The sequence below is a fragment of the Nesoenas mayeri genome (genome assembly GCF_963082525.1).
Source record: "Nesoenas mayeri genome assembly, chromosome: Z".
Taxonomy (NCBI): domain Eukaryota; kingdom Metazoa; phylum Chordata; class Aves; order Columbiformes; family Columbidae; genus Nesoenas; species Nesoenas mayeri.
Genome location: NC_137542.1, coordinates 27,463,704 through 27,535,792, shown reverse-complemented (window position 1 = coordinate 27,535,792; position 72,089 = coordinate 27,463,704). Strand labels below are relative to the sequence as shown.

The following is a 72,089-nucleotide window of genomic DNA, read 5'->3' as shown; positions in this document are numbered from 1 at the left end:
TCATAAGGAGGGAGAGACAGAGGCAAATTGTTCAGTATCTTGCTGAATACTTGTGCAAAGGTTAGAAATCATGTAATACAGGGGAGAAGGGGAAAGCTCATTTAAATCCTTGAAAGAACATTAGGTTGTTCTCTAGCTGTCCTTGATGTTCTTCACTCATTTTATAGCATCCTTTTCCCTAATTAAAAGAGTGTGGAGTTTTGTTAATTTTTGAAGTAGATGTATAATCTGCCTCTTTACTCTCCTGTAAAAATAATTTTAAGGACACACAGCTTTTTTTTTAAAGACTCATTGTTTCAAGCTGCAATTTTGGCAACAAATTCTGAGCATAGAAAATATCCAGGAAAGTCTTGTATTTCTTGCATACAACTACATCCAAACACATTCCAGCAGGATTTTTTTTTTAACCAATGTTTTAGCAAAACAAAATAAGCATCTAAAGAGCAAGACAAAGATGGGGGGGGGGGGAGGTGTGTGAATAAAATTAATCATGAAAACCGAAAGACTAGAAAAAAGAAAATAAAATTAAGAATAAAGAAACAGAAGATCCAGCCTTTTGCTGAAGCCACGACTCAAAAATAAGCCTACAGAATGTTAGGCACCGTCAGCCTGACTGACATCGCATCTGAGCAATACTGGGCTATGCTTTCCTGACACCAAGTGGTTAATCTGTAAAGGTGCATTCTGCTCATCGCTTCAACAAGCTGCTTCGCGTTCACAAGGCTGTTAAAATGAAGTTGCACTCCAAGGTGCTTATAAAGACAATCCTCCTGAGCCCACTCCTGGTCAGGTTACAGGTCCTGAGACAGTCTTGCATAGGAATGCCACTTAATGTCAAATAAACTTTTTTTATATTATTTCACTCCAGCCTCTTTACCTTTCAAATGAATTTTCCGTTACTGATATTCAAAATAGTGTTCAATTCCGAAGTCAGATTAGCTATTTTAAAAGATCACATCTAGGAGAAATCATAACCACATTCAGTGGAGACTACTAAATACCTACACAATATATTTTAGAAGGAACTCACAAACAAAGAAGAGCCCCAACAGGAGTTAAAACTAAGCCTGACATGGATCAGACTTGTGCCCCTCCTGTTCTGTTACAGCAGCAAGTCAGGAAAAAAAAAAAGGATGTGGGGAGGGGGGAGAAAACACCAAAAAACCAAAGCAAAACAAAACCCTCAAAAAAAACCCAAAAAAACAATTAAAAAAAACAAACAAACAAAACAAACAAACAAAAAAAAAGTACTAGCCAAGAAGAACAGGAAAGCAAACACACCAGCACGATTGCCATTTTGTTGAGACCAATTGTTTCTCAAAGTTAATGATTATTGGGAACCAGATGTCTTCAGGCTCTCTCAACAGTAAAAAATCTGCTCCTACTGTCATCAGCATTCAGGGTAAAAAAAAATCCCATTTTCCTTTTAAATTTCTATGGCTAATTAACAATTAAAATGAGTACAATTATGTTCATTTCTGCTTCCTGTAAGGCAGTCATCACCACAATTCCAACATATTTCCAATTCTTTAGGACATGCAATGAATGCTTCACAGTGGACCGTGCTCTCCATGTGTGCCTAGTGGACATTTAAGGCAAGCATGTCCAAATTCTTATTTGCTTGCTGATTTTTTTCATTCCTGACCTTTCTATTAATATAATTCTGCCAGCAGTAACACACAAAAGATTTTCCTAGAAAGCAAGCATTGCAAATTGCAGTTTAAATTCATTTTCATTTAATCCATTAGCTCTCTCCACAGTCAGATTACCTCCTCCAAGAACCGTCCCCATCTGTCCAGAGCTTTATAACTACATGGTTCCTGAGAGCATAGCTTTCCCATCAAGGTGCAAATGAAGATTAAGGCCTCTCGAGCGGACACTATAAGTCAAATAAGAGACTGTGGAGGATTTTGGGAACTATAGCAACTACTGGTAGTGTATTTTTCATGTAAAGAAAATTAACTGCAGCATTTACACCAGGTAAAGCTGGTGCCTACCATAAGCTTCACATACAAATTATTATAGCAGTCTTTGCTGAGATGAGGATCACAGGAATAGATTGCTGTCAGTAGTTCCACGTGATAAAGAATAACAATTTTTGCCTAGCAAGCTAGACATGAGAGAAAACATCTCCTCAGTCTTCATACTAACTTCGCAAGACTTGTCTTTGGTAATTAGAGGTAGATAACTCCAAAGAAAGTCAGTGTTGTGACAAATATCCAGCACGTTTCATTTCTCAATAGCCTCACTTTCAGTTCCATTTGCTTTAATTCTTGCTCATCTGTTTTCAACTGCTGAAGTCCAATGGACTGTCTGACATCCTTGAGGAGGAGCCATTTTCAAAAGAAACTTTGCTATAACAAAGAGGAAGTGCAACTACTTCAGTTTTAAGTATATCATAGGTACAGTATCACAGAATCACTCAGGCTGGAAAAGACCTTTAAGATCATCAAGTCCAACCATTTACCTATCACTGCCAAGTCTACTACTAAATCATGTCCATAAGTGCCACATTTACATGTCTTTGAAATACCTCCAAGCATTGAGACACAATCATTTCCCTGGGCAGCCTGTGCCAGCGCCTGAAAAAAACTTTCCATGAAGAATTTTTCTAATACGCAATCTAAAGCTCCCCTGGTGCAACTTGAGGCCATCTACTCTCATTCTATCGCTTGTTACTTGGGAAAAGAGACACCCACCTTGCTACAACCTCCTTTCAGGTAGTTGTAGACAGTGATAACATCTTCCCCGAGCCTTCTTTTCTCCAGGCTAAACAATCCCAGATTCCTCAGCTGCTCCTCATAAGACTTGCTCTCCAGATCCTTCACCAGCCTTGCTGGCCTTCTCTGCACTCTCTCCAGCACCTCAGTGTCTTTCTTGTAGTGAGGGGCCCAAAACTGAACACAGGATTTGAGATGCGGCCTCATCAGTGCCAAATACAGTGGGATGATCACTTCCCCTGTCCTGCTGGCCACACTAGTTCTGATACAAGCCAGGATGCTGGTGGCCTTTTTGTCCACCTGGGCACACTTCTGGCTCATATTCAGCTGGCTGACAATCAACAACCCCAGACCCTTTTCCCCCAGGCAGCTTTCCAGCCACTCTTCCCCAAGCCTGTAGCGCTGCCTGGGGTTGTTGTGACCCAAGTGCAGGACCCGGCACTTGGCCTTGTTGAACCTCAAACAACTGGCCATAGTCCAATGATCCAGCCAGTCCAGATCCCTCTGTAGAACCTTCCTACTCTACCACAGATCAACACTCCCACCTAATTTGGTGTCATCTACAAACTTTTTGAGGGTGCACTCAATCCCCTCATCCAGATCATCAATAAAGAGATTAAACAGAACTGGACCCAATACTGAGCCCTGGGGAACACCAGGATGCCAACTGGATTTAATTCCATTCACCACAACTCTTTGAGCCCAGCCACCCAGCCAGTTCTTTACCAAGTGAAGAGTATGCCCATCCAGCCCATGAGCTACCAGCTTCTCCAGGATAATGCTGTGGGAAACTGTGTCAAAGACTTCACTAAAGGCTGGGTAGGCAACATCCACAGCCTTTCCCTCATCCACTAAGCTGGTAGCCTTGTCACAGAAGGAGACCACCAGTAGTCAATCAGGACCTGCCTTTCATAAACCCATGCTGACTGAGCCTGATTACCTGGTTGTCCTGTATGTGCTATGTGATGGCACTCAAGGTGATCTGCTCCATAAACTTCCCCATCACTGAGGTCAGACTGACAGGCCTGTAGTTCCCCAGAGCCTCTTTCTAGCCCTTCTTGTAGATGGGTGTCACATTTGCTAACCTCCAGTCAACTGGGACTTTCCCAGTTAGCCAGGACTGTTGATACATAATTTAAAGTGTCTTGGTGAGCACTTCCGCCAGCTCTCTCAGTACCCTTGGTGGATCCAACCCAACCACATAGACTTGTGCATGTCTAAGTGGTGTAGCAGGTGGCTAACCATTTCCCCTTGGATGACCAGGGCTTCATTCTGCTCCCTGTCCCTGTCTTCCAGTCCAGGGGGCTGTGTACCTGGAGCACAACTTCTCTTACTGTTAAAGACTGAGGCAAGGAAGAAATTTAGTACCTCAGCCTTTGTCACTGTGACTCCGCTGGTGTCCACTAAAGGATGGAGAGGCTCCTTAGTCTTCTTTTGTTGCTCATGTATTCACAGAAACGTTTTTTTTATTGCCTTTTACATCATCAGCCAGACTCAGGTCTAGTTGGGCTTCTGTCCCTCTAATTTTCTCCCTGCATAACCCTACAACATCCTTGTAGTCCTCATGAGTTTCCTGCCCCATCTTCCACAGGTCATAAGCTTTCCTTTCATTCCTGAGTTCCAGCCAAAGCTCTCTATTTAGCCAGGCCGGTTTTCTTTCCCACCAGCTTGTCTTTCAGCACATGGGAACAGACTGCTCCTGCACCTCTAAGACTACCTTCTTGAAGAGTGACCAGCCTTCCTGGACTCCTTTGTCCTTCAGGACTGCCTCCCAAGGGGATCTGCCAACCAGCCTCCTAAACAGATCAAAGTGTGCCCTTTGCAAGTCAATGTAGCAGTTTTGCTGATCGCCCTCCTTACTGCTGCAAGAACAGATAACTCAATCATTTCATGACTGTCATGCCCAAGGCGACCTACAATGGACACGTTACTCACAAGTCCTTCTCTGTCCACAAACAACAGATCCAGAGCGGCACCTTCCCTAGTAGGCTCACTGACCAGCTGTGTCAGGAAGTTGTCTTCCACACACTCCAGCAGCCTCCTACACCGTTTCATCTCTGCTGTGTTGTGTTTCCAGCAGACATCTGGGAAGTTGAAGTCCCCACAAGAACAAAGGCTAGCGACTGTGAGGCTTCTCCAAGCTGCCTGCAGAATATTTCATCTGCCTCTTCATCCTGGTTGGGTGATCTGTAACAGGATATCCGCCTTGTTGGCTTTCCTCTTTCTTACCCATAAACACTCAACCCTATCCATTAGCTGGCCTGTGCATTCACAGCTGCTTCCGGCTGGCTCTGAAAGCAGTGTGCACTCCACATCACACACCAAAACTTCAACCAACCACATCATGCCTCTGTCCAGACATTATTAAGAAAGAGTTGCATCTGCTGGGAGAAGAGAAGTAGAGGAGACACATGTATAGAAACATTACTGAGGGCACAGATGGAGATGTGCTCTTCAGAGGCGCTCCATGCCAAAGGAGGTGGATCTCTGAAGGGACTGCAGCCCACAGCCAGGATGCCCTGAAGAGGCTGTGGTCCTTGAGTGACACGCACTAGGGTAGGGACATCCCTGAGTCATCAGTCACCACCAGGAGAGGGACATTCCCAAAGGGAGTGTGGTTCATGGAGAACATATGCCAGGGCAGGAACTCCCCCAAAGGGACTGTGAGCAGAAGGAAACAAGTAAGAAGACTGGCAGAAAGAAACATTATGTGTATAACCTCAAACCTAGTTCCCCAAATCATGGCTATTTTGCTTCCGATAGCACCTCAGCTGGTCCCCTGTGGAATTTCACCAGCTCAGGATCACAGAATCACAGAATCACAGAATCGACTGGGCTGGAAAAGACCTCAGAGATCATCGAGTCCAACCCTTGGACTCTAGTCTGTTTACTAGATCATGGCACTAAGTGCCGTGTCCAATCTGAGTTTAAAAACCTCCAGGGACGGCGAGTCCACCACCTCCCTGGGCAGGCCGTTCCAATGCCTGACCACTCTCTCTGTAAAGAATTTCCTTCTAATATCCAGCCTAAATTTCCCCTGGCAGAGTTTAAGTTCATGCCCCCTTGTCCTATTGCTGACTGCCTGGGAGAAGAGACCAATCCCCACCTGGCTATAACTTCCCTTCAGGTAGTTATAGGATGCTTCCTTCAGGATGATTTTACAAGGTTCAGTTCAGGAAGAGACTCATGGGGCCTGCAACTGAGACATATCCATGTGAGGGGTGCACGAGAGGTGGCTCTTCCTGCACACTCAGGGACAGCAGATTCTTCTCAGTCATGGCATCAGTTTCACAAATTCTTGTTTCCTCTAAGTTCTGCTGTATATACACATTAAATCTGAAAGACTGTTAAGTGAAAGTTATACAAAATATATGCTCTATGGTTTCTTCTTTTTATGGTAACAAAAAACTGCCAAAGAGCACCTGTTTATAAGTAGATAGGAGGCATTAACACTAGTGACTCCACAGGTAGTATCCCTACCCTTGAGGTGGTATTGAATGACATGCCAGCATGGTGTCAGGATGAATCGTTGGAAGCACTGTCTTTGAGATGCAGTATTAAACCTATACCTGATGTATTTGCAGTCCTCAGATTTCTCCACTGCTCTGTGAACAAGGTTATCCCTGGAGTTCTGACCAAATCACATTTTAGCAATTGCATTCTGTCAACGTAAATTTCCACTGCATTTTTTGTTTAGATACTGTACATTTCTTCACCTCAAATTAAACTGCTGTGCAGTATTTGTGCATAGTTTTAGAAGCCCACATGTCGAGAAGTGCTTGCAGAGGAAAGCACAAGGTCATGACACAAATTCAATGGGAAAAGTGCTTTTATTTCATTCACAGAATCACAGAATGTTAGGGATTGGAAGGGACCTAAAAAGATCATCCAGTCCAGTTCCCTGCTGGAGCAGGAATACCTAGATGAGGTTACACAGGAAGGTGTTCAGGTGGGTTTTGAATGTCTCCAGAGAAGGAGACTCCACAACCCCCCTGGGCAGCCTGTTCCAGTGTTCTGTCACCCTCACTGAGAACAAGTTTCTTCTCAAATTTAAATGGAACCTCTTGTGTTCCAGTTTGAACCCATTACCCCTTGTCTTATAATTGGTTGTCACTGAGAAGAGCCTGGCTCCATCCTCGTGACACTCACCCTTTACATATTTATAAACATTAATGAGGTCACCCCTCAGTCTCTTCTTCACCAAGCTAAAGAGACCCAGCTCCCTCAGCCTTTCCTCATAAGGGAGATGCTCCACCCACTTCATCATCTTTGTTGCCCTGCACTGGACTCTCTCTAGCAGTTCCCTGTCCTTCTTGAACTGAGGGGCCTAGAACTGGACACAATATTCCAGATGTGTTCTCACCAGGGCAGAGTAGAGGGGAAGGAGAATCTCTCTTGACCTACTAACCACACCCCTTCTAATACACCCCAGGATGCCATTGGCCTTCTTGGCCACAAGGGCATAGTGCTGGCTTATGGTCATCCTGCTGTCCGCCAGGAGCCCCAGGTCCTTTTCCCCTATGCTGCTCACTAATAGGTCACTCCCCAACCTATACTGAAACCTGGGCTTGTTCCTGCCCAGATGCAGGACTCCACACTTGTCCTCGTTATATTTCATTACATTTTTCCCCGCCCAACTCTCCAGCCTGTCCAGGTCCCGCTGGATGGCAGCACAGCCTTCTGGCATGTCAGCCACTCCGCCTAGCTTCATGTCATCAGCAAACCTGCTGATAGTACACTCTATTCCCTCATCCAAATCATTGATGAATATATTGAATAATACCGGCCCCAGTACTGACCCTTGAGGGACTCCACTAGATACGGGCCTCCAATTAGACTCTGCCCCATTGACCACGACTCTCTGGCTTCTTTCCTTCAGCAAGTTCACAGTCCACCTCACTACCCAGTCATCCAGACCACACTTCCTCAGTTTAACTGTAAGGATGGTGTGGGAGACTGTGTCAAATGCTTTACTGAAATCAAGGTAGACCACATTCACCGCTCTGCCATCATCTATCCATCTTGTTATGTCTTCACATAAGGCTATGAGGTTGGTCAAACACGACTTCCCCTTGGTGAAGACATGCTGACTGCCCCTAATGACCCTCTTATCCTTGATATGCCTTGAGATGGCGCTAAGGATAAGTTGTTCCATCACCTTTCCAGGGATGAAGGTGAGGCTGACCGGTCTATAGTTATCCGGGTCCTCCTTCTTGCCCTTTGTGAAGACTGGAGAGACATTTGCTTTCCTCCAGTCCTCAAGCACCTCTCCTGTTTCCCAAGACCTGGCAAAGATGATGGAGTGGTCTAGCAATGACCTCAGCCAGCTCCCTCAGCACATTCAGACTTGAAAAGAATGGCAAAACCACACTTCTCCCTTCAAGTACAGGCCATGCATTGTTCATTTGAAGGAAGACAGGATAAACATGCAGCATTTACAAGAAGTATTAGAGAGAAGTGAGCAGTGGTAACTTCAATATTGCCAGCTTCAAATAAAGATAGCTTCTGACACAGAATCCTTTCAAGGGTGGCACAGCTGGGGATTGCTTTAAGCTGAACCTGAAATTTTAGGTACAGTAGTACTATTTCCAAGCTTCTGTTTGTTACAAAAGCAAAACTAGTAACTTTTAGTGAAAGTTTGCGATTGCAGTTTGACACATCATTCAAGGAGTCAGGAGAACTAATAACAGAGACTTCTACACTCGTTACATACTACTTTCCCATTCCCTCCATCTTTTTCAAGCCTTTTAGTGCAAGTTCTAGTATACCTGTAAACATGTGGGACCAAATTTGTGGCATTCTACACTTAGAAGTAATCCACTGTCTCTATCCAATGAACGCCTCAGTGATGCACAGAAGGAGATGGTGTATCCAGGAAAATGGAATTTTTACACCCACAGCAGACAGCTTTTCCCCCTTAATGTGAGAAAACATGTAGGACTCTAACTTAGTTGTTAGAACTTAAGAAAGGTATGACTTTTTTTTTTTCTTTTAAAATTGTAATACTTAAATTTGTGTGGACAGCTGCAGACAGACAGTAACGCCCTCTCTGTGCAAAGACTTTTCTGTCCATCACTCAGCACATGAAGTCAGCTGAGTGCTGCTCTCCATGCTTTTCTTTCAGAACTGGAATACAGTAAATAGCTTACTCCAGAGGATTACCATCAATATTCTTCAAATAAAGCAGTCCTCTTAGTTCAATTTGAAATTAAATAAAACTCTCTTATCTAAGTGACATCAGCGATAACAACAAGGAGACTTCAGAAAATTTTATCACCTGAAAATAGTACCACACTAAAAGACTTTTCACAGCTTGTCCACAATATGAATATAGCTATTCTGAACAACTTTGTGTTTTTACATGTCTTTTCCTGCAGAATGATCCCTTATTCTGATTTAGTCTCATTACTTGAAAGTTATTTCAGATAAGTGGAGTTCAAATACGCACATCCACAAGTGGAGTTACTCAGCAATAGCAATAGAAATTAAATTTACATCTACTTTAATCAGAATTAACTTTCAAGTGTGAACAAGCTCCTTATTACATTGTTGGAAACAGAGGCTGAATTACAATGATCTAGTTAAAATACAGCTGCACAGATATAGAAGGAAAAATAATTAAAAGTATGATTTTTCTAAGTATCTTATTAAAGCTTTTATTCAAGTCAGTGCCATAAGGACACAAAGACACAGGCCACAGAAGAAGCATTCCAAAGTAGTTGCATACACATCCCACCCACATGAAAAATGTATTGTGGAGAAAAAGAACAAATATCAATCTACATCCCAAGTGGACAATACTTCCTGAAGAAGACATTTTTAGAGTAGAATAAAGAGGTCCATAGACTAAGCTGATCAAAAGCCATTTTATACTTTAAAAAACTAAATAAGTATATCCATCCACCCATGCATAAGCCCTGCTTCGACTTATCTGCCTTAGTTATTAGCAGTCTGCTAAACAGTAGGAGTGAAGTTGAATGGGATCCACAAAGATCGCCTAAACAATTCTGATTTTTTTCTGTCTTATGGTCTTTCCACTTAAAAGAAGCAACAATGGTTATAACTGCTCAGAAAGTGACACACAATTTAGATTAGCAAGAAGTGATTCCTGCTGGCATTGCAATTCCGGATGTTGTCCTGATCCGACTTGGACTGTCAGCCAGATTTCATCACTCTTCTGATATTTTCAAACAACAATTATTGTTTCTCTAGAGAATTTCCCTTTCTAGAATTAATGGTAGCAGAAGCATAGAAAGAAGTATGTTTAACAGATTGACTGTTACAATACCTAGCTAATTTATTTGTATGATCAAACCTATACTGAAGCCACTAGAGTTCTACACCAGGACCTCAGAAACCGTGGCAGGACCACAGCTTGAATGTTAAAGTGCCTAATGAGAACGTTTAAGCAGCAGCTGTTGATTACGCTTTCTGGAAAGAGCATGAGAGCAAGTCAACTCAGTCTGAAAAAAACAATATGACTCATACTACACAGAAATGGCAGAAGTTGCTTGTAACAAATTATTGATGCATGAAAATCAGCATCAAGGAAACTAAGTCAGAATTGTTGCAGACATTTTACAGAAGAACAATGAGGCAAATGAAAAAATAAATTAATAGAGTCTTGAGGAGAATGTAATCAGCCATTTTTCATTCCTTTACCATTATTTTTTTTTTCTTTTCTGTGTGTACTTTATTCTTCAGCTCTTATGTGCAAAATCTTTGGTTGCAGATAGAAGGATATTGGACATGCTAACTTGTAACATGAAAGATAGTACGTAATGGAACAACAGTACATAAAGTGGAACTAATTTAAATGATCTGTCACCAATCTGCAAAGAAAGATAACACTTTCTTATATTTACAGATGTTTCAGTTAGAAAAGTTGTGTTTTAGCTGATACATTAATACATTTTTATTTACGGTTGAGTGAAACTAAAGTATATTTAATGCATTTGTATTCCCCCTTTTTTATTCCATTCTTCATTTTTACCACTAGCTTCGTCCATAAACAAATGGCTGCATTAGAAAAGTATGTATAAACAGAGTCAAAAACAGCAACTGAAAAACAAGGAAAGAATAAATAATTAAAAAGTAAAAATCTTCTGAAGCAGTTTGACATATTTGCTGAAGTAAATAATATCATTATGATGCAAACAGCAGGAAGAAAAACAGCTTGTTTAAACACTGGATGTTAGAGCAGGGGTCAGATTCTTGAGCCTTAAACCAAGGATGAGCTCTCACAGCATCAAGTGCAGGATTCACGCCGACATGCACAGCAACTCCAGACTCAAAAGGCTTCCAGGGCTGGGCCCTCCACCTCAGCGCTGGCATGAATTTTACTGTCTATGGTGGAAGTTTCCAGTGTTAACAAACCAAACACATTATTTCCACTGGACAGGATTTTAAAGGTCCTCCTAGGAGAGCCAGCACAATAATAAAGAGATAATTAGTCAACACATTTTAGCCATTTTGAAAGGAAGAAGGGTGGAGACAGGCCATGGATTTGTAGTCCTCAGGATATGAGCAGTCAGTCAAGCTTAAATGCTTGCTAAAAAAAATAAAATCTACATCTATATGGGAATCGGGCTGGGTTCCTAATTGATCCCTCTAGCAAAGAGGCACAAGAGATATGTCTGATGTTAAAGTGATGCTACTCTTAATCATACACCAGGAAACACATGAGGTCTGTTTCAAGTGTGTGCTAAAATGAGCTCAAGATACTAGCCTCCAGCAAATATATTATACTGTCCACTGGCCTCAAGAAGGGAATTCCTAACTGTAGCTAAATATCTATGTTGCCACATGCAAAAGAGCCATTTGAACTAAATCTACTGCGAAGTACACACCCAGCTCACTATGAACACAGAAAAAACAGCAGCTGGGAACTACTACCTTCTTATGGTATGCTTTTCCTGCATGGGGAAAAAAACACTAGAATACTGGGTGGGGTTTTAGATTCTTCTGCTGGAAGTAAAAAAAGAACTTGCAAGAAAGTTTGTGTTTAACTTGTAAGACATCACCGCAAGAGTCTTCAATAACAAGGCTCAGCTTGACACAAACGCTCCATGAGATCACCTCCGCTTTTCTTCGCATTCTCCACCTCTTAATCCTCTGATCTAGTTTACACTATAATTGAAACACTAAAGAGAATTAGCTTACTTTCTAATAGCCTTATTGCTAACAAGATATAAGACAAGTCTGTTTGGCCACTGTGGATTGCAGCATATATTTTATTTGCTTTCTGACTGTGTCTCACCTATTTAAGCAGTGATTTCTGCAGGTGAGAGACTTGCTGCCTCTTAATTATTTAAAGAAATGTTCAAAACAGTGGCACAGCAAGTAAGGAGCATTCTCACATATAATTTACTATTTGCGACATATAGACAGTCATCTCTGTTTTTCATCTGCAACACACAGAATATGTAGCTGCAAAACAGAAACAGATCAAATACAGAGAGCTCTTACTAAATGCACTAAAAGCTCTCTTTGTGCCCTGAGGCTATATTAACCAAAGTGTGGGGATTTCATTTAATATTGTTACATTTTGTTATGTAGTGAAGTTTGTCATTACTGCTCTCTCTGTAGGGTTTGTGTTACAAAACTAAATATGTCATACATAACGGGAGAATTTTTTTCTCTCCCTATGTCAGTATAATCACTGAACTATTGGAGTAGACATTTAATTTACACTCTTCGTGTTGTGAAACAACAGTATGCAACACATACTGACATGGAAACCAGACCTACAAGGCTCTTAATCTTGAAAATAATCTTGAATAATTTTTGAAAGTAGTGAAAAAGCAAAATGCAAAACCTAGGCAACTTTTGAAACTGTAGTATCTTCTCCCTCAGTAAAAATGTAGAAAGTAAAACTAAAGAGAAACCACATCAGGAGACAGGGAGCATGCACCAAGTAGAAAAAAAATTGAGATTAAGTCAGCCTTTGCAGCATGACTTTCAAGGTTGCAAATTCCCCTTGCTGATCAGAAGAATCAGTCCCATGACCCTGTGCCAAGAAGTTTAGAGTACCCCTAACGTATCACAATGCTAAGGAAACAATGAAAGGCAGCCATAAAGGAAAAAACCTCGTATCTACAGGACAGTACACATTTTATCACTTTTTTATTATAGCAGTTTAAAATCAACTCATTCTTTGCTAGCACTTAGCATGATGTTTTTACTCTGGAATTGTAAATACTAATTTATTTTTAGCTGATAAGTAATAACCACGTTATCTCTAGCTAAATAATACTCAGATGAACAAGAACAACAAATACACTTCTGCTAAATAAACAATACATCTTGCAGTAAATTTGTAATAATATGTTGCTTTACAAACACACACCACATACTCTAGACAGTGTTCATGCTGTTGATATAGGTCACACCTCTCTTGTCACATATTTTCCTCAATTGTTGTAAAGAAAGAAATTCAGGTTGCATAATTGCAGCTGGTATTTTGTTTCACAAGTCAATACAGAAAAAATAAACTATTCCACATATGTGTGTAATTATTTTAATTCTTAAAATGTTAGGAATCTGAATTTCCTATCCACAGCACAAAGTAAACCAAGCCTTGATTAATTAAATATTAGTTAAGTTTCTCTTCACAGCTGTAAATTGCACTGCAGTGAAGAAAGTGGCTTCCATCTTGAATGTCACATCATGATTAATAATGCCAACGTACTAACTGATTCTCCTTAAGACACTGACAAAGACATCACTCTGATGACTATGCTTTTTAAATTATCAACATTTCTGTATTTAACAGCTATAAAGAAAAGAGTAGAAGGGAAACCAGGAGAAGGTTCCCTATTCACCAACCACATTGAAGAATTTTATGGTCTTAGTAGACTGCACTCTTAGACAATCAGTACTGTCCAATATCAGCAGATATGGCATCTTTCTTTCCATCTCAGCCAGTAGAACTGATGTCTCTATTTTTGTTAAGCATACATAAATGAAAGGCTTTAAGCTTATGCCTTCAAAAGAGACTACTAGTTTTGAGTGTTTCTTCTTCCAGATGACATGTCAGTGTTCAATTGCCTTTGCCTCTGTTCTTTTTCCGTAAAACTGGAGATGACAGCAATTTGTGGTCTAGAAACATTTAAGAAACTCCATAAAACATTAGATCCACACTGTTTAAGGGGCTCTAGAGAATGCTTTGGCGAATATCCTCTGAAGAAAGTTGCTGTTCCTCAGTTGTATACTGCTGGAACCAGATGTTCAAGTTCAGCTTCTTCAGGTACTTTACTGAGGCCAAATAGCATAAAAGAACAAAGTCTGCAGGCAGCCTTGGTTGGCTTCTCAGGAATGTTTACCAGCTCTCCCAGACAGGCTGGGATCCTGAGAGATTTCATTTCAAGTGAGAACAAGCTCTCAGGACTCTAGGCACGAGGTCAGCAATGCACAGACTGAGCCCGGACAGTGTCCTCTTGAGTTTGTGACACCATTCTGCCCAAATCTTTTTGTCAGCAGCCTCATCCTTACCTGTGCTCCCGCTCAGAGGCAGCAGATCCGCTGTAGTGGTGCGACTGCCTCTTCTGCAGGCTCTGATTTCCAGCTGCAATGGCGAGGGGCCCAGCCCAAGCTGTACTGATGACTAAGTGCTAAGCTCTGCCCTTGGGCCTTGCCCAATGCTGCCCAGAGGTTTTACACAGCAAGGCCGTGTGCCCAGCCTCAAGACGAAGCACAAAGCATGTAAAAAGTGGTCAGTTCTCACTGCTCCATGAGGTCCTGTGGCAGCCGAGGGTAGGCCGGTCATTCCCACCAGTACTGCTGAGAGCAAATAGAGCAGGGCTGCACGGCCCACGTGTGGTTCATGGGCTGATAGCTGAAGAAATCCAACAGGGTAATATATAGGTAACTGCTAAGTGGACAAAGAAGCCTGACGACAACAACAACAGGCAACAGTGTCTTAATTCTTATAGAATCATAGAATCATTTAGGTTGGAAAAGACTTTAAAAATCATCAGGCCTAAGTTTCACAATTTTCAGAAATTATGTACCAATTTGAGCTCATTGCCTTTCAAACCAAAGTAATTGTGAGGGCACACCAGATTGCAAGATTAGTTCTTGAAATACCCAGCCACAGGCAAATACACAAGTGCTTTGCTGATTTGCTAGCTCAGCAAAGTATTATTATGGTGATCACAAAGCCACAAGCTGGACCCATATCACGAAATAAGCTTTCATTACTGAAACAACAGGACTATACTAGTTGCTGGATAGTTTCACCTCTACGTATGTGCTGGAAATTTATACAGAGCTACCAGTCAGGGATCACGTCCCCTCATGTTGTTATTTATAGTGCAGAGCTGACACGTCTTTGCTGCTAGTGTGGCACAAAGCACCTTGGGGTTTTTTTGGCAAGTTTTAAAACAGAGTTGGGAAGTATCCCACCCAGCGGGTCAACTACATTGTATCATCCTGCATAACATATCAAGCTAATTTGTGATGTTAGAGATAATTTCTTTCATCAAGTATTGTAAGAGAAATGGTGTGAATGCACTCCCTTCCAGGGAAGGTCTAAAGCAGAGCAACTGGGAGTGATAGTGGCTCTCAGGCTGAACAGAACTCAATAAAAATGTGCTGATGCAAACAGCACAACCACAATGCCAGCATGTTTAAGTGGATGTGCAGACCCAAGATGTGAAGAACACCTACCACTCCGCTAAAATACTGTGTCTAGTTTTAGGCACTGAACTTCAGGAATGATGGAAACCATCTAGGAAGTCCAGCGGAAGCTACAAAACTTTGTATTCTAGAAAGGTTAGAAAATATGACCTATGAAAAGAAGGAGTTACTTTTTAAAGTTATGTAGTCTAGGATACAAAAAATTGAGGGCAACATAGCATTAGTCTCCATACAGTTGAAAAGCTGATGTGTTACAGGGATTGACCTGTTCTCTGTGCTCACTCCCGGCAATATAAAAGCAACGGGCTTATCCCAACGTAGAGGGTATATACTTTCGAGTAACATTATAGACACTGGGACAATTTGCCGAGAGAGAGACTCTGAAACTAACATCATCACAGAGCTCCATTAAGGTGAATTACTTCTGGAGATTCCCCCAGTCCTGTTCCCTCTGACAACTCTTTTCCTCAGCCCACTAAGAAAAGGAAAGTGCTCTCCTCCTCATAAGCTTTCAGCTAGAAAAACAACCCAGGAGATGGTACTCCTCAAGTATTTTCTTAAGTAGTACTGCTCACTCACTTCTGTGTGCACTGGATACACTCACAGGAGCACTTGGACTGCTCAGCACCCTCTGCTATTCACCTGATGAAATCCCATTAAGTTCTGCTTTTACTTCAATAAAGAACGCGGGTCTGTTTTTTTCTGATACCGCAGCTCGACTTTTCCTCGAAAACAAGAGGTTTTCTAGCTGCTCGCAATCCTCTGACATGCTGTAGCATCCCGCAAAGCAAACCCTGACCTTGAGACGGTGTGATAATGTCGCTGCTCCTGCTAGCACTCGGTTTCTAAGGGGCTCCGTTTGATTTTGTTAGGCTTTCCAGGCACAAACTCCACCCCGGCTGCCACCGACGCGCAGCGATTTTGGCTGCGGATTCCTGTGTCTCTCGATCCGAAGTCCCTGAACTCCCCAACTCCCCGCCAGCACTCCTGTGCTGCCCATCCGGCGTCCCGTCCAGGAACGGGAAGAAGCCGCTGCCCTGCAGCCCAGCCCCGGCAATTCCCCGCGGCCACACAGCCCCCGGGCTCCCCTCTGCGGCCCCGCCTTTCCCTTCCTCCCCCTCCGCGGCCGGGCAGGGCTGGCAGAGGCGCCGGAGCGGGCCATGGCCGGGCCGCCGGCGTCGCCCGTCACGCAGCAGGTCGGCAGAACGCGGGGCTGCGGGCAGCAGCCGGAGGCGGCGGAGCTGCGGGAGGCCGCCCGCTGCCGGGTGGTGGACGCGGACGGGAGGAGCATCCCCTTCGGGGCCCTGTACGGGGAGCAAAAAGCGATCGTGGTGTTCGTGCGGGTGAGAAGGGAGCGGCTGGCGGGGGCGGGGGTGTCTCGCCGGCCTGGAGCGCCAACAGGCGCCTTGTGGGGCTGTGAGAGAGGAGTTTACACGAAGGGGGCTGGAGCAGAGGGAAAAGAAAACGTAAAAGCAGATCAGTTCTGCTTCCGAGACCTCCCGTTCTTTGGTAAAATGATACAGTATTTATCTGAAAGGAAGTAATTCTTCAACCGCGTCTTTCAGGAAACAAGTATTGTGTTCCCTGATTTCCCTGCTGGCAAGCCAGCTCTCACATGCTTAAAATATCCTGAGGTAAAACTATTAGCGAAGCCCCGAGCCCAGTATCCTTGTTCAGGCCTGGATTAAACCAGAATCCTAATCCAAATTTGGTGACTACGAAGAATTTTAATCTTTCCTGTTCCCAGTTCCCGATCACCTCCAAAATGATTTGTGCCTGAAGTCAGAATCTGGTGCATCATTGCTGTGCAATAATATCTGTTTCTGACACGTCTAACTGGCTATGTTGCAGAATTTTTTGTGTTACGCCTGTAAGGAGTACGTAGAAGACCTGGCAAAAGTCCCCAAGGCATTTTTACAAGTGAGTACTCTGCCCTTAATATGTACATGGGGTTGGTGTAGTGGAGGAGATTTGATACGTCCTGCTGCAGGCTTGCATTAGGCTTAAACCTTATAGGAATCAAAAAAAAAGGCTGAGAAGAAAGTTAGTGCTTTCATTGTTTGCTACAATAGCCATAGTGTATCTGCCTAGGAGGTCCAGAATAGGATTTATTGTGCTCCATTCTCTGTTGCAGCACCATTATTTCTCCCTGCCCTGTTATCTTGGTGCTGGTTTTCTGCTGTGTTCTGAACAACAAGACAACATTGAACAGGCATTTATTTTGGTATTAGCAGTGCCCTGAGTAGCTGTATTCTGATCACTAACTACTGCCATTTCCATTATGTGGCATGGCTGAATGATGGTTGTGCAGGGAACAAAAACAGAAAATTAATCTGAATTAAAAATAGTGTCATTTTCTATGGTTATTTGTAAGATGCATCAGTGATGTGACCTGTTCTCCAGGCAGCTGTACGAAAAGGAGTGACATAGTGACAGAAAGGCGAAATGAAGTGGGCAGAGATTGCTCTGGATGGGTATTTGTTGGGTGGCAGGAGATACCAGAAAAAGACAATGATTCCCTGCTAAATGTGGAATGTCAATTTGTTTCTTCTAGGCTGCTGATTGAGATTTTATTGTATTTTATTCCCAACAGCAGCATGGCTGATGACAGAGGCTCAGCTCCTTGGTGACAATAAGCCTTAGATAGACTAGGAAGTTGTGGATGAGAAGGGACAATTTCTTAGGCAGCTCCTGTTCTCAGGACAGATTTTTCTAAACTGCTCTATCAGTGTTATTCAGAATGACATTTTGTTAATTTGGCTGCTCAAATATATACAGAGAATCAAAACCATCCATACTTTTCTTAGTGTGAGTATTCTGGTTATAGAAGGACTTCTTTTCATAACAAGCAAAATTATTCCATATGGGAAAGGCAAATATTATACCCTAGTATTAAGATGACCTTATATTTTATTAACTGTTTTACTGGCATCTAAATGAACTTAAGTTTTGGCCTCTGTGTTAGACTCAGGCCTAATATTGCGCTTGCAAAAGACAGCAGCGTATGCAGATGCAAGTTATATTAATGAGCACCAGTATAGGTAAATCACAGATATACTTGTATGTGTACCAGTATTTGCATGCTGCTTGTTTGGATGCAGCTGCAACTGAGTGGAAATACTGAATTTCCAAAATTATAGCAGGTTGTAATCAATTAGAACAATGAAATTATTTATGGTACAGAAACCTGTAACCTAAAAGTTATCTTTATAAATAATTTTTCACTTAATAAATTGATGTAGCTGACAAAGGTGCAGGATTCAGATATGTAGGTGATGTTAAGTTCAACTAATTTTACCTCAGTGCACTGTGATTGTTAACTCAGGACACCAGATTTTGCTAATGCTTTGCAACCATGCAGAAGCAGTGAGTTCCTCTTTACAGTTTCAATACGTTCTGTTCTAGGAAGCAAATGTGAGGCTTATAGTTATTGGACAGTCATCTTATCACCACATCAAGGTAAATAAAGTACTTCTTAAATTCATTGTATCCTGTATTGTGTCTTAAGGGTCTGCATTGAGGGATTTCACTCTGAGAAGATGATCATTTTCAACAGCAGAAAAAGAATACAGTGTTCTTTTTCATGAAGCAATTTTAATAGTGGTACACATGAATAAAGCAAATAACTAAAACTTACAAAATGGCTGGGACTTGCTAAGGAAACATCTTTTCTTGATTTCACTGGAAGCTTTGTTTTAGTAGAAGCTTTGGGGCTAAAAATTTTTGGCCTTTGACTTAACATGTCAAATCTACAGGTTTCAAAATTTGGGGGTGGGGGTGTCACTATTTTTTCTACTGTAGGTAGATCCTAATTAATTACTGTCTCAACCTTTAAAATATCACCCTTTTTTTTTGTACTCATATATTTTGCAGCCCTTTTGCAGTTTAACTGGGTATACACATGAAATGTATGTAGATCCACAAAGGGAAATTTATAAAACACTTGGCATGAAAAGAGGTGAAGGTAATAGCGTATCAGGTAAGAATAATTTTCTCACATTGTTTGGACTTAGAGTAAAAGAAGAATGCTCAGATAAAACAGTATAATCATAATGTAAATTGGAAGGGAGGTGCCCACTAGATTGTCTCTTTTAGGCTATATTTTGTCATAACACTCGTAATCGGGAAGCTCTATTCATAGCAGCTGTTTGATTTTGTTGTTCACCTTACATACTTATGTATTTCTAGATAACAAATATTTTGCCATTCTGTCTAGTGCGGAGCCCTCATGTGAAATCAAACATGTTTCTGGGAAGCTTTAAGAGTATGTGGAGAGCGATGACTGGTCCAGTTTTTGATTTTCAAGGAGACCCTGCTCAGCAGGGAGGAGCTTTGATTTTAGGCCCAGGTGAGCTTCTTCGTTTTGTGCTAAAGTTATGGTCTTTTTCTGTAGCTGCTAGCTTTAACGCCACCATCTCAGCTGCTGTCCCTGTGGATCCCAAGGAGGCAGTCTTGTCTTGAACTCTGATTTTGCCAGCTGAAGGAAGCTGTGGAAGTGTCATTGTGTAGTCCCATCTCCCACAGAGGTGGCACAAAGCTGATCACCGTCCTGCAGAAATCAATAGAAGTGGCAATGGAACAACTGCCTCAAAGTTTGCAGGGTTTGTGTTTCTTTTGACATAATGGTGCTCACCTAGTTTCTGCTTTCACATTTGATTCTGGACATTTAATGTGGTTTCAGTAGAGGAATAATGCATGAAGTGGGGGCTGCAACATGACAAAGTAATCTCATCAAATCATTAGGAAACATGCTGCAGCAGATTTAATTCAATTAGATGGCTCAATTTTCCTTGCTTCTATAACTTAATTTAAAAAAATCTAAGTCATTGTTTAAGATATAGTATATTGTGCAATCTATAGAGCTAATACACATTTCTACAGGAACTAGTAGGAAATTAGAATGCTTCTTTGATTCACTTATGTCTTTGGATAAATAAATACTATATTCAACCATTTACATGTTTATTCTCATTCTGTTCCAGGTAATGAAGTTCATTTTTTGCACCTGGATAAAAACAGGCTGGATCATGTTCCTATTAACACAGTTTTGCAGCTGGCAGGAGTTAAAACAGTAAATTTCACAAACAAACCCCAGATTATTGACATATGACACTGGCACAGTATATATTTTTTTTATTTGTATTCTGTAATACAAGAACAATTCTCCAGCAAGTTCCCACCAGCATTGATACTGTTGTGTCTTTATGGGACATCTGAAACCTCTTCTCAAAAATCAGAGCACAGAATAAAACTGCCTGGCACTGAAGATGGGCACTAAAGTGCTATTTCCATTGCGTATAATAAAAACTAAAATACAACTGAGGCTTATTGCAAAAAATCCTGTATTTTATTGCTTCCTCATCAAACAATCTTGCTAAAATATTTTAAAAGTCTGTGTTCAAGATGCACTAAACTAAAAAATCTGGTTTTGCTCAGGAAGATCTTGGGATTCTTGCCTTCAGATCACACTGGCTTTCAATCCAATACTTCTCAGTGATGTTTTAAAGCTTACAGCACCATTTGACAATCTTCTATTAAAATATACCGTGAAAAATCACAGTTTTGAACACTGGGATTTACGCTTATGCCTGCTTTTGCATCTAGCGCTAGCAGACATTATGAAATACGTTTTACAGTTTTAAATAAATATTTTAAATATGTCATCCGTTGCCTGCAATTCTTTTGCATTGTATGAAAAGGTGGGTCTGTAAGACTAGGGAGGCGTGTGTCTTAAAAATATTTCTGATCATGTCAGTTTTGGAGTAGCTATAAACAATTACTTGTTTTCGCATGAAGATTTGCAATAGAATATTTTCCCTTGTATGTGTGTAATTCAAAAGCAAGAGGTCTCTGAAAAAATGTCCTTAGTTATTTCTGTCCTAGACAACTGAGCTAAGGACAACAGCATTTTGGTTGCAGTTCTGTCAGAATTAATATTATCCATTTTTCTATAAATGTTTATGTTCAGAATATATTGCTTTCATTAAAGCAGATGTGTTCTCTTTCATCCATAAGCCACTTCTTTTTAGCAATTTAAAAATAAGATTGTCTGAGGTTTATGGAGGAGCATATCCTCCACTGCAGTGTCTTGTCTTTAGCCTTCATTGTAAAATGCTACTATTCATATCTCACCTGCAAGTTTTTCTCCCCTTTTAAGCCTCAACACTAATACAATCATAAAACAGTGTTCTGAAGTTTGTCCCTGCATCCATTAAGGTCACTGGCAGGCCCAGAGCAAGCTCCAGACAGCTCTACGCCATTAAGAGCATGTGAAATTAAATGCAGTGTTCCTTGGTGAAAAATAAAAGACTTTAAGAAACATAATGATACTGAGCAACATAATTCCATTAAAGGTACTATGCCTTAGCACCTTATTCATTACATACACTTTTGATACGGTGTGTTCAGAAGGTGGATATTATTAATGTAAAAACACCATGTTCAGTTCCCTGCTTTGACTAAACACCACTCAGCTCGGGACTAAAAGTAGTGATGTGCAGACTCTGAAGCCCTGTGATTTCGAGACAGGCCAGAGGCTTCCTCAGAACTTGGCATAACAGACTCCGACCAGCGTCTGGGGCTTACAGGGCAGTAAAGTCTTCATTTTGTGGCCACTACCACACATTAATAAAAAAGGGGTTGTTGCCTCCTTCCAGGGCTCCCCCAGCTCAACAATATTTTTGAGCATGTTGGAAACTCCGGAACGGAGCCGCCTTTATGTTACTCAAGCAACAGCAGAAAGCGAGCTAGAAAACTTGTCTTCTGTTTATTAAGCAATAACAAGAAACACAGAAAGAATATTTTAAAATAATTATTGATTTTATTTGTAGTGCTTCCACTCTGCTTGATTCCCTCAGTCACCACTCCCAAAGACACTGACTCTAGTTCCACTTTTGTTTTGCAATCATTTCACTTTCATTTTCGTGGAGCTTTTGATATCGAAAGAAATGTTTGGCTAGCCAGTTTTCTACTTGTTTTGCTTTCAGTGGAATTAAAACCATACACAATTGGAATAGTTCTATTGCTGCATTTTAAATATGTAACCACAGCTAAAAGAACTATGGACTCTCAAAAGGGACTGGAATGCATTAAACTGTAGTTTGACAGTTCAGTTGGTTGAAGTCATCCACATTCATCATTGCAACACTGACAAGAACCATACCACGGCCTTTGTGTTATCCCAGCAAAATGACTTATTCAGAAAGATCCGTGAAGTGCCGAGAAACAAGAAGAGGGAATGAGACGGGAGGATTCATTAGAAGATCTAGCCTAATTAGACCATCGCTCCTGCATTTTGCATCTGGCCACCGAGTCTGCTAGTGCTCTGCGAGAAAATGATTCCCACATACGTAACAAATTGGAACAAGGATGGCCACATTCATCCACGGGAGAAACGGTTTTTAGAGTGTCAGCAGAATTTTAGGTCTCTGGTGTTATTTAGAAAATGTATTTTTAAGAAGTTACACAGTGGAAGGTGGAAACCTCTGCAGGATGAACATTGACCTCATATTGGGCAGGCGGTACAACACTTCAGCAAGGGCTGTTGTTATGAGAGGCGGGGAGGGAGCAGTTTTCAGAAGTCGTTTTAACTACTAGGTTGATTTATTTCAACACCTACTTACAATAATGGTGTATTTTGAAGCATCACTGTGTCTGAGAAGTGGACTCAAGCCCAGCTATTTTAACTTTCCAAATAAACCCAGTTAATGTTCAGACCAGACAAAAACGGCGTGTACTGGACTGGTTTGTGTTGGCCTCACACAACGTCATACCCCCTCTGAACCATCTATCGGTACGTGTCACGACAGACACCTGAAGACTGACGTCTCAAGACACGCAGCTGAAAACGCGCATTTCTTTACGCCAGCGCAAGCGCTGCCGGCCCGTCCGCGGGAGCGGACCGATCCCGCAGCCGGAGCCCTGGCACCCCCGGGGCTGCGCTGGGTCCCGCCGGCGCCACCACCGTCCCGCTCTCCGGGAGCAGCGCGGCGCCACGTCAGCAGCACCCGCCGCGGCGGGAGAGCCGGGTCGAGGCGCCGAGGGCCCCGCCGGCCGCCAACAGCCCCTGGGCGGCAGCGACCGCCTCGGGCCACCTGTTACAGCGGCCACTATGACATCACCGTCCGCACCGCTCCGCGCTGGTGACGCCACACCGCGCTGACCCAATCAGAGGAGGCGGGGGGGTGTCGGGAGGTGGCCGGCAGCTGCCGCCGGCTGGGGGCGGGGGGGCCGTAGGTGCGCGGGGCGGTGGGAGGGGCCGGTGTCCGGGGAGACGCGTCAGCCGCCGCCGTCGTCGTCGTCGCAGGGTCCCTCCCCTCCAGCGGCCCGAGCCCCGCGGGGAGCGGCGCCGGGCGGCGCGGCGGGGATGAGGCGGCCGCCTCGCACCCACCGTACCGGCGCGGCCGCCTTCGCCATGAAGCGGAAGAGCTGGGCCGAGGCTCGGCGCCGCGCAGCCCCCGCGCCCCCGGCGCTGAAGAGAACTCGGGGCACGGTGTCGCGGGCGGCGGGGGTCGAGGCGGAGCGGCAGCAGCCGCCCCCCGCCGGGCCGGAGATCTGCCTGAGGATCGCTGGTGAGGGGGGCGTGCCAGGGGGACGGGGGCGGGCAGGCGGGACAGTTGAGGCGCGAGTCGGGGCCGGGCTGCCTGCGGCGGGACGGGGCGGGGGCCGCTGGGGTGTCCCGTCCCGTCCCGTCCCGTCCCCAACCGCCCCGCCGCCCCCGGGGTGGGGGGCGCGGCCGCCGGGCGGGAAAACGTCCCCCCAGCGCTCGGTCGCCGTTGTCCCCGGCGGGACCCCCGGGCGCTCGGCCGGCGCGGCAGCCGCTGCCATCTGTGCGATGGGGTCATTTCTTTCGACTCTGGCGTTTCACACGGCGAAGTATTCTTTGAAAATGCATCGCTAGTGTAGCCATTCTTCCAGAAGGATAAGTGTCGTAGGTTTTTAATAACTCTGGCTGTACCGAGCGATTACCTAGTGCTGCCTTTTTCTGCTTGTAAGAAAGGGAAAATACATTTGAAACAGTAAAACATGTTTCGGGGCGGGGAGAAAACATACTTCTCTCTATATTGGGGATGTATATCTTTCTGGTAACGTTGTTCATGCTGCCTAATGGGTAAAATAATGCACAAGCTTTGCACTTCTTCTTGACACTCGAATGCCAGCAGCTTCTGAAGCTTTACTCAGTGTCCTCCATCCTTTTCGTGGCCCTGTGATTTGAGCCATGCTTTGTTTTGGCACAGAAGCCTGCCTCTGTGGAGAACCATGTTGGATCACATAGTTTTGGATTTAGGTTTGAGTTCCCCCAGCTGTAAAACATGCATGAGTGTAGTTTGCCTGAAAGAAAAAGCAAACAAACAAACCCCACCAAACAAAACAAGTACACAAAACAAAAACAAACAAAAAATGAACAAAAGAAAATTAAAACAAACAAACAAACAAACAAAACAACAACAAAGAAACAAACAATCAAAAAAACCTAAAAGTTTTAATGCCCGGTGACACAATCTGAGAGTGGTAGCATTTACAACTTCTCTTAAAAAAAAACCAAACTAAACATAAACTCACCACTTCTCTTTGAAGGACATGGGAAATTGCCTGTCGACAGAGAAAGCAAAAATACAAAGAGCAAATGGTGACAAAAGGCACTAGTCTTACCTGTGCCAAGAAATGGGGTTCCTTAAGTTAACTAGTATGTCTCGTAGATAACCATATGTTTCGAAGACTGTAAGATTTGTTCTGAAAATTTGGCATACTAATGTAGGAAGAGTGTAAACTCCCAAAGCATACCAAATTCCTCTTTTTAAAAATGCTTTAGTACTGTCAGGGAATAAAATCCTAAACAGTCCAGCCTAGAATACAACATTTTAGGCCTATTCTATGCAGCGAGACATAATAGTCTACTTGTATGCAGAACTTTCATGCTACGATAACTCCATACATGTATTTTTTATGACTGCAACCATGTATATAGAAAATGATGATGGTATAGTTTTAAGGTTAAACTCCTCATTTGGCAGGTGATGGCTTTTTGATATCAAAGTAGTTTCACTACGTAGAATACTGTGCAGCCTTGTACAGCTTAGATCTCCAGCAAACGGGACTGTCTGACCATTCTCACACAGCAATTGCTTGTATCTGATGATACACTTGTGGCAGCAATAGACCCCATAAATTACTGTATTTTCTCCTCCAAAGAAACATTCACCTGGTTAAATAATAGAGTAGGGCACCTAGGCTTTGACCTGTGTTTTTCCAGTGAAATTTCACCATACACAGCAGTACACAGTATAACAAACTCGATTAAAATGCATTAGATTATTATATTTGATATTTCATTTTGTCTTCTTACTGTGCACAGTGGCTGCTGTTTACAAGCTTCTCCTAATGGAACAGTTATAGTCTAATTTTTATTACCCTGGTATGTCATACATATTTTCTAAAACATTAAAAGATTAAGCCCGCAGGCTAATATTTTTAATTCAGCTATTTGGAAAGTTATTTCAAGTTTTGAGCTGTCAGTTCTGCCTTCTGATAATGCAGTTCTGAGAAACTAATTAATAGTTCTGGACTGCAGATGAATAAAAGCATAAGGCCTTGTTCTTGCAAATGGACATACTGGTAAATATTTTAGCCTCTGTAAAGTCTGGGGAGATCTGCATTAGCTTATCTGCTTACAGAAACAGTGCTAACCTCATAAGAACATTGCAGGCTGCCCTCATGTTCATCTTTGCAAAAAGACAAAGGCAGAAATGAAACTCGAATAGCTGTAAAGATTTATGGATCTTTTCCTGTGTGATGATACACTCATAAACAGCAAATTTTGTAGTCCATTATTTGCGTGGATTTTATACCCAAAATACTTACAGTAATTATTGTATTGACGTATTTCTTAATGAATTGTGTCCATCAGCTGTATGTCAGAATAATTCTTAACCAGGATCATCTCAATGTTTTTGTTTACTATTAAGACTAATTCAGGAAAGCTATTCTTGTGAAAAATTGTGTATTTTCATCTGTTAAACTGCGTGGAAAGCCTTACCATTTTCTTTTTGTCAACTAATGCGTGAGGCTTGCTGGTATGAATTCAATTTGCTGGAACTGAATGCATTTTTTCTGTTTATTAGAAGCATATTCCCATATCCTTCTGATCTCCAAAAGAAGTAATTTATCTGATCTAAAGAAAATGTAACAGTTCTGTATGAGATGCTTGAAAGCTGTTGATTTCCTTTCCTTGGCTGCTTTTCTTTGTCATTGCTCTGATTTTATACATACCATTTTAAAGAAGGTGTGGAATTATAAGGCATAAACCTCAGGCAAAAGGTGTGTGTTTCTCTCTTACCTCTTTTCAGTAGTTAATTCTAAAATGAAGTAACTACAATAACTATACATGGAATTCAGTTTTAAGTGATATAACAGCATGGGGCATTTCTTGGCATTTATTCTCGAGCTGAATGTATGTCCAGTTTGTTAGTTACAGTAAGGAACTAACATCTTAAAGGATGCTCTGAGCTATACTGTATATGCCTTTTTTTTTTAATAATAATTTTACTTAGCTTGTCACTTGGAGTTTTTATGAAATACCAATAGTTTTAACATGTTCATTGACAGGTGGGTTCGTTTTTTTGGTTTTGAGGATTTTTTTTTAAAGTTGTAATTTGTTTTTCCAGTATTGCTGACTTGTCATTATAGACTTTGTGTATTATGTAGATAATTTTTTTTTTTCTTAATGCTGAGGACACTCCTACCAAGTATCGTTAAACTTTTCAACATTTTGACTATCAACACTTCCGATTAGTTTGCATTATATAACCATCTCAGTACAAAAGTTGTATTTACTCTTTTATCAATATGACCTCACTTACTGTGAGTCTTTCTCAAAGTTAATATTTTAAATATGAGTTTAAGGTTTTTAGTGTCCAAGCCAGCACTGGAAGTGCATGAACGTATGTAAAGTAGCCTTGTATATCAACAGGAGCAGCAGAGTGCAAGGACTCTGTTTGAGTGAAGTAACACAGTGTTGTTGTTTAGTTGTGACATGGCCGTGAAAATATTTTTTTTCATGGTTTTCTATTAAATAAAAAGTTCCTTTAGCTTTTTAGTGTGATTTCATTTTATTTTTCGGAGGCCAGGCTGTTGTTCTAATTGCCAACTCATGACTTGAATTTGAAACATTGTAATGATGACTGAATGAATCTTTTCAAGGATAGAATTACTAAAAAGAAAATCTCATGCAATTTTTCTTTTCGTTTCAACATTGCAACAGAATTTCTCTTTTGTGTTTTCTCATGTGTCTTCCTGATAATTTGGAGTCTTTTACATCAAACACAAAAAAATACTATGTACCGACTCTGAATTTAGAAATACACTCCTCTTACCATAGTAAATAACTCTCTGGTTACATTCCTGGTAATTCGAAACAGACTAACATTGGTGTTTGTTGTACTGTCAGTCTCCTCTGAATTTTTCATCTAAGTCATCTGTTTAACAATAGAACTGTAGAATTTCTCTTTTTATGAAATAATCCTTGCTGATCATACACAGACTTGTCCTGCAGTGAGTGCCTGCTTGGTATTTAGTTGTTTCTTGAATTACTGAAATTTCTTTCTCCAAGGCCTGTGCAGCAGATCCCAAGAAGCATCAGGCTTATTGACAGTAAAGGGAAGGAGATTATTTTGTCATTCCTGTATTCACATTAACATGATTTTGAAGTGGTAGATCTCACTTTCATATACGTCTATTTCCATGGAACACTGTAAATCTGAAAAATAAGCAGGATCTTTTTGCTTCTGTACACACACTGCAATCGGATGTGTGATTATTATAGCTTGTGTAGACATGCTTGTGCTAGCTTTAATCTCACTAGTTCACGTACCAGCAGTAGCAAACCTGTGGTAACACAGCCCTTAGTGAGGAGTCTGCAGGCTCATTTTGCTGTACCTTGGATGCTTATTCAAATTAATTGCCTACAGTGACGTCCATGTCTCTGTATTTTAACTGTTTTGTTATAAGACACTAACAAAATTATGTGTAATTGAAGTATGTCTAACATACTGCAGTCATATCTCCTAATTGCAGTGCAGACACAGCCTGTAAGGCAGTGAAGCCCTACTCTCGTTCTTCTGAGAGACGATTAGAAAGGTCTGCTCTAGTTTGATAGTTTAGGATGACCTTTTATCAGAAATTTGCAGGAATCTGGAAGTGCTCAAGCGTGCTATATGTAAATGAAATACTAAAAAGCTAAAATTAGAAAAGGAAATATAAAAATAAAATGGAAGCCTTGCACCTGCAGTCCAAACCTTTGTGGAGTCCTAGTGAAATAAATTAATCAGTGCTGTGGTGTTTTTTATATATAAGTCCTCATCCCACAGTCAGATGAAGGAATTCTCTTTTCCCAGCGTGTGTTACTCCTATTAAAAAAATCAACACACTAATCCTTGGCTACTGTAAACAGAATTGTGAATGTGTTTGCAAAAAATAGGTATAAACAGACATGGTGACTAATAGAACATTTGTCTTATACCGGACTGATAAACCAATAGAAAGGTAAATACACTTATGAGAAAGGATTTCTCTGTGTGGCTCATTTCTAAGGCCTCCCAATAGGAAACATGTTAGAAAGATGAAGCCTGCTGTTTACGTAATAGGGAGCAATTGTCAGCAGTGCACCGGAAAGGACAGCTTGTCAGGATATGGGTATTTGAAACACACTGCTCTTATTGTGTGCTAGTTCTGTAAATTCATTAAACGTGAGTCTTTCGGGTGTTTTAAGAGTAGCAACAATTAATTTGATCCAGAGATATCGGTGCAGAATTGAATGCCGGCAGCAATTCAGAAGGCCGTGTTCACTCAGGGTAGGAATTCTTACATTTGTTGGACATTTTTGCAAAAGCCATGGAAGATTTCCACTAAAAGTAGGAGCACTGAGGAAGCAAGCGATTCTGTTACTTCAAATCCTGTTCAGGAGCAAAATGCTAAATTATTTTAGGTCCTTGACCTGTGCAAATATTTTTCCTTTCATTTTGATCACAGTTTTGTGTTTGAGGATTTTGGATTGCTCTTCATGTAGAGCTTTTATATTTTCAAAAGGGATGTAAATTTTATGTGAAGAAGCTGGTGTGAAAGACAGTAGTGTATCAGTTTGAGTACCACAGCCATTCTTCCCAGACTTTAGATGTGAATGTTGTTTGTGGACATGGAGAGCTCAGTCTAAGTCAATAATTAGATGGATATAAAGGACAGATGCCATCAAGGGAAAAATTCTGGATGTGTATTCCCACTGTTAACCCCCAGTGGGCTGGTTCAGTGAGCTAACTCCAAAGGAAACTTTTCCTTGTAAGGAACCTGGTGGCAGCTAGCCATCAAATCAGTTTAGAAGTGGTGTGAAATTATAGCCTGGGGCTGTAGTGTGACATGTGTTTAATCTAGCAATGCCAGTTTAAACATGATCCCTAGATATCATATCCTCTCAGTTCTCCTTTCTGCTTCCTCCTTTGCCCTCAGTCCTCCCACATGCACATTACCTCTCATTCTCAGGGCAGAGGGAAGTAAAACAGCAAAGCAGCTTTTCCTTTTTCCTTTTCCTTTTCCTTTTCCTTTTCCTTTTCCTTTTTCTTTTTCTTTCTTTTTCTTTTTCTTTTTCTTTTTCTTTTTCTTTTTTCTTTTTCCTTTTTCTTTTTCTTTTTCTTTTTCTTTTTCTTTTTCTTTTTCTTTTTCTTTTTCTTTTTCTTTTTCTTTTTCTTTTCTTTTCTTTTTTTTAATTTCTTTTTCTTTTTTCTTTCCTTTTCTTTTTCTTTTTTTTTCTTTCCTTTTCTTTTCTTTTCTTTTCTCCTTTCCTTTCCTTTCCTTTCCTTTCCTTTCCTTTCCTTTCCTTTCCTTTCCTTTCCTTTCCTTTCCTTTCCTTTCCTTTCCTTTCCTTTCCTTTCCTTTCCTTTCCTTTCCTTTCCTTTCCTTTCCTTTCCTTTCCTTTCCTTTCCTTTCCTTTCCTTCTCTCTTCTCTCTTCTCTCTTCTCTCTTCTCTCTTCTCTCTTCTCTCTTCTCTCTTCTCTCTTCTTCTCTCTCTCTCTTCTCTCTCCTCTCTTCTCTCTTCTCTCTTCTCTCTCCTCTCTTCTCTCTTCTCTCATCTTTCCCTTTTCTTGTTCTTGTTCTTGTTCCCTTTCACCTTTCCATTTCCCTTTCCTCTCCCTCCTCTTTTTTGTTTCTTTGATACTGTGGTAGGATACTTGTTACAGTTTCTGATTCACACAAATCCACCTTGACACAGCATCGGGCTTGACAGAGTGGTGGGGACAGATGCAGAGGAGGTTTGGGAAGCGGAGTCTACCTCCACCCCCAAATTGTTGGCCTGGACACTTTCACAGGGCTGCCTTTCTGTGAAGCAGTTTTCCCCATGGTGTATTTTGCATTCAGTTGGGGCATAGCTGCACTTGCTTCTCCACCTGTATTTGCCTTTTGCTGCCGGTTTAATCACTTATTTAAAAAGCACAACATTACTCTGAATTTTATTCTTTGGCTTGTTGTCAGGAGATGCTTTGTTAAATGTTGGGTGCAGGTAATGCACTTCCCAGGTAGTACTGCATCTGCTGTGCCTACAAGATGGGACTATTGGAAATTAAATAAGCAGGTTTGGTGCCTTGTTTCTGCTGAGAGAGTAAGGAAAGTAGGTTCTTAGCTCCTTGCTCAGGAGTTACTGTACATCCCACTGGTTGCACCTGACCTGTAAATGTTTAAGCCAAACCAGAGGCTGCTGTTTTGCTGAAATGTGCGTTTAGCAGATGTACAGTTTTTGATGGTGTTGTCTGCCTCCACCCCCTGAGATATTGCTGTACATAGGTGAGCACTGAGCATGTGTTGAAATATAGACATGGGGACTAATTTCATGAGATACTTTACTGTGTATTTTCAAGATACAAACAATGATTTCAAAGTGCTAGTCATGAAGAATTTTGTATTGAAGCATAAACTGTTGGGGTTTTTTTCTTGCCCTCTGGAAAAGAAGATACGGTTTTTCTTTATTAGAAATTATGCTTTAAAATTATATGTTTTATATTCAGGTGATCTGTTTGGATATTTAAGCAGTATATCTGTTCCAGGCAACTAGTTTGCAAAAAATCAAGTTTTCCTTTTAGGTTTGAATTTTAATCCATGGATTTTGTAATGATATATTTTCAGCAGGAGGAAGAAGAGTATTGCTGTGGTGCTGCAAGGCCTCAGTTTTTATTGACCAATTATTGCAAGCACACAGCAATTTACAGCAGGAGCAGAGTCTCAGTGTTTAAAGTTCACTGGGGCTACAGCTTCCCTGGCCATAAAAATAATTTATATCTATGTGAATACCATTGGCATTTTTTCCCCTCAGCTTAACAAAGGAATCCAAGGCAAGGTGCCTTCTGCCTGCATGCACACAGGCTTTGAAGGGGCGGATGGGGACGGGGTTGGGATGTCCAAGCAGTGGCTCTGCGGGTGCTCCCATGGGCGTCAGTGGGCTGCTATCTTGTCCCCTCACATCCCTCTGGCATCCGTCACCTGCAGACTTTAATTGCATGCCACTGCTGTCAAAATCATCATTTTATGGGAAGATGGGAACAGACTGTGTTTTGGCATGAGCGCACTTTGCTGTTTAGAGTGTCGGTGCTATGAGATGCTGAGGGATTCATGGCTTGGTTGGGGGCTGCATGTGTGTGTTGGTATTTGGAATGCAACACATGGCACCTATTGCCAAAAAGAGGTGGGTCTCTGCTGTATGCGTGGGTGCAAGTCACGGACGTGCTGTGTTGCAAATTCATCAAACAGGTAGTTTTCCTGGGAACACTTCATTTGTGAAAGAACACTGAAGTGCTGTGGATTACGGGAACACTGCTGAGCAAAAAGCCTCAATCTTTGTGTGCCTTGTTGCTTAACACCAGAGAAATAATAATGTCTAGTTTGGTGATACTTAAAAGAAGATTTAGTTTGTTTTAAACCATTTGAAGTTGTTCTGTTGACAGGTAATGCTTCAGACTTTAATAATAAAAATGTGATGTTGATAAATGCTTTACATTTTCTTGCATTTCAGATCGCCTTTATTTTGCAATTCGCTGCCAAAAACCAAAGAGTGGAGCTGCAAATACTCATTATTTCTGCATAGATGATGAACTCGTGTATGAGAAGTAAGTACAGACGTATTTTTTCCTGTTTTTTACAGATGATTGGAATAAAACAGAACAACAGCAATGAGGAATGAGTCTAATTGACGTTCAGTTTTTAAATGTAGTCGAGGGAAACATACATTCTCATTGTGGAACTAATTACATGAGTTTGTTCCTCTCAGACCAATCTACCATGATGATTTATGTGTCTTCAGATGGTTTCTTGGCTTCATATCAGGATTTCTTAAAAATCTTACCCAACCAGAAGCTTCCATTATACCCATTCTTGTTAGAAGACCCAGGAACATGATGGAACTGTATGTTCAGAAGTGCACACTGGACTGCCGAGCTGAAGGGGATGTCTTTGGTTGCTCAAGTACTAAGTGGAATGTCTGAACTTCCTAGAATAAGAAAAAAAAAAAAAAGGAAAATCAATTCAAGTCTTTATGAGCTGACAATGGATATATTATTTCCCCTGTAATGAACAGCGTATGCCTTTGTATGTGATCTGGAATGGTGCTAATTCTTTAAATATTTTTGACCAAGGTCATGCTTACCATTTTTGAAAGTACTATCAATCTTTATTCTCTCTGTTCACTTTTTGTTAGCAATACTAATTGCTTTCTTTTAAAGCAAAACTTTTAATTTGCTTCTAAAATAGAATTTCTAAACTGCTGTCACAGAGTGATACCATAGTGAGAATTTTTCAAACCTTGAGGATTCCAGTTTGGTTTTTAGTGGTGCTATATGGAAAACAAAGAAGAAAGTTTTAGTCTCTGTTTAAAGGTGACGAAACTGTTCCCTGCAATAAAATAGTGTGCATGTTTTTAGAATTATGCACATATATCACATATATATTATTGCTCCTTGCTTTGTGCATTTGGTTTAAAAAAAAAAAAAGGGATTTACAGAGCTAATGTACAATTTTTCCCCTTTCTCCTACCAGCTTCTATGCAGACTTCGGACCACTCAGTCTGGCAATGGTCTACAGATACTGTTGCAAGCTTAATAAGAAATTACAGGTAACACTTGGGTTTTTTTATTCAATATTCTTGACTTTTTAAAGCACAAAAATAAGTGGGCCAGAAGTGTTTTGTGTTGTTTTGGTTTGGTTTTTTTTGCTTAGGTGCTTTCCTGGGTTACTTATCCAGCTAAGTTTAGAATATGAATGCTGGATTTTATCAAGGTGAATTTGGGGAGAAGGAGGATGAGGAGAGAAAAGACACTTTTATGACCCAGAAGGTGCACCACTGAGTTAGTAATGTTAAGCTCCTAAAAGATTATCTTCTCTTAGAGTCGCTCAGCAATTTGGGGGATTGGACTCTTGATAGATCATGATGTCTTTAAAACAGAGAGTTCCTAAGTTAATTAACATGAATGACTTCAAGTTAGGTGACCTCTAACAGATGTTAGAGTATAAAACCTGTTAGGCAGATAAAAAAGCTTATTAGCATTAATGTGAATCACAGTTTGCCTCTTCAAAACTGCTTAGATCTTGAAACTGCCACTGAACTGTGAAAACTGGGAAGTACACAGAACATTATAGTTTAACAGAGATTTTTTTATATTTTATACCTTGTCTGTCACTGGTATTAGTTTGCATAATTCAGGCTCCCTTTGTCCCTCTGACGCTGCAAACAGGTTTACTGGAGAGAAGATTCTCTGATATTTGTTTACAGGATGCTCTGAAACAACACAAGTCTATATTATAATCTCTTGTATTATCTTGGGTTTGATATTGGAGAGGTGTGTTAGGATTGCCGGGAACATACTACTAGTGATCTGGGGATTATTTATCTTGAGTGCATTGAATAGTATGAGAGCAAGTAACATTGCTATTTAAATAGTGACATTTTATGATAGCTTAGCAGTTGATCAAAGTATATAGTTTCAAGCACTTCAAAATTTGTTTCAGGGGCCAGTTAGGGGATGAATTTTGCTGCCATCACATACGTAAGTGTCATCTGTATAGGCAATGCTATTCCATCCCTGTTCTAAGATAATTGGAGAAACTATATGCCAAGCTGAGATGAAATTTTAGAAGTTATTTATGATAAAATTTAGAAATAGTCTCAAAATGTTTTAGTCTAAGCATATATTTTCCCTTGGCTCTGATCCTTACAAACAACTAGTAGTTGATTTATCTAGTGTCAGGTTTACTTTAAGAGTAAAAAAGTCTAAGTTCCATTTTCAAAATTATTGTGACTGTAACATGTCTGTGATGTTTTTGAGAATGCCACTTTAGATTTACTTCTTATAAACACCTATCCATTACATAGGGCTTGAAGTCAGAACTACTAAATGCATTTAAGGAGAAAAAAGAAAGATTACTGCAGTTTGCATCAAAAATTATTTAGGCTGGATACTGGGAAAATGCTGGAACAATCTAGGTGGAGATGCAATAGAGTCTTCCAAAGCTTTGGAGGGACAAAGTATAATTGGTCTTCTGAATACACGTGGCTGAAAGTAGGTGAACAGACCCTTGCATTCCTCTAATTTTATAAAAGAAGGTATGAAAAGTCTAAAATGTAAAATCATTATCTTGTTCATTTCTTGTTACAGTCATTTTCATTGATAAAGAAGAAAATAATTCATTATACTGGCTTCGATCAGAAAAAACAAGCAAATGCTGCATTCCTCATAGGCTCCTACGCAGTAAGTATTTAAATTTTTACATTACATCAGTTTGTAATTTTTAAACGAGCAAGATTTCTCTTGAATACATTTCCTACTAAATATTTTATAGTAAAGTACCACATACTAAGTCTAAAGTCTAGCAGGTATGTGAATGGGGTTGTATGGTTCAGGTTTTTTTGCTCTTTACTGCAATCTGTGCTCCTAAGACATAAGAGCACCACTGGAAAAACAAAACAAAACAAAACAAACCTCATGAATCTTTTTATTTAGAACAAAGGACTGCTTCTTGATGTTTTTCCTTTCCTCCACCCACACTCTTTTTTTTATTTTTTAAAATAGAGAATCTTGCACAAAGTACAGTATATCATTTCCCACTGCGTGCACATTTAAATGTATGTTTTCTTCCCCAGCTCCTTCTTTTCTAATGTAAGGTGATATCTTCAGTTAACGTAGGAGAAGGAGGGAGATCATGTGGTAGACTTAGAGCGGGTATCAAGCCTCTGAATGTACAAGGTGAATGGAAATGTACTGAGCCAGGTCTCTGACTCCCAAGGGGAAAATGAGTGGCTTTACACCACAGCTGCATGTGTTTGGTACACAACAGTGTGCTGAAGGAATAAAATGCCGAATGCTTCAGAACGAGACGTGTGATGTACCGTATTCATGCTCTGCTTTGACTTGCAACACGCCTTGATTGTAACCATCTCTCTTGTTTACTGAATAATAAAATGAAGTGAGAACCTGTGCTGGTTTTGATGTTGGAGATTTCAAGGGTCAAAGTTCATGTAGCCTTAGGTCATTTATTAGCAGCAAGTCTTTACAGTACTTGCTGTGATGCTGGCAGTCTCCTTGCTGCCTCTCTACATCATGCAGGAAGTCCATTTCCTGCTCCCCAGGGTTTCCCTGTTGCCTACAATTAAGAACTAGATTTCAAAATGTGTCATTCTGAAATACGGGTGCTTAGAAATGATGCTGTAGACCTTTGCATTCTCAAACCACATGGAAACTGGCAACATGATTTAGTAAATTTGTTTGCAGTTGAGGCGTTATGTTGATGGAACAGCTGCAGCTTTCAGAAAAACTACTGCTAGTAGTGACTTGATCATCATGGAGGCCCAGAAAGCAAGAGAGGACTGGCTTCAGTTATCAGCTGTTATTTGGAAGGAAGCGGGTTTTGTTTTTCTCTAAACTTTTGTTGTGAATACGCGTAGTAGTAATGTGTGGCACAGCAGCTGACATTTTGAGCTGAATCCACTGTACGGAAAATTAACTAATGGCAAAACAATCTAATACGAAAATACTATGGTTGACTGTGTAAAAATATACATAGTCATTTACAGAAATCTTAGTTCTTATCATTCAGCAGCCCTGCCACGTTGCAGTTAACATGTCCAATTGTGTTGGACAGAGGAGTGGACAGTTTTTGCTTCAGAGAACTGCAGTGAAGGAGATGTGAGTTGCAGAATACAGAACAGATGCTAAGACAGATCCAGCTGAAGTATAATACGACATGAGAACATGACCGAGTAGCCAGTGCATATGGAAGGGATAGTTGCAGGCAGCTGGCATATGGCAGAAAGAGGCTAGTCAAAACCACTGGTCATTTTCAGAGTTCAGAGACTTGTGGTTAGGTTATCGCATTGTACAGGCTGAATATTTCAGTGATTTCCATTAAAGACTCACCACAAAGTGAAGCACTACGTGAGTATCAGTCCACTCCTTGAATGGGGATGTGTCTGTCTTGCATAGTCGCAAGTCCTGGATGGTGAGGTAGCTCTAGCTAGATACTGTTTTTCTTTCCAATGCAACAGACTTTGGTTTGGTACTGCTTTTTCTATAAAGTAGGGTACAGTTTCTTCCCAGATTGATGTGGGAGGGATTCCAGTGAAGGAAGATTACAGAAAAAAGGCTGTGCCCCTGAGGCTTACTTTTTTTCCCTGGCACCCTTTGATGGTCTTTCATGACTAGGCAGGCTTAATTACAGCATTCCCTGCTGAAGTGTTCAAATGTATACGTTCCATGTTTCTGCCTTCTGCAGTGAGAATTGGACTGTTCTCTATTGGGTGAGCAATGATGTAGGATCTGTTCAGTCTGCCTGATAAATATACGTTTATAGGCATATTTCCTGATTGAAAGGAAATATATAGAGGCCTTCTTTGTTTAAAACATACGTAGGCTTAAGCATCCACCTAATTCTTCAGAGTGCTTTGCTTTTTCAGGAAGAAGGGCTCATCCAGCTATTGGTCAAAACTTTAAGCAGTTTTTCTGTAGTTTGAGTTAATCAGATGCTATCCTGTTGGTAATGCTGTTTGCTGCTTGAACTGAGTATCATAATTTAATTTCTGCTCCCTTACAGTGTACTGGTAGGTAGCCACTGTGGTTTATTTTCTGTGGGTTGAATGTGTTTTCCTCTTTGATTTTGTTTTTTCTTTTTTGCTTCATGGTGGGTTCCCATTTCAGCAGTTTACCTTAGGTTGAAGAACTGCATGGTAGTGCATAAGGTTGGAGGAGTTCAAGTGAGAAGAGCAAAGAAGCAGAAAAGGAAAGTAGCCTTCTCAGAGTTAGTAATGAAAACAGTGCTTGTCTGTATGTATTGTGAGGCCTTTGATAACTTAAGCATAGTTTTGGGTGCAAGGTGCTCTGTAGATGCAGGTGCTTTGAGTGACTTGTTGGGAATAACAGGCTGCCAGGTTTTCAGGAATAGCACAGACACAATAAGTGTGTGTGCTTTCTGGTTTTGTTCTCTTGTTTTTTAACACAGTCACATTTTAACTATAAAACTATAATGAACTGTATATAACTAGTTGTCACACAGTATCACAGTATCACAGTATGTTTGGGATTGGAAGGGACCTCAAAAGATCATCTAGTCCATTCCCCCTGGAACTTGTATGTCCTCATAAACATTCAGTATTTTTATGCTAGCAACTTCCAAGTTTGTCATTTTAAGGTCATTTTGACCCTAAATCTGCATTCTTTAACAGAACATTATATAACTTCTGCTTAAAGGAATCGGGATATATTATAATGGTTTATCATTCAGCATCTTTTGTGTGAATATATATGTGTGTCTATGTATCATGTGGGGATATGCTCGTTTTGACTACGAAGGCAATTATGAACATCTTCTTTAACTGTGGTGAAGCATAAGGGCAGCTGTTCAGTGTTCTGGTTTACAAGCAAAGTCTGTTCTCAGTCTTTTCTTCACTGTTGGTGTGTTTTAATGTTTCCCTCTCTCCCTTTCATCTAACTTGTCTTTCTTTCCTCTTCAGTGGAGATAGTTTCCGAACTCTCGAGGCTACACACTTCTTTCTTCCCCTTCCCACATCTGCTACTTCCTTCCAGGTGTACTTTGATGTGACAGCACAGCCTAACTCAAGCTACAGGGTTCTTCAGTATAACGTGGCCTAAAAAGTGAAGAACAAAGTTTTCAAATACATTGTTATATATGTGGTTTTAGCATAAAATGTGATTTTTTAGAGTAAATCTTAACAATTTAGACCTTAATCCCTTTATTGTTCCTCTTCCATCCATTTCAATTGTGTATTTTGTTTCATTTTTGGAGATGATACACTGTGTAATGGGATTAATATTCTTTTGTATAGATTAGCATAAATTTGGCAGGTTCAGCCACAAAAAGGTTGGCCGGAATTCAGTGTGTTGGAGTTGAATGTTTACACTTGGGCAGAGGGGGCAAGGGGAAAGAAGGGAGGGGTGGAAGAGAAAACCTTTGTTCTTCACCTTTTAAAGAAAAATTGCTTTTCCTTGGAAGCTGTCTGCACTGTTCAGGCCTTACCACTCTACCAAAGCAGCAGTGATCTTCTGAGTTGATCTCTACAGTGGCTTCTCTTGATTTTCGCCAGGACTTGGCTGTGGGTGAGGAAAGTCTGCTTCTTCCATCATTGCTCCTTCTATATTAATAAAGAAAATGTACCCTCTGTGCCCTGTCCACCCAGTTCCCAAGCTCTCCCCTCTCCCCTTGGCTGCATTAACTTAGTGTTTTTTTTCTCAGGCCTGGCACTAATTATGTACTTGGAGGGTGACCCTCCGAGGGTACCGCCCCATGAACTGCTGTAATTCAGGTCACCTTCTCCAGGACTCATCTCTGTACTTTGTCTATTTTCTCATCTTCTTTCTTCAGGGTAAGCAGCGTTTCCTTCATCCATTCTGATCCATAGTACTGTTTTTTTGCATTTTCGGTTTGTTAGTGTCCTTCCTGGCTGTGGGCCCAATGCTGGGTGGAAGCTGGAGGTTCAGAAGCAATTAGCACTCATCTGTGTGATGTTGAACTCTCTGAAGGCTCTGTTCCTACTGTGGCATTTGCAGAATTATCTCTGGCTAAACCAGGGAAAGCAGACGGACCTGTTTAGTGGTCCAGGCTGAGGCTGAGTGGCGGTAAATGGGTAACTGCAGCAAGTGCTCAAATTACAGGTGGGTAAGCTGTATTTACCCTCAGCTGCTTTTTGGTGAGAGGTGCTTGTGCCTGACAAGCAAGTGGCAGAGATGAGATGGACCAAGTGCTGGCCTTCCGAACTAAGCAAAAGTTACCTCTAGTCTTTTTGGCTTTTGCTGTGCTCATGTCCCCTAAAAGGTTACTTTCTCGGCAGTTGTATTTGGGAAATCCTGATTAGTTTTCATGATGGCAGCTTTTCCTGCTGTTTGTACTAGGTTCTTCCTCATGATGTTCTTACCAGGCAGCTTGTCTCCATAGGCGAAGAAGGGTTGCTCTTTGGGGGACCCTCGCTAGAGTGCTTGCTTGCTTTCTTAGATGCCGTGAAGTACCAATGTGCCCAGCCTGCTGAGGTAACAGGGTTTTTTTATATCTCCCCTCTGCTGTTTAAGAGGTAGTTGGAGGTTTCTTGCTTGTGTTTATGATGAACAAAGAGAGTTGCCAGAGTCAGGCGGTTTATTCTCTCTCTGACGCTTTTATCCACTTAACGACTATGTTTCTGCTAATGAAGGGACCGTTGGCCACATGTGCATTTCTTCAGTACACCACAAATCCATACAGGAAGCTTTTTATTCTAATATATTTCTATTTTAATTTTGCTGTATTTATCTTTTTCTTCTGAGGAATATTGCTAGAAAATTTAACATATTAGCTGACTAGTATATCTAATGGAGGTTTTAGTGGAGCAAAATATTTCATACATTTATAGCAAAATCACTTGTGTATGTGAGCTTGTGTTTGAGTCTGGTCACACACAGTAGTTATTTGTGTTTGTTCAGAATGGATGGGTTGTGATTATTTGCAGTTTACAGCAGTTCAGGCTATTTTGGGTGAGTGACATTTTTAGAACATAGTTGTATCACATGAAATTTGCTTGTAGGCAGTTTAAAATTAATTATCTCATTATTCTCTTGCCTTTAAATCAATATGGTTGGTAAAATGTGTGATTTAGCAGCCTTCGTAGATTTTGCAGTTAATGTTGAGCAAGTGGATAAACTTGCTTACACTAAGCACATCGTGGACATGGATTTAAAGTGCTCTTTACAGACTTGAGTTGATGTACTTTCTAACAGCACAGCATACTTAAATATCCTGTGTAATTTTCCTGAAAAAACAACAAGTTATGTCATAGATTATTATTACCAAACATGATTTGTCTTGCCTGCAGTGTTGCTATTTCACTTGGCAGTTCCACGTATTAAAGATGAAGATCCTTTTTTCAACCAGAGCCTCCTTTCCTTTTCTACCAAGAATCCTTTTCGTCCTATTGTGAATACCATTTCCATGATCGTAACACTTATCTAGGAAACTTTTGTTTAAAAAACAGGGCTGGTCTGAAAACACTGACATGAATCAGACAATAACAGGGCTGCTAAAAGAACTCTCATTCTAAGGTTGATTTTCAGTGCTCATAAATAAAGACTGGGTTGCCTAGTCCTGCAAACCCTTCTGTTTCATTCCGTGAGCATGACAGCGGCTGTTTGGCTGCACGGCGATGTTGGCAGGAGCAACGCCCAAGTGCACCTTTCCCAGCGCTCAGTGCTCGGGTGGTTTGTGACCATTCGCAGGGCTGCCTGCGGTCCCTTAATTAGAAACAGATGTCCGAAATGAAAAGGATGATTAGAGCAATGTTAATGCCTCAACTGCTAATTGCAAATTTCTGGCTGTATTTCGAAGTTCAGTAGGATATTTTTTTTGTGTGTGCATAGAGAAAGCAAATTTAGAAGTTGCTGGTACATAAGTAGTTACATGGTGTGATAAAACAGTGTGTTATTTTGGCTTGAAAGATGTCAGTTCCTCATAGAAACAATCTTACTGGAAGGTACGTAAGTAAAAGATTTGTAAAGGATTTTAAGAATTTTTCCATGTTTATTTATGTGTGTATGTAGATGTATATGTACACCCATATGCACTTGAATGTGATTGTAGGAAAATTCTAAAACTGAAGCAGCTGTGCTTGTGGATGATTTCTTTCAGGTCTGCTGAATTGTTAAGGTTTTTTAAAAGCTGCACTTTTTATTTTTTTTCCAAGTATTTGCCCAACCTGCACAAAAGGAGCCCCTTGGGAAATCAACATAGAATTCTAATAGACTTTTCTCCATTTGTATATGCAAGAATGGACAAAAACCATCCCAGAAAATGCCTGCGTCTGCTAAATAACAGTTAATATAATTGCTTGAAATTAATTTTCATATTTTTCATCTTTTTAATACTTCTTGTTAGTTACTTTCATGGCATTAACTTAAGAAAACAACTTTATTTGTAAAAGTTTCTGCCATCTTAGAAAGCACAGCAGAAACGTAACTTAAAATCAGCACCTGGACAGGCCAGTTTCAGCTGTTGTATATTCTGATTTCTGGAGATTGTCTTTCCCCATTTCCCCTCCTTCTCCCAGTACGTACCTCATGAATTTACAGACGTATCTTTTTTTTGCTGTTCATCAGATCAACATTTCCATTCTCTTCTTATCCGAAACTTCAGTTCTGCTTATTGCCTTAGAGAGTCTTTCTCTCTCTCAACACCCTCTCTACTACAGGTCTTTCTGGTCACTTTTGCTCTCTCATTTACTGGCTTGCTTCAGTCCTTTGTTTACCCACATCATTCCAATGAATTGTTCATCTTTAAAACTTCAGTGCCCTCCTCCTTATATATTTTATATATATATATAAACACTATATTACAGTTTCAGTTTGTGACAGCAGAATGTTTTTGAAGTGAATCTTTTCCTTAAACCCTGCTCACTGCACATTGGTTCACTTTATGGAGGAATTTAGGAGTGATCCTAACAGGTGATTGATGTGTGTTCAGGCCACAAGACCAGACTAGGTCTAGCTGTGAAGGTTAAAAGCTGCTCCAAGTGTACAGTGCAGATGTCAGATCTTCAGTGCTGGCTCTCGGTCTACAGGTGCGTTCCTGCTGGTGCACCATTACTTCCTAATGCAGATGTGGTCTCTGCTGCCCTGATGGCTCTTCCATCTCTGGACTTTGCTGCTCCTTCCCTCACTCCTTCATTCTTACCTGTTCCCATATCTGGAATTTGGTTGACCCACAACCTGAACCCAGGCTCACCCATGTTCTGCCTCCCTCTGGCCTTGCTTGCATCCAGGCTGGGTCCTCTCTTATGGTCTTAAGCTGTGACAGAAACTGATCCTGTCTCCACTTTGACTGTCACAGCTTCTTGTGTTATGTCACTGCCAGGATGCTTTCCATGTGAAGTAAGTATCTGTTTATGGTCTTTCCTGTTCTGTGTCGAGACTGAATGTCATTCTTTCCTTTTGAAGTACTCCCCACCACTGCAGCTGTCCAGATATCCTCGTACTAACCTATTTTTTTTTTGCAAGCCACTTTTCACTGAGAACACCATCTGACCATTTCATCAACTGCTGTCTCCGCAACTGTTCACGTGTTGTATCCTGTGTATGTATTAGTGTCACAGCTGAAGTGTAGCAGGATCTCTCTTTGTTTCAGAAAATTCTGAGAAATACAACTCCAAGAGCTTCCTTCTTCAGTGAATATACTGTATATTTTTTTCCGTTGCACAGGAAGTACTGCATATTTTTGCATAGGATCTTGCCCACACTGAAGAATTTAATGTTCTGGCATGTGTTTTTTGTACATACTAAACAGTAGTAGACACTGGATTTTTGTGTCAAAATCAGATTCTTTTTCAAGTGTTCTCATATGCAGCAAGTGTTCATATACCTACATTAAGGAAGGTCCATACACACATGCATGTATGTTAAAATGATGTTTCTAGCAACTTCACTGGTAATGTAATTTCAGAAGTTAGATCTGTGCTTAAGAACCAACATGTTTCAGTGTACTGTAACATTATTTAGATTTATTTTAATATAACACTTAATGTTATGGAAAAATCTTGCTTATTGCAACTGTTGCACTTGCAAACAAATGATTCTGCATTGAAGGTTGTTGTTTTTTTAAGAAGCTGGTAAAAGCTCAGCCGAGATGCAAGAGAAATCCTTGGCCTTTCTGAGCTACATGCACTTACAGGATTAGCCAGTATTAGCTGCATTTCTATTTGCCTGTTATACAAGTTGTACTCTTTGTGTGTGACCCAGCCTGACAGCACTGCATCCCAAGTTTTTTCCAGGTGACTCATTTTTGGCTACAGACTCTGTTTCTGCTGTTTAATTTCATTCTGTTTGCAAATGCCATTTCATGTCTCTGGTTTGTAAGTTTTATCTGGGGCAGGGCTCTTTTTCTGATAAGCAAGCAGTGCTAGATTTATATGGTTGCTAGCAATAGGTGTTTACTGTGCTGCAAGAGGCAAAGTGCAACTATATTCAAGCACACAACTTGAAATTTCTTGTAATACAACCTTTATATCCAGTTCAGGCAAAGAATATGCCTGCAGAATAGAAAATGAACTCTGGCATCTGAGGAGCAGCTATTCAATGACATTTTGAGGGCCTTTTAAGTCTCTTTTCTTCTCTGGGTGTATACTTGTAAGTATAAATTCAAAAGTCACCACGCCCCAGTGAAAGCACACACACCAAAATATGCAGTTATCATTACTTACCTACTTAAACACGACATGTATTTTTCTTTTGTTTTGCTAATTGCACAGGAAGAATGCTTAGAAAATACTAACACAGTAATTGAATCAGAGGAAAAGTGAAAGGGATCATCTTGCCATGTATGTTTTAGCTGTCTGTTTAGGATATATTTCAAGCTGGTTGTTTGTTTGTTGTTTGTTTGTTTGTTTGTTTGTTTTAGCAACATATGTCCCCCTTCCCATTCTTGCCTCACAAGAATGTGTGTGTTTGTGGAGAGGGGATGTTTAAGCCATTTGTTCAAACTGGCTTTGCAGCAGCGTCAAAGAAATTCGAAAGGCAATGCCAGCTTTTAAAAGAAAAAAGTGTCAAAAGCGACAGAAAGCAAAAATGTCAAATTGAGGATTTTAGGGGATGCTTGTTTAATACTCATTAGGATTCTTGCTTTCAAAACACCTCTAAGGAAAAAGGACATTAATATAAGAAATGCAGATAATTTAATTGAACAGTAATGAAAAACAAAAACTTCCTGTACTGTGTTAAAGCTCAGTTAATGCAACCTTAAAGTATTAACTTGAAATTAGTGAATATTCACCTGTTAATGACAGCTTGTAACTAACAGTTGTTATCTTGTGGCTGTGCTGGGAATGGTGTTTGTCAGTATTGGAAGACGTGTTTTGTATAAAAGAGGAGTTTTACCATATCGTTTAATAAGACCTTAGTGTTAGAGGCTATCAAAGAGAGATTAGGTATGTCATGTTGAAGACCACATAGATATTTGTCTTGAGTTGGTCCTTTGTGAATTCTTTTCTGAGTATTTTTGACAGTAGGAAGTTTGACTTTAGTGCTTCAAGTATGTTAACTTCATTCTGTTGTTAGGATTTTGCTTCTGAATCTACAGATTTTTTTTTTCTTCCTTTAAGGCATCTGGATTTAGTTACTGCCTACTGCCTCACCAGTGCAAACAAGGAAGTACAGGATTTGGAATAATGCAAATGTACTGCTGTAGGAAAATCAAAACATACACGAATTACTGTTTTAATCTTGTCTGCTGAATGTACACATTGTTTTGTAGACGAGGTGATTCATAGCTCTGCTGATATCACTGTGGGGTTTTGTGTTTTGATTTACATCTTAAAAGCTTAATTAAAAAAAAAACAACCTACAAACTGGTCCAGCAGAGTTGCAGTAGAAACATGGAAGAATCCAGACAGACAGAAGCTTTTTCGCTGTAGCCTATGGCTGAACAACATCTGCACAAATCTATAAATTTTGTTCAAAAATACACATTCCTCTATGTTGACGGTTATTTTATACTCTGTGTGTTAGTCTTATTGTTGCACACTTGCATACCATAGTTATTGATGCCATACTTTCCCAAGACTTTTGAGCTCTGTGATAATTAATTATGCCTTGTGTAGTAAACAAGTGACTTGAAGTTACTAATATAAATCTTAAAATAATATTTTTATTTTATTTTCTGTCTTCTTCCACAAAACCAGATAATATACCTGAGACAATCCCCAGAAGATGTATACAGGCTTATATTGGCTGGAAGCATTTCATATCTTCCTTTCAGGTAAATAGCAAGTTGTTAGAACTTTGTGTACTTTGATATTTTGAAGAAGAATGTACCATTTTTCAGTACTAATTTTTTTTTCTGAAGTTTTAACATGTGACATATTCACTCGTTGAGCTAGAAGTGCAGACTGCTGAACAGGGGTGTTAGCAGCTGGTACCAAAGTGTACTGGCAGCAGGTGAAGGAGCCATGCTGCTTTGTATGCACTCTGAGCTTTTTGATTTACATTGCTTCACACTTTGCAATCTGGTTTTGTGCCAATAGTTGATAGTTAAACATATCAAAATATCTGTCATTCATCACAAATGGCTTGTAATACTGCTCGAACTCTGCTTTTCCTGGTTGTTGAATGTATGAAGCAACTTGCAAATACTTTTTTATGCGTCAAGAATGCCAGCTAACCTCATGTGATTTAGCATAACTTTGAAGTATTTATTTTTACCAATGAGAAAATGTGTAAAACTGTTGGTTCGTGGTTGTTTGACCCTGAGGGAATGTAATCCTAGCTGTTTTAGACCACAGACTTCTCTTTGTGGTATATGCTGTGCTGTTTAATGTAGCAAATAAAGTCGGTCTGTCACATAGAGGAAAAACTTTCTAATTTCTTTGAAACAAGAGTTTCTAGAAGTTGGACTAAGCTAATGTTCCGCTGGCTGCCACACCATGAAGAGAAGAATGGCCAAAAAGTTTTTAGGAGGCAAGGTTACTTTCCAAATATATTGTTTTGGGATGATTAATTCAGTCCTTGCTTGCTTGTGTTTTCTAGCTCTCCTGCCAAGAGATGAGCTTTTGATGATTTGAATTTCTATTACTTCCCCCCACCACCACCACCACAGTATAATGGTGTATTAGTACCTCTTTTTATTTCCATACTTCCATCATCTTATTTCTCACTTTTGAATTCCACTTTTATATTCCCAGAAGAACAAAAGTCCTTCCTACAAAGACTGTAAGTTGTGTTTCTAAGTGTCATAAAGGTGTATATGGGTGATGGAGATCATAGCTTTTAACTCAGGTCATGTACCACGCCCAGATTCCCAGACCATCACTTCAAGAGCGCTACTGAAATAAATGCAAAGATGTTTTATATAATAAGACGTACTGAGAGCTGACTTCTGAAGACATGTCTAGCCTCTAGAAATAAAGAATACAGTCTGCTGAAGTACCTGCAAACCTTACCATTTTCTTGCATTTACGCGTGCAACTAAACCTGGTGCAAACAGAGGAATTCAGATTATGTTAGTGATCAGCTAAGATGTTGGTCTGGGCACTGTTCCTTGAAGATTTTCTTCCTTTCTCCAAAAAAGAGTACCTTCCCACAGAATAATAAAAAGTCAGTCAGGTAGTTGCTACGTAGGATCATTATCAAAACATAGACTTTTGTTAGCCAGATGCAAAGAATTTCTTTTTTCACTTAAAGAATCACAGAATCACAGTGAGGTTGGAACAGACCTGTAGAGATCATCTGGTCCAGAAATCCATGCTCAAGCAGGGCCACCTATAGCCAGTTGCCCAGGATCGTGTCCAGATGGCTTTTGAATGTCTCCAAGGATGGAGACTCCACAGCCTGTCAGGGCAACCTGTTGAGTGCTCAGTCACATTTAGAATGAAAAAATGGTTCCTGATGTTCAGCTGGAACCTCTTGTGTGTCAGTTTGTGCCCATTGTCGCTGGTCCTGTCACTGAACACCACTGGAAAGAGCCTGGTTCTGTCTTCTTTGCAGCTTCCCTTCAAGTATTTGTAGAGGTTGATAAGGACCCCCTGAGGATTCTCTTCTCTCAGCCTTTCCTCCTATATGAGATGCTCCAGTCCATCATCTTTGCAGTCCTTCATTGGACTCTCTTTAGTACGACCATACCTCTCTTGCACTGAGGAGCCCAGAACTTAGCACAGTACTCCAGGTGTGGCCTCACTAGTGCTGAGGAGAGAGGAAGCATCACCACCGGATCTGTTGGCAATGCAGTCCAGGCTACCATTAGCCTTCTCTGTTGGAGGGCACATTGCCAACTCATGTTCAACTTGGTGTCCACCAGGACCTGCAGGTCATTTTCTGCAAAGCTGTTTTCCAGCTGTGTTTGAGTTCGGCTGTGAGTTCCACGTTCATCCAAGCAGGCCTCCTAGCATTTTTGCCTGCTTTGTATTTGTTGGGATGAACTGCTCTTAAGTTTGAAGAGGGTGATCCTTGAATATTAACTCTCTTCCCTTGAGGGCCTTATCTCACGAGACTCTTTCGAGCAGATCTTTGAAGAAGCTCTTCAGGGTCATCAGTGTGCTTTTCACACTCCTCTCTGCCCTCAGGATCCTGAACTCTGTCATCTCATAGTCACTGCCTCTAAGGCTGCCTTTGACTTTCGCATCCCAAATGAGCACCTCCTTGTTGGTGAGTATGAGGTCCAGAAGACCACTGTTCCTCATTGGCTTTCTCCTCACTTGAAGGAGGAAATTGTCACCAATTTGTTGCAGGAACCTCCTGGATTGGTTATGTCTTGCTGTGTTGTTCCTCCAACAAGTATCAAAGTGGTTGAAGTTTCCCATGAAGACCAGGGCTTGCAAATGTGGGGCTGCTCTTATCTGTCTTGCAGGGGGCCAGATCCACTTGTTTTTCCTGGTCAGGTGGCCTAACAGACACCCACTACAATCTCACCTTTACCTGTCCTCTCTCTTATGTGAATGGGGTTTTGTTATTTGTGATAATTTTATTATATGCTGCCCTGGTGTTACATTTTAGGCTGAATTTCCTTTTCTTGCTCATTTTTTTTTTCCCACCTTTCACACTGATTCATTAGGGAGGAAAAGATGCAAACAAATTGTAGAGGCAGACATCCACATTCTTCAGAAATTCTTCCTCCTCTCAGCTGTAATTTGAACATAATATATTTTTAATTTTTTTGAACCATTAGTGATTCTGTACTGATGAGAGCTTCATGGTCTCAAAAGAAGGTGTTCTGCCAAGACATAATATTCTTTGACCAAGATTCAGTTTTGTTTTGTTGTTTGTTGTTTTTTTTTTTTTTTACTTGACTGGAGTATTCCTGTAGAATGCTTACTCTACCCTGCTTACAGAATCTCATAATGGTCACAAACTAAGAACCTGACATTCTTGGATCAGCAGAATTTTTAAAATTGTAGTTGAAGAGAAAGGCTTTTAATGAAAACCAGTTTCTCCTCATGATTAAGCATAAACTATTCTGTGCATCTTGAGGAAAGTCTTTTAATATATCCACACAAATGGGTATCTCGACAGTTTTAGTAAGAAGATGCTGCTCACATATACATAGAGTGCATGAGCATAGCATCTTCTTTTCTTTTAAATGGAATTTGAAGAAAAAATAAGTGTATTAAAATTTTGACTTCTTTGAAAATTCACTTCAGAAGAAAATGTTCTAAGAGTATATGTTAGAATATTATACTGATTTAGGTATTAGCCTTTGCCACAACGAGTTTGTGTTGTCTGTTCTTTGTCAGTTTCAATGTTCATGTCAGAAATTGAACTTCAGCTATACCAAAACTATAACTGGAGTAATCTTACTCTTGGATCATCTGTTAACATAACTTATTTTATGTTTTGTTACTGTTGTAAGATGCAAGATGGGGGAAATTAAGTAATCATGTGACAGAATTATTTCACTGTAATAATAGTTATTATATCTTGAAGCAATTTTAAACAGCATTTAAGAGAAGTATCTTCAATTGCTTTCACTTGGATTAAAATGGGATAATTTTACTGGTTTCATCATCATATCTTACAGGGATGCTTCCTTTGGTACTTGCAGTTTTCATCTGACGTTGCTGGACTGTTTTCATGCAATAAACAAGGTCTGTAGAACAATATTTTTCATATCGCAAAAGGTCAGCTAAATATTGCCCATCAGAAAAAGGGCTTAGGAAGCTAAGATCCCATTAGAGCTGTGCAGCAGCAGATTTTCTGATTGTTGCCTAGTTTATTATGTATTATGAATCATAATAAAACTCCTACATCCAGCAGCCATGGAAGTCAACCGATAACATATATAATAAACTTGTGAAGATTATAAAGAGAGTATTTTGAGTTTTATTTATGTAATCTTTCAGGACAGTAATTTACACCTCTAATCCCTGAGGTTTGTGTGATAGGTTTATTTTATGCCTTCCAGTATTACATTTTAGGCTGAATATAGACTTTGAAAGTGTTTTTGAATTGGCTAATGGTACTTGTTAGGCATTTGCAGCATATGCTAATGACTTCATGTTTCACTTTAGTAATATAAATAGAACAAATGTTAGAAGGCAGATGTGCTTTTTTTTAAAAAAAAAAAAAAAAGAAACAACTATAAATTAAAGGACAGGAACTTACATCTTTGCTTTTTAGTTGGTGTGAGTAGTGAAATGGGGAATTCTGCAGCTCTCTGCCCTATTACTGTCTTTTGTATTATGGGTATCTCTGCTGGATACTGGTGTTTTACTGATTAAGACAGCTTCTTGCAGATCTGTGATCTTCAGCTTTTTTGGATGTTTTGACATCAGCTACTCGTATGTCAAAAGTGGTGAATTGCTATTCTTCTTAGTACCGGTGAACAGCAAGGAAAACTACAGCAGATTATGCAGTGAAAGAGGAGATTAGAACATAGTATTTGAAATACCTGTAGATATGGGATTATCTGTATTTGTGCTTCCTGACTTCACAAGTCGGTAAACTGTCAGTACCCAAACGCTTACATTTTTTATACAGTATAAAATGTAGTGGTTGTGGATAATTACAGGACATCAGGGACCACACTGGTGGCTGCTTAGGACTGTATGTTTGCAAACAAATTAAAATCAGTGAAGATATTAGCATCATAATGACAGTGAATAGCATTCATGCACAAAAATATTTGCAATGTTTGAATGTAGACTTTAGAATGTACTCATAATTTCAATAGATAAATTTTACCAGTTATTTTTCTCTTTTTCATTTTGTACACCTAGCAGTAATAAAAAGACTGAATGCTTCTATAGTCTGGAATTTTGTAGTGATTCGATGAAGACAGAAAATAGTGGATTTGTTTGTCTATGAAGAAATCTTTCTGAAAGAGTAGGAAAGGTATTTAAGGGGCTTTCAGTAGCCTAAAAGAGTGGTAAACTGTCCTTGAAAAGGTATTGTCTTTGTTAAAAGTTGTATTCTGAATTTTAGGCTTTGCAATATGGTTTCCTGGATTTCAATACGTTTGATGTAAATGAATATGAGCATTATGAAGTAAGTGTTCAGTATCAGTCTTTTGATTTGTGAATTGTTAACAGTATCTGCTTTTTTTTGTACTATTAGGTTCCACTTCTGTTTTTTCTCTTTAAACTTTGATTGTTAAATAAAGATGTTTAGTCAGAGAGAGGATATTAAAGATCATATTCAAGCATAGTCACTCTCAAACGTGGCAGCGGGGGGAAGCAGAAAGCAAAATGGAAATAAATACTTTGAAAGTATTTCAAAGCCCTGAAAGATAACTGGGGAGTGGGAATTTGGCTACCGTTTAGAGGTCATGCATTTTCTTGAGCAGTCTTAATAGGAAACTCAAGGGCATACAAGTCCAAGTCTAACTGAATTCTGGAAAGCAATTAAAGTATGTATCTGTGAACACATGGCAAATGTATAATAACACTCTTTGAGGTAAAGAAGGAAACAGAGCTGGGAAACTCTAAGCCTATAAAATTCACTTTGGGGCATGGGAAACAAATGTGACAATGAAGGACTGCAACTCTCAACTATATGCAGTCTCATAAATGCAAAGCTGCTAGTTATCTGTAAAGAGAAAATTAAGTATTCTTAGAATCTAAAACATCATTATTTGAATTGTGAACAGAGATAAGGCCAAGGTCATAATTTAGAAACCTATAAAAAAATTGGAAGTTGTGTTTTTCTAAAACTCTTAATTTAGAAAAGGCAAGAAAAGTGAGGTTGAGAGTATTTGGCATCCTTCTGATGGAACAAAAACCATAACTTTCTTTGGCAACAATTGTGCATCACTTCTATCTAGCATGTATTTTGAAACAATTAGGAAAAGCCTGAAAATACAGGGATAATGATAAACTAAGCATTTTCTCTTGACAGAGAGCAGAAAATGGAGATTTTAACTGGATAATACCAAACAAATTCATTGCCTTCAGTGGACCTCATTCAAGAAGTAAAATTGAAAATGGTATGCCTAAAACAGGAGGTGGGGGACACAAGCCCACTGCTTTCTTAATTGATTGTTATTAGTAAGAAAAAGTTTTAAAAATCGTTCCTCAAACAGTGTGTTTTTTCCTTGGCTCTTTTTCTTTTATAAGAACCCTGGCAGTAAATTTTAACACTTGATTTAATTGTATCTGACCTAGGTGATTATGTTAAAATTCCATTTTCGGTTAGTCTATTTCTTTGTGTTGAACATGAGTTCTGTTTTGAAAGTGTTTTAATATATTTTTTCTGAGTCTTCATTTATTTCTGCAGTTTGAGCCTTACTCTCTTCTTTTTTTTTTCCCCTTTTTTTTTTAAATAGACTATCCTCACCATGCTCCAGAGGCTTATTTTCCATACTTCAGGAAACACAAGGTCACCACAATAATACGCCTCAACAGAAAGCTGTATGATGCCAAACGATTTACAGATGCTGGATTTGAGCATTTTGACCTCTTCTTTGCTGATGGAAGCACACCTAGTGATACTATAGTTAAAACATTTCTAAATATTTGTGAAAATGCTGAAGGTGTTATAGCCGTTCATTGCAAAGGTATAGTGTAAGAAAAATCTATATTCCAAGTGATGCTTATAGTTACAGTTCCTGAGGTATTTTGCACTATAATTTAATTATATCTAGTTATTGGCATCTCTGCCAAACTAAAACTTTTCCATACAAACTCTTTCTGTGCTTCTGTTCTGCACTTCATCTTCTCATTTTTTTTAAGGTCTAGAAAATTTTTCCGAGCTGTTTCTAAGAACGAGGCTGGGGAAAGTGAGGTTGCCAATATTAACAGCTCTTTCTGCTGGAAAGTGTTTGTACTTTCAAAGGATGCTTTTGAGTGGGAATTTGAAGTCCTGGCAAGGTTTATAGGTCTTCCTGAAGTTACACGGTTAAATATACCAAGTAATAAACTTTCGAAAATATCAGTGCAGCTTTTTGAGGAGATTCCTTATAAAGTATGAGTGTTCTTTCAGAACCACAGAAATCTTTATCCTGCAGAGACCATTTAAACTGGCGACTTTGGGCGTGCTCTGAATATCTGCTCCTCCAGAGTTAGACTGCCAAGGAAAAGGTATTCAGAGCATGCCTAATGCAGCTAGTATAAAGATGACAATTTTCCAGGGTTCTAGGGGACCTATATTTCCATTCCCACGCCATTTTTAGTAGTCTATCAGACATGTATTCTCCACAGACTTTGCCTCACTAGTGTACCTTATGATACTGTGATTGAAGGAGAAAGGCCTTTTCTTAACCCATTTTCCTGGGACCTGCAAGGACTGCATTTTTGTTCCTGGATCTGCCATCTGTTTGCTGCATGTTTAACAGGATTATACTGTGAAGTGGAAGAACTGGTAAAAACAGTATCTTGACTGTTGGGAAGCAAGTGCATACTCTTACTGTCCACTGAGGTGATAAATTTGGGCATATGGCTTAATTGATTATGGCTGAATATTGAGTATTAGAGGTATAAGTGCTTTGTTTTCATTTAAATTAAGATTTTCTTTGCTATTAGTCATACTAATGGTGTTTAGACTAACTTATGTTCCTCAACCTGCTCTTACTCCTGAGAAAGAGTAGAGTTCTGTAACCTGTTCTTAAAGCTGGGCAAGGCATGGAAAGTGCTGTGCGATTGTCTTGGGTACGGGGCTATGCTGAAGATTTTACACTGGTGTTGATTAGTTGATTGTTAAATGAGAGAAGGTGATGTGTGGTTTGACATTTACAGCAATGGATCGAGGAGAGGAGTCACTTAGCTGGAGTTGTCCTCCTTTCCTTTTGTTTCCCAAGGTAACTGTTTTGAGGGCCATTGCAAAGGAGATGCCTTGTTCTGCAGTACTTTTTGCCTATGTTGGCTGGTACCTAGGCTTGGTTAATGCAAAATTTGTCTTTTCTTTTGGAACTAAAGTAATAGACTTGTTAGAGAAGGGACTGGAAGAGCAACTGTTTTCAGTGCAAGGTATGATGAATTTGCAAGAAGGTGCTTTGAAAATTTTTGAAAAATACCACCTGTTTTACCCAGTGCCTGAAAACATTCTCATAACTATCTACATATTCATAGATACATAGGTGCATAGATGTAGATAAAGTTACAGATATTTGTAAAGTTGCTGGCTTTGGAATGTTACTTCACTCAAAAAAAACTGTGAACAATATGTTAGTAACCTTGTGTATGGAAAAAAAATTGTAAGGTAAGTTGTACTTACCAAGTTGGATCAGTAACAAGTTTGTTTAATAAACTAGACAAGTAAATGTTTGTCCAAGTAACCATGTCTGTAGCTACAGTAGACTCCAGATGAAGATACCTGTATAAAATAAGCCATTATTTTACACAGCTGGTCTTGGACGAACCGGCACACTTATTGCCTGTTACATTATGAAGCATTATCGGATGACAGCTGCTGAAGCTATTGCCTGGATTAGAATAAATAGACCTGGTTCGGTCATTGGACCGCAACAACACTTCCTGTTGGAGTAAGTAAATTGACTATACATTATTTCAAAAATAGATCTAGGTGTTCTTTTCTTCTTCTTTTATTGTGTTCTTAATGATATTTGATGTTAATTTATTGTGTTTTGGGCTTTTTTTCCTTGCTATGATAGCAAACAGGCAGATCTTTGGACAGAAGGAGATATTTTCCGTGCAAAGTCAAAAGGAAACCGTAAAATTGCTGTAACAAGAATTCTGTCAAGAGTAGATGATATTTCAATTAATGACACGAGAAACAGGAGAACCATCAGAAAGGACATTGAACTGGTAACCATCTGAATATTTTGCTCTTGTAAAAGTTGTCACTGCTCTTGAGAATCTCTCAGGTTTTGAACAAATCTGTGGGCACGCTAAAACTATGTTAATCAGATTCTTTTTCATAGAATCATAGAATAATTTGGGTTGTAAGGGACCTTCAAAGGTCATCTAATCCAACCCCTTTTTGTTTGAAGAGATATGTGGGGGGAACAGCAAGTATGAAAAATGAAGTGCTGTACGGAGGTGAAGTAGGAGCATTCATATCATACTTCAGTCCTTAGGAATTAGGTAAATATTAGAATTTTAAAAAGTACTCACATTTTGCAATCAAAACCACCATGATTTCAGTTCAGATTGTGTATCACTTCGTTGTGTCTGTTTAAATGGAAGGGATGAAAGCTATTTTTCTCTTTTTGGTTTCTAAGTAGTTGCAACTTCTATAATACCCTTTGATATAACCTTTTAAAAAAACACTGTTGCTATTTTAAAAAGGCAGGTGAAGGAGGGAAATGCTATACTTGAGTGAAGATTGTATTGTGCCTAAGCAAAGATTTGCTATTTCCACTGTCTTAAAGGTAGACAACCTTCTTATGCATGTAATTTATGACACTTCTTAATGGTTTACAGCTTTAAGAGCAGCAAACAGGAAACTGGAATTGTATTTATGCAAGTGACTTTTCTTTGATTTTACGCTGCCAGACTTCCCTGTTTGGATAATTCTAACTTGAAGATTTAAGAAATGGTTAATTCTTAAATGTGTGTCTGTATTTTAGTATCTGTTTGTCCATTCTCCCCCCTCCACTTATCCAGTACAGTGATGAAGATGAATCAAACTGTGTAACGCAAGGTGACAGGCTTCGTGCTCTGAAAAGCAGAAGGCAGGCAAAAGCTCCAACTGCATCCCCACTAACGTAAGTCAGTTTCTGAAGGTATAAATGCAAGAAATACTTTTATTCTCTTCTTTATGCATACTTCCCTTTTCCCCAAAAAGTTTGTTGCCACGGCTGTTTTATTCATTTAAAACAAGTGTGAGATTCACCATTTCACTGAAGGCTTGGTGAGCAAAGAACTGCATTACTCAATTTCTAGTTATCTGCGTTGTTTTTGATTTCATTAGTCTGCACATTACAAGCTCCCATAGTATTTCTGAGTGCTTTACTTTTAGTTTAGTCACAAACATTCTCGTCTTTCCTGTGGTAGTGTAAAAATGGAAGAATATGACTGTGTGGTGGTGTTTGGCTGAAATAAGGTACGCACTATTTTTTGAATTCAGTTACCTAAGAAGAAGAGTTGAAAGAAGAATTTTAGCTTCCTTTCATTTCCTCTTCCTTGGAAAGGAACTTTCACTAAATCCTGTGGGTTTGGGGATAATGGCTGGTAGACCTGAAAGGCAGAATGTAGCACTATTTCAGTAAATAAATTCAAAAGGAGTGCATTTCTGTCAGGGAACCTGGTATACTAGTCTCTGTATTTTAGATAAGTACTGAAACACCACCTGTAGAAGAAAGTTCGAAGTCACCTTTGCATCTGTTGTAGCTTGTAGCAACTGTAGGTAGCAAAACTTTCTGTCCGCCCTTAAATAAACTACAAGACAATGCAAGACTTGCATGACATATCTGGATCTCATTTGATTGCTAGGAGAGGAATGGGGACCCCTGGCTGTCAGATTTTTGCAAATAACATGGCACCAGAGTCACTGACCAAAGGCAACTTGGCTTTTGTTGTGCTGTCTTTCTGTAGGGGATGATGCTGCTAGCTGCTGGCCCTTTTTATTTTTCTTTTTTTTTTTTTTTTTTAATACCAAACAGTGTCATCAGATTTTCAGAAAAACTGAGAGATATGTAGTAAGAATGTGCTGAAGGTAAAAGGATATGTCTTTGGAAACCATCACACATTGCTATGCATGAATTCTGCTTTTGTTTTAAAAGCTTCTCTTTTGTTCATGTTCATCATTTACACAGGCAATCATATAAGAAAAAACAGATTCAGGACAAAGCCTGTACCCAACTGATGTTAAAAAAAGACAGAACACTTCATCTCAGTTACCTCTAATAGCACAATAAAAATGAACTACCTTGCACATTAATTTCTAAGACACATAGTGCCTTAGTTTCTACTTCATAGTATTTTTCATAAAAAAGGTACTTTAAGTCATATAATAAAGATTGTGAGAGAATGCATTCGTTTTTGTTCCATAGAATCAATGTAGACTGTATGGAATTCAAAGCCATTGTCTTAATATACAGAAAGCCTACCAACTCTTAAAATATTAGCCCGTTCATGAAGCATTCTGGAAAATAACTGCTCTAATTAAAACTAGTTAGCTTGTACTTCTGTAGAATAATTGATCGAGAGCTTATAGTTGTGTTTTTATAGCGTGCATTGTGGCATGGGGGGGTTGGAATTTCCCTCCTCCTCTTCCTCTGAGTTATTTGTGTGGTTTGCAGCTCATACTGAAATAATTTGGTAAAAAAAAATGAACATATAACTCCTTACATTCTTTGTGTTAGTATTATTCAATCAAAATATTGCTGGGAATATTCAGCTGCCATACATGAGTCAGAAGTCTTCCCTAATAGAAGAGGTGCCAGTCTTTCTCTCTTTTAGTTCAGGCTGTTAAAAATAATTAGTCTTGCAGTGAAATTGATTAATTTTATCTAGGCAAACAAAAAGCAGCTTCTAAATCCTGTATGTAGTCTTATTTCACAGACAAGAAAAAAAAAAGGCAAAATAAGAGCACAAGAAGCTGGGACAATTACAGTCTTTGAGAGCTAGAGGCATTTCTTATGTTAAGTGAAAAGGGATTTGAGGATAACGTTTCTTAATGTTTACTGAAGTTGGTTGTATAAACTCTGTACGCTTCGATGAAAGAATACTTTGTATATGCTCTAATTAGCACGATTCTGCACCTTTGGCGAAGGATTATGAATTAGCTTTTGCAACTTTCAACATAGGAAGGTAATATGACCCATCATCTGGGTGTTTACATAAATTATTTGTTCCTACATACTGATCTGGCTCTGATCTAATGTTTCACTATTAAAGCATAGGATTGTGAAGTAGGGTATATGAATACAGGCTGATCAAACTGCCTAAGAGGTGGCAGCAGGTGGTCAGAGATGCACTGCTCCAGCATGCACCTACTTTCAAAGGACTGATACAGGGTTTCTTTGAAAAAGATGACTAGTGAGGATTTCAGAAAATCTGCTTTGATTCCAGCAACATGTGGATATTACATTTGGCAATTTATGATTGCATGGATTGTTACAGTCATCGAAAGTAAGATGCTTGGCAAAGGTTGTAGGGCAACATGCTTTTCAAGAACTTGACACAAGCTGAAATGCACCAATAGCTTTTGCTTTTGAATTTTTGTTCATCTCTTCCTCCCCCTCCAACCCCTTTTTTAGATGGCTCCTAGCTATGCTGGTGTCTACACTGTGTAGCATTGTCATCTGGTGGATTGTATGTGGCTCCCTTCTGCCCAGCCTGCTATTCTGTCTAGATGGTTTAAGAACATAGTAACCATCAGGACCCCCTGAGAGAGCCACTGTGTAAGTGTCCCATTCCATTTCTCTACAATAGCTCACACTTTCTGCCTAGTTTGTCTCATAAATGCATGTTTTCATATCATGTTTCTTACTGGCTTTGCTGCAAGAGTAAGCTGCACTGCTCTGGCTTTGTTGTGTTTTTGTATATATTGTTTGGAATAACTGAGTGATTTTTGTGGCTGGCTTGCAATACAAAAAGGTGCAGAGCTTTTGTACTTAGGATAATTTATTATTTTGAAGCCTTTCTTCTCTGCATGCTCCTGCTTTAAAATAGTATGATCCTATGTTTGCATATTGCAAATGAAGATACTAGCTCCAGTTTTACTTCAAAATTCATGAACTTGCAAAGGAGCTTAGTTTCTGAAAGGATAGTTTTACTCACGTGAAATGCCAGGAACTAGAATTTTTTACAAATGTCAGTAGATCTTTGTTTTTACTAAGAGATATTAGTATTACGTGCTGTAAGAGGCAGTAAAATGGGATTGTTTAACATAACAGTAGATGAGGTAGGTTACAAGGTTAGGTCAAGGCTCACTTGTTTACCCAGCTAATTTGGTTTCATCTTCTTTTATTCTCACTTTATTTCTTTATAGAGCTTTATGAGACTATTTAAATCCATTCTTTCTGTTACTTGGATTCAGGAGCTGAGTAAAACATTAAAAACCTAGTAGTTCCTTGAATACAGTTTTCCCCCTCTTTCCACTCTGCTTTTGTCAGAGTGGCTCCAGTGATTGCTGTGCCTTGTGTCCCCTTACAAGGTGCAGGAGTTTCCATCTGTCAGTCAAACAAAACTCCAGCAGCCTGGAGAACCGCCAGGAAACCCAAACAGGAACTTTTTTGCTCAGTACCGTGTCTTCCTGGAGCTGCTCAGCCTCACCACCCTCAAATTGAAATGGTTACTTTGGGCGAATGCTTGAAACTTTGGTGCTCCCAGAGAAATAAGAGGTCAGAAAAAGTGTTTTGCACAAAACTACTAAGTAAGAAAAGGCATTATCCCCTGGCAGAACATTAAGGTTAAGAGTTTCTATCTTTATTACCTTTGGCCTTGCAACATTTTTTCCCACACTTTTAAAAAGCATGGTAGTGTTTCTGCTAAAGTAAGTGACTTAATCACTAAAGAATGAGAACTGGGGGACTTGTGGACAACTTACGTTATCATGTTAGTCTTAGCTGAGGTCATCTTAATCTGCTCTTTGGGAGGGAAAAATTAAAAAAAAAAAAAAGAAGAGTGAAGATCATTTGAGTTTGGTTGGGTTTTTTTATTTTTTTTTTCCATTGGTACACAAATTTCTGAAATAACATATTTAAATGAGAGGCTTGTTTTCAAAATTTTACACCGAATGTAGCAGGATTTCTTGTCTCAGTGTTTTCCAGAAGTCGGACCTGAGATTTCTGAACTCAGACTAAAAAGCTAAACTTAAAACGTGGGTTAAAAAAATGAAACAATCTGTCCTTTGTTTTCCTGTACTGTAAGATCAGTTTCACTCAACTATCATCCTTCCTTTCTCTTACGGTTTTTGTGTCTGTCTAAAAGCTCCCTCGCTAGAGGGAAAAAGACTGATGTTGGTATGTGTGTCACTATTCAAGCAGTCATACAATATGGGTTTATATCCGGGAAGAGAAAACGCTTAAGCTTTTTGTGACAACTAGACTAATGTTCTTTCCAGCTAGTGCCCCTTGTGTTTTGAGAGATCAAATTATCAATCAGGATCATTAATCTCTGTGGGCTAGCCTGGGAGTCCTGTTGGCTGGAGCCCTGTAGACTGAAGAGCATCAGTCACTTGTTGCCTATTGATAACTTGGAACAGTAGTTTAGGAAAACAGCCTGTTCTCCTAAAAATCATGAAGTGATGAAGGAGAAAGCAATATTGCATTCGACAGACCTAATAAAACAGGTAGTATTGGCAAGGATAAAATGCCCATCGCAGGTCAGAGAACACATGCTCCTGTGTAACCCCTCTTCCCCTCATCCATCCCTAGGATACTGTAATCATTTTTCTTTTAAAAAGCTTGTTGCGTGGATAGATTTATCTCCAGGATGTATTACTTTGCTGGCATTTCAAGTTTCAGAGGTTTTATCTTGGATTGTGGTGTTTGGGCTTTTGTGTCCTGGTGGTGTGTAAGAGCTGTCCCCCCACACCACTCGGAGTTAAATGGTGAAAAAATGTTGTGAACTATTTAAAAAATGGTGCTAGTGACCCAAACACTGTTCCATTTAGGCAGGTTTTGATTTGTTCAGAGGCCAATACATTAGCTTGAATAAGAAAGTAGTGTATAAACTAGTCTGGTGTTTGTGGAGTATATTAGGTTCAGACCTACTAAGTGATGCTTCCATTACAGATTAACAGGAGATGAAAAATTCTTACAATACATGGATTACCTATTTTGGTAGTGTGGCTATTACAGTATCCTGTAGCCTGTGTTCAGGAAATGTTCTGGTTTTGCTTTTTTTTTTTTTTGCCAATCGTGTTTTATTGGGTTATAAAAATTTTGTGTGCATCAGATGCACTCTCTGCTTGTGTTTCTGGAAGTTGGATGTTGTCATGTACAGCATGACATGCTATTTTACACAAACACAGCAATAAGGTAGGTATCCTGATGATCTGACCCTTCTCTATTGTAGTTGAGTATTTTTTTATGCTGTTATTTTGGGAGGATTTCCTCTGGTTTGGCCTCATCTAATGTCCATTATAAAACCTATTTATCAAACCTGCTGTCAAGTGAGGCTGCTAGTCTAATTATGTTTAATCAAAATTCCATACATTAAAGATAGTCTCTTACCTTAAACATGTATGCAGTAGCATTCTAATAAAAACTCTGACAGCAGTTACTGCTCCTGAGCTGATAATAGTCCATTCCAAAGACAGCTCTGGGTGTTCAGCTGTAACAGCATGTCAGGTCATGTACACATGGGGCCTCATCTGTTTTCCTTGAGGTGCTATCAGCCTTGGAAGTCTAGAGTCTTAGTCTGATTTAAACATGTCTGATCATTCAGCAAATATGTTGTTCACAGGGATTTCAATTAATCTTTACCCTTGGGTAGCCGTGTGAAGTTGTGTATCACTGAGATGCAAAAATGACATACCTGCTGAAGAGCAGGTGATGTTAAAGGTTCTGCCGTGCTCACAGATGGCTCTGAGGTGATCCCATAAGCCAGCTCCTTTTCTCCCTACACTTTGGTGGAAAACAGCAATCTTGAGATGGTGATGTGATTGGTTTGAAGGTGCAATTATACATGGTGACTATTTTTATAAGTCACATTCCCATTTAGAACCTCTTTTCTTCCTTTGTTTTGAACAGAGAAAAATAAAATTCTGTGGAAAGTAGGGACTGTGATATGTTGAAAATACAAGTATTTAAGTGTTTGTGCAAGATGGTATCTTAACACTTCATAGTGTTTCAGTTCATATTAGATAAGTATATGGGTTTAAGCCATGTATACTGAGCTGCTGTTTTCTGAACTTCTGGTGTCTGGAAAGACTGGACACTTGTAAGAGAAAGATTATGACCATTAGATCACATTCCAATAACTTTTGCTTTCTTTTATATGTACATTACATATGTTTTATATAGAGGGCAACGTGTATATTTAAGGAGAAAACCTGATTTTTCCATAATTCTGTCTGCATGAACACCGGTAAGCCAGCATGTGCCATGATTTGGTCACACTTATGTTTCAGTGACTAAATGTTATGGGGTTAAGCCAGCTTTATACCTTTCTGTTCAGCCCTGTAAGTTGCTAGTGGCACATGTAAAAGGTACAATGCATGTCTTTTTCCACCACTGGTTCATGTTTAAAACTTAGTTGAAAGTGCAGTAGTGCAAATTTGCTCATGTTGTATGAAAACTGTGGCACTGAAAAGATAATTTTAGTATTAGAAATTGTTAGAACCGGTTTACAAGCACAATAGAAGTTATAAAGTGAACTTCCAGGTATTGAACCTTTTCACCTTAGGCATGCAAGGAAAACAGATTTGGTTTAGAAGAATTTATGTCCTCTACAGAAGTATGACATGATGTTGAAGGTATCTGGTTTTTGTTTTCAGCCTCTCGAATAACTGATACCTCTGACTTTGAATGTGTTTACAGTAGAAATTGCTTTGCATTTCGATAGCCTTGTTATCTTATCTTGGAGGAAGATAAGACTGTTTGTTTTGGACTTTTGCAAATCCAGTGACAAGACTTTGCAAGTCTGAAATGTTAGGAGAGACTTGTTTGAGTAGAAATTTAAAATAATTGAACTTCGTTGTTCTATAATCATGTTTGGTAAACAATCTAGAATTATGTGGTAAATAAGGTTGCTGATCAGTTTTACTGCTTTATTTTTGATGAAATCGTGTTACATCTGATGCAGATTCTAATTCCAGTATCAAAACCACATAAAACAATGAAAGTGTAGGGTTTTTTTTCTATTTCTGTTTTTGGTGAATATGTTACATGAGTGTGAAAATACTTTATATTTTCTCCCATGTGTGCTTGTCCACTTTTGCTCCAAAAGTTACGTTTTATGTTCATATCTAGGATTCTTTGAAAACAGTTGCTTCAGATTATGAAGCAACCAGGCTGCAGTTTGTACAGCTTAATGAAGGTTTTGATTTCCAATCCGATATAATTTGCTGACACAGATGGACTCAGTGAAGCTCAAGAAAATTAGAGTCTAATAACAGCAGGGCAAGAAAACAGTAATAGCTAAGTTACTCTTAGCTCTTAATCTCCAAAATGACGCATAGTTTTTTAGTTGGATCCTTCTACAGATGAAATGACTGGGGAACAGAGGTAAAAAATTATGCACTAAATAGATAACTGTGGACTCAATTGACCAGGTGTCACTTTTTGTCTCCGTGGGATCATAATTGCACTACAGGTGAAATACAGAAGATGTGGTTTTCCTACAAACCAGCTGGCTGGTAGCTAAAAGTAGTTGTTTGTATTTCACAGTCTGGAATTATTTTGTCATCAATATAAGCAACATGGTGTTTTATCTGCCTGTTTAAGGAAATACTCAATATATTGCTCTAGACTCTTCCAGAGAAGCGGTTGAGCACAACCAGCACGTAAAGCTGAGTTTTGAGTATGGTGGAGTAATTCCCTAGAAAAGCAAAATGCCAGAATATGCAGTGATTTTCCCACATGACTGCCTTTGAAGGGAATGTCTCATGGTTAATTGAAGGAGGTTTAGACTTTGATCTTCACAAATGGAATTTCTTGGGTTTTTTTCTGAATTCCTTTCTGTGTCAGTCTGGAAAATAATGTTTGTTTTTGTTGCATACTTCATATTTTATCATTTTGTTTTGTTACAGTAATTTAAAATACAATTTCTTAGCTTTTTGTCTTCCAAAAACCTAACAGGAAAATCAAAACCATTAGTGTCACACTTTTTCTGAAAGAAAAACAAAAAACGGAACAAAAACAAACAGCAACAAAAAAAAAAAAAAATACAAACTGCTGTGCTTCTAATAAAACAACTTGCATTACCATAATTATAACAAGGATGTTATAAAGAGAAGGATTTGTTTCAGGCAGAACGATTGGTGAAGTCAGCTGATAACTTGTTAGCTCTGCTGCAATTTATCTAATATCCTCTTTCCAGTGTTTTCCTAGAAACTTTCAGGTGATATAATCTTTCTTTTTTCCTACTCTTTCCAGAGTAATTCTGCAGTCCAGTGTTCAGAAAAATAAAACTTCTGAACCTAGCATTTCTGACAGTACAGACATTACTAAAAGAACTACCAGGTCTGCTGCAAGAAAAAACAGTTTACAAAGGTGAGAGTTACCCTCTTTACAGATCCAGTAACTGTTCTCTAGGCAAATACTTTGAGCTGGCGTGTCCATTGCTGACGGGAGCTTTTGCCACAGTTGAACTCCTCCTCCTGGCAATGGGAATTGAGAAAAGATTTCATGGTTTCTGTCATGTACTGAGAATATCTGAACCTTAAATCTTATGTCATTTGTTTATGTTGCTCAGTGTTTCAACTTTGAGGATTTTATATTGCAGTTCCTGATGTGAGTCAGAATTACTGAAGGTGAGGGTAACAAAAAGGAAAAAAAAAACCCTTTCTTTACCAAACCTCTGCCTGGAGTAAGAGGTGGAAGTCAGTACATGAAGTCAAAACTAAGAGGGATTATTTGATGGACAGCTGAGATGCAGCACCAGTGGAGAGGTGAAGTTTAAAAAAATGCGCTTTTATACTGGTACAAGATTTTGTGCTGAGAGTCCAGCTGATAATCTGAACTGAACCTGTTTGTTAAAGGTTAAGGAAATTTTAACTTCAGATGGATTTGTGCAAGAGTGAAAGTGCCCTTTGGCCCAGCAGCACATGGCCACACTATTGCTTTGTTTCTTTGTGTGTGCATGTGTTCCTGCCCCCACTACAGAACCTCTCCACATCATTACCAATGCTGAGCCTGAGAGTGTAGCTTAAAACACTTTCCAAGCAATTTCCAGTGGTTACAATTGACCAGAATTTGTCTTGTGCTTATAGTGAAACACTTTTGAATAGCTCTGTCAGGTGCTGAGGAGACTTTTCTTGGGAAAAGGTGGGAAATAACATAAAAAGGAGTTATGTAGCTTGATTTACATGTATCACTGAAAATTCCAAGTTCTTTTGTAGGCTTTTCCCCACAGAGCTCTTCTTTTGCCTTCCTCATCCTGTTACCTTGAAGGTTAACAGAAGAAAATTAACTCTGTCAGGCAAAGGAAATAGTCATTAATAGTAGACCGCAGGAGATTCTCGTCAGAGAATTTCTAGCAGTGGCTATATGAGTTACATTTTTATTTGTATAACAATATGTTAAAAAATAATATTTTATCCTGAAGTTAGTGTTTTACTAAAAATCTGAAGTATTTCTCAGGGTTTTCCTGTTTGTTTGGTTCATTTCTTTTCTCAATTTTGTATCATTTTCACCATGTCAGTTTTGGTCCAAGCAGAACTGACGGGATTGTGCACGCTGGTTTTGTTCTTCATGCCTCTCCCAGTTCCAGGTTCTTGCAGCACTTGGTAGCTGTACATGTGCACATGTGTAACTGAACAAGAGATTTTCAGTTTCTGGAGAACACACCTCCAAGTTGACCTTTGTATTGCGTGAGATGAGGATACCTGTCCTTCGGAGGAAACAGCATCTCTAACGTAGAGATCATAGAATTTTCAGTTATTTTGAAATAAATTCCTCAGGTGTATTGCCAGATTTATGACTATGAGGACCAAGTATCAGGTTGATCTCAGACTCTAAAAACTACTTCATATTTTGATGCCTATTCTAAAACTCCTACCACAAATATTTGATTCCAAATTCTATTTCTTCTAACTTTTGAGGTCAAAGAATTTCAGTCACTTTATGCTTGGATCAAATAAAGAAACTTATCCTAAAATGTCACAATTTTGGAATTCTTAATGATCCTGTCAGCTGAGAGGGTGCTGGTCCCTTTAAAGTGTATATTGGTATGACAGTACAATTTCATGGACTTAGAATGCAGTACCTTGATGTTATCACTGTATCACAGTATCACAGTATGTTTGGGATTGAAAAGGACCTCATAAGATCATCTAGTCCAATCCCCCTGCCAAAGCAGGAACGCCTAGGTGAGGTCGCACAGGAACATGTCCAGGCGGGTTTTGAATATCTCCAGAGAAGAAGACTCCACAACCCCCCTGGGCAGCCTGTTCCAGTGTTCTGTTACCCTCACTGTGAAGAAGTTTCTTCTCAAATTAAAGTGGAACCTCTTGTGTTCCAGCTTGATCCCATTACCCCTTGTCCTATCGTTCTCTGCCACCGAGAAGAGCCTGGCTCCATCCTCATGGCACTCACTTTTTATATACTTATAAACATTAATAAGGTCCCCCCATAGTCTCCTCTTCTCCAAGCTAAAGAGACCCAGCTCCCTCAGCCTTTCTTCATAAGGGAGATGCTCCACTCCCTTAATCATCTTTGTTGCCCTACGCTGGACCCTCTCCAGCAGTTCCCTGTCCTTCTTGAACTGAGGGGCCCAGAACTGGACACAATATTCCAGATGTGGTCTCACCAGGGCGGAGTAGAGGGGAAGGAGAACCTCTCTCAATCTACTAACCACCTCCCTTCTAATACACCCGAGGATGCCATTGGCCTTCCTGGCCACAAGGGCACAGTGCTGGTTCATGGTCATACTTTTGTCCACCAGGACCTCCAGGTCCTTTTCCCCTACGCTGCTCACTAATAGGTCATTCCCCAACCTATACTGGAACCTGTGGCTGTTCCTGCCCAGATGCAGGACTCTACACTTTCCCTTGTTAAATTTCATCAGGTTATTCCCCGCCCAACTCTCCAGCCTGTCCAGGTCTCGCTGGATGGCAGCACAGCCTTCTGGCGTGTCAGCCTCTCCTCCCAGCTTAGTGTCATCAGCAAACTTGCTGATAGTACACTCTATTCCCTCATTCAAGTCGTTGATGAATATATTGTATAATACTGGCCCCAGTACTGACCCCTGAGGCACTCCACTAGATACAGGCCTCCAACTAGACTCCGCACCATTGACTACCACTCTCTGGCTTCTCTCCTTAAGCCAGTTTGCAACCCACCTCACTACTCTATTGTCCAGACCACAGCTCCTCAACTTAGCTGTGAGGATGCTGTGGGAGACTGTGTCAAACGCTTTGCTGAAGTCAAGGCAGACCACATCCACCGCTCTGCCATCATCCATCCACCTTGTTACATTATGATAAAAGGCTATGAGGCTGGTCAAGCATGACTTCCCCTTGGTAAAGCCATGCTGACTGCCCCTAATAACCCTCTTATCCTTGATATGCCTTGAGATGGCACCAAGGACAAGCCGTTCCATTACTTTCCCAGGGACGGAGATGAGGCTGACCGGTCTATAATTACCCGGGTCCTTCTTCTTGCCCTTTTTGAAGACTGGAGTGACATTTGCGTTCCTCCAATTCGTGGAGGAAATCTTCTAGGTGTCCTTTTATTTTTCCTGTAGCATTTGGCAAAACCTTACTAATTTTTTTAAGCATCCCTTTGTTACTTTGCCTAAGTTTATTTTAATTTCTCAAAGTCTGTGCAGTTTTCATTACCTCATAGCGCTCAAACTGATTGACCTATTCCAGATAAAATGGATTGCAGGGTAGAGAATAATCATTATTACAAAATTGAGACCATGCCCTAACCAACATCTGTCTTTGTCAAGACCTTGTTGCCTTCTCTGAACTTCCAACATTACTGTGTACCCTTACTTCTTCATTTTCTTGTCTGATATGTTCCAGTGGAAACATCTTGCAGTATTTCTACATTAATCTCATTTGTGGATGCTTCAGATAATTTTAGTCAATTCTTCCTATAGATAGATCACATTTGCGACCCATCCTAATACAGTATAATCCGCAGAGCTGGTTAATTCATTCGCCATTGCATCCTTCAGACTGTTGGAGATACTATGATAGAACATTGCCAGAATGATTTTTCAGCCAAAACAGGCATTTGCAGCTAAAACACTCAATTCTGGCTTTGCAAAGAGAATTTAGGGAATTTCAGTCCTATTGGTAACCATTCACCCCATTTCCTGTGCAGAACATTTTCAGACATCAGGTACCATCTACAAAAGACCAGTACTGGTGGACATAACACATTATATCTTGTTACTGAAATAACACTGCTGTTGAATTGCAAGAAATCACATTACTAGAGCGTTACATTATTTTTCTGTGAATGCCCTTATTTCTCCAGTTAGGACATAATTTGCCAATTACTGAGAAGTTTGTATTTTAGCAAGGTGCATACACCAGATCCAAAACAACGTGATTCAGTAAGACACAAATGAAAGTCTTTTCCATGTTACCACACATAACAGAATTAGGATTATTTATATAGTAGCTAGTTGATTAGAAATGAAATCTTGAATAGTGAAGGAATTTTGGTAGGTAGAGGTGCTTAAGGGAATGAAGGTGAAGTTATAACGAAAAAATAATTTGCAGTATGGGAGAAAATCTACAAAAACTGTACAGTATAGATTCCTTTACTTCTTTTAACCAGAGAGGTCTATCACAAAAACTAAGAAAGAGGAATATGCTTTAAAAATCTCATATGCTTTTGCTTCGCTGGCAATTATAAAGCAGCCTTCTGCACCCTTGGTTCAACACTGAAAACTACCTGCAGCATTTCAGAGCTTGTCTGTATGTAATCTAAATCTAGCTTTAAAATAGTTAATGTTTTTTTTCCTATTGCTTCTACTTTTTCTACAGTCTGATACCTCAGAGGGAGAGAAAGAAAAGCAATGCTTTACAGCAAATGTGCTTAATGAAATTATTGTACTTCGAATCCTCTCTTGCTTTTCTGTATGGAACGGAACCTTTCTTCATGTTGTCTGTGATCAGACCAATCCGTGCTTTCTTTACAGCCAATGTCACTGTGTTCTTAAGTACAGTGACTTTTATCTTCTGCTTCTTTCTTTGAAGTATCGTTTGCTCATTTTACCTTGCCAGAAATGTTTGTTTGAAAAACATATTGACTACATATTTAACTTTTTTCCTCAAATACGTTTTATTTCAGCAGCCAATCCGTCTCACGGACTAGAACAGTATTGCGTTAAATTTCAAATAAGCAACCAGTGTTGAAGAGGATATTCAGGAGTGAAGGGGATGTGACTAAAGAGGACTTGATGCAATGCAAGGAAGATAACCTTGGCTCTGTTTTTCAGCAAAAGCAAAACAGGAGAATCTCTTCCATACTTGTAGAATAAAGTGAACTGTCACCATGCTTGGTACGCACTTTCCTTATGTGCTAACACTTCCTCAAAGAAAAACAACAAGATCTGTGTACATTCAGACTCAGGTGTAAATACTTAAGCTCTCCATTATAAAGAGGGCTTGCTAGTATGTATGATGCATGTGTATAAATTGTGATGGCAATCACTTCGCTGCTTACCACCAGAAATGACCAGACAGTGGGAGCTTTTAAGGATATTAATCTGTGTTGTCCATTCAGACTGGGCTCAAGTCTCCACTTGAGACTGGAAATCAACCACAAAAGCTTTTTTCTTATAGTATCGATACTCTCCTGTGTTAACTGGCTATTCTTTCTTATTTTGTATGAAGTTTTTTATGAAGCCGCAGTATTGAGTACACAAAGTAACTATTGTCCACCAAAGAGTGCTTTATTTTCAAAGGTTGTGTGGTTTATTTTGAAAAAAAAAACCTAACTATAAGCAATTAACTTGTTTTTAATAGTAATAATTTTTAGTTATTCACAACCAATGGCTATTTTAACTAGTTGTAATTGCTTTAAATCTGGTACGATTTTAAGGAGAAGGAAAAACAGCTTACCATTTAAAGCAGTGCTGTCATATTGAAATATCATTACTGTTTCTTTTCCTATCGTCAAGTCTTTTGGGTGAAACTTTAGATTACCATATCTCAAAGGTAAGAATTTTTCCTGGGTTTTATTGGTACACTTGATAATATACGTATGTCACTGTTTTTTAGCTTTGAGACACTTAATGAGTACAGCAACAAAAAGGGGAAAATGAGCTTGCTGCACAACTGAGATGAGTAGTGGAACTCAGGGGCAGGTATAGCTTTTAACATCAAACTAACACTTTAAAACCTGTGGTAAAAAGCAGTGTAATTTTTCAAGGAATCCACCTGAGACTGAAATCTTCATCCACTACAAGACTGTCTTCAAACACTGGCAGCTTTTTCTTTTCCCTGCCACTTTTCACATTGTGAAATCTCAAAGCTGGCTTTGCGGTGGTGTACCCTTGTCTGCCAAATCAAGTGTATAGCTGCATATCCCTCAGACGAGGACTGTTACCACATCGCCTTAATCATGAAACACTTATCAGCTTATTTAGTGACTCTTCCAGTAGAAAGTAAAAGAAACTGAGAGCTGAAATGTTAGTGTTACTCGAGTTTTTAAGGGGATATAGATTACCTCTACAAGGGGGATAATTTTCTTTTCATTAATGTAAATGGGCAGGTTCAGTGACTAACTGCAGTCTACCTGGTTTAAATAAAAACTGAGCTTTCTGCTAGGGTGGTGATCTGTGAACACCAACATGAATTGGTACATTGGCTTGAAAACATTTTGTGGCAAGAGCATCATGAGTCGGAGGGGAAGCGGGATGTGAAGTGTAAGCAAGTTTACAGGTGGCATCCATGAGTTTGGGTAGTCAAAATTTGCAAATATGCATACAAAACCAGAAGAGGCTTGTATGGTGCAAAATAAAGGACCATTGAGGCTCAGACTCCAAATATTTTTTCTTCTGCTCTTATTCTTCACCCTCACCATGTTCTTCTAGATGAAAAGCACCTAAAGAGAAAGCCTGAATTCACCCCAATACAGTGCTTGAAACTTGTCTTTTTTTTTATGTAAGCCACTTGCTCAAAAGCTGAAGTACAGGTAACTACAACAGTACGTATATTGTGCAAATATGAATCTGTGTGAATTTTCAAAGTAAATTCTTACTTTAGAAGGCAAAAGGGATGTAACTAGTGAGGTGAGAGGGTGAGCGTCAAAACAAGAAAGATTTAGTAATATTTACCGTGTTTGGCTTTGCTTTTCTCTCAGCTGAGCTTCCTCTTTTAGAACCTTTGTTTTTAACCTAAAAGTAATCATTCTATTTCACACCCCTTCCAAACTCCAAACTGGAATTTGCCATTTTTAAAGTAACCAGCATAGCCATTAGCATTTTCAGGTTCATCAGAAGTAAATTTGCATAAAACAAATGCACAAATACACAGAATAGCAACTCCAGCTACAGTAAAACTGCGTGTTTGGCATCAATGTGTTTCAGGATGCCACTTCCACCACCCAGCGTCTTACGGAGAAACACACAAATGTCAAAGGGATTTTACAATCAAACTCTCAAAACACCCTTATAGGTAAAATTACCTCATTACCTCATTTTATCCCATCTAATTGTATGGCTTAGTTTGTTCTTCTGAATGTTCAGTATTTTGGCTAGCATTTTTGATATACCATACCAAAGCTGTCTTAAGTACAAGAATGAAGAGTGGGCATGGGTGAGGGAGTCCTTGGTTTCTAAATCTTTTTTTTAATTGTGAAGTATTAAGTGCCAAAATGGAACATGTGGCATTAGCTGCATCACCGTTGTACCACAGAGCAGCTGGACAAAGTTATTTCTGCTGTCATCAATAAGTAGTTTTCCCCTTGAAATTCTTTTCCCTCTTTCAAATACATGGCAGATGGATTCTCCCTTGATCTCTTATTCAAAAGTATGCAAGACACTCAAAAGCTGTAATATCTTGGGTCAAACTGCTAACTTCCATTACAGCATCAGTAACATAACTCAGATGTTAACCCAGACCTTGTGGTTTTGCCCCAGTATGACAACAGAGGAAGTGCTGCTGATTTGAAAGAATATATTTGTAGAGACTCATGCATTAAAATTGAAAAAAAAAAGAAAAATGTGATGTTCACCAGTTTGTTGCACTGCAGTTTTTATATTAATGGTTTGCAGACTGTTTGTCTTGTGTAAACTCATGTACAGACTACCAAGATCTAAAATTCCTTGACTAATCAGTACTGTTCATCCTGATTATTTTTAAATTGTATATTTCTAATCATATTTTTTTAACTTGGATTGACAGAATGGGAGTTTATTTTGCTGAAGGTATTTTTAAGATAAAGCTTCATATTATCTTGTAATATTAAGTAGTTCAATATGCATTTGTGTCTCATTTGAAAATACTGCATATTGTATTTGATTTTATACAAAATATTGAATAGTAAGAATTGTAAACATGAATTGTGTAAAATTAAAAATAATAATCAGAAGTTTGTTTTCTCACTTTTATTACCAGCACTCTAAAAAAATGCAACACAAACCCCTCATATCTATACCACACTGACGCATATGTGCTCTGAAAAATAACGCAAGAACCTCAGCTGCCTGAAAACCTTTAATTAAAGCACAAATCCGTAAAACATTTACTTTTCTCATTTCAAAAAGAGAGACCTTCTGGCTCTAAA

The 72,089-nt window shown here is 39.6% G+C and overlaps 2 protein-coding genes across 7 annotated transcripts; both read left to right on the top strand.

The window, feature by feature from the left end:
• Window positions 1–16,519: 16,519 nt before the first annotated feature.
• On the top strand, window positions 16,520–20,469 carry PRXL2C (peroxiredoxin like 2C; the record flags this gene model as incomplete). Its single annotated transcript, XM_080362808.1, has 6 exons — window positions 16,520–16,702; window positions 17,211–17,279; window positions 18,765–18,818; window positions 19,233–19,338; window positions 19,576–19,707; window positions 20,342–20,469. 6 exons carry the CDS (start codon window positions 16,520–16,522, stop codon window positions 20,467–20,469), a joined length of 672 nt encoding a protein of 223 aa, XP_080218934.1.
• Window positions 20,470–23,635: 3,166 nt separating this feature from the next.
• CDC14B (cell division cycle 14B) lies at window positions 23,636–71,863 on the top strand. Of its 6 annotated transcripts, none has more exons than XM_080362060.1 (14): window positions 23,636–23,929; window positions 32,407–32,500; window positions 33,426–33,501; window positions 35,042–35,134; window positions 45,583–45,659; window positions 49,410–49,476; window positions 50,813–50,875; window positions 51,725–51,812; window positions 52,152–52,382; window positions 54,167–54,305; window positions 54,435–54,588; window positions 55,390–55,490; window positions 63,774–63,890; window positions 68,652–71,863. In XM_080362060.1, exons 1-14 carry the CDS (start codon window positions 23,725–23,727, stop codon window positions 68,686–68,688), a joined length of 1,542 nt encoding a protein of 513 aa, XP_080218186.1. In that variant the 5' UTR covers window positions 23,636–23,724; the 3' UTR covers window positions 68,689–71,863. The 6 variants fall into 6 exon arrangements, with proteins under 6 accessions (XP_080218186.1, XP_080218185.1, XP_080218187.1 ...); XM_080362059.1 differs by having other exon boundaries at window positions 68,649–71,863; XM_080362061.1 differs by lacking the exon at window positions 63,774–63,890 and adding an exon at window positions 57,987–58,130 and having other exon boundaries at window positions 68,649–71,863.
• The last annotated feature ends 226 nt before the right edge of the window (window positions 71,864–72,089 follow it).

Coding starts and splice junctions, on each gene's coding strand:
- CDC14B (XM_080362058.1), top strand. CDS start 23,725: ATGAGGCGGCCGCCTCGCACCCACCGTACCGGCGCGGCCGCCTTCGCC. Junction 50,876..51,724: donor ATGAATATGAGCATTATGAA/GTAAGTGTTCAG, acceptor TTCTCTTGACAG/AGAGCAGAAAATGGAGATTT. Junction 51,813..52,151: donor AAGAAGTAAAATTGAAAATG/GTATGCCTAAAA, acceptor TTTTTTAAATAG/ACTATCCTCACCATGCTCCA.